The sequence below is a fragment of the Tiliqua scincoides genome, chromosome 5, assembly GCF_035046505.1.
Source record: "Tiliqua scincoides isolate rTilSci1 chromosome 5, rTilSci1.hap2, whole genome shotgun sequence".
In the NCBI taxonomy this organism is placed as follows: Eukaryota; Metazoa; Chordata; class Lepidosauria; order Squamata; family Scincidae; genus Tiliqua; species Tiliqua scincoides.
The window spans coordinates 98,216,738-98,277,685 of record NC_089825.1 but is presented as its reverse complement, the minus strand read 5'-3'; the positions used below and the strand labels follow the sequence as shown (position 1 = coordinate 98,277,685).

The following is a 60,948-nucleotide window of genomic DNA, read 5'->3' as shown; positions in this document are numbered from 1 at the left end:
TGATCCCAAGCATAGAATTGGCCTTCTTCACTGCCGCCGCACATTGGGTCGACACTTTCATCGACCTGTCCACCACCACGCCAAGATCTCTCTCCTGATCTGTCACAGACAGCTCAGAACCCATCAGCCTATATCTAAAGTTTTGATTTTTTGCCCCAATGTGCATGACTTTACACTTACTGACATTGAAGCACATCTGCCATTTTGCTGCCCATTCTGCCAGTCTGGAGAGATCTTTCTGGAGCTCCTCACAATCACTTCCGGTCTTTACCACTCGGAAAAGTTTGGAGTCGTCTGCAAACTTAGCCACTTCACTGCTCAACCCTGTCTCCAGGTCATTTATGAAGAGGTTGAAAAGCACTGGTCCCAGGACAGATCCTTGGGGCACACCGCTTTTCACCTCTCTCCATTGTGAAAATTGCCCATTGACACCCACTCTCTGCTTCCTGGCCTCCAACCAGTTCTCAATCCATGAGAGCACCTGTCCTCTAATTCCCTGACTGTGGAGTTTTTTCAATAGCCTTTGGTGAGGGACCGTGTCGAACGCCTTCTGAAAGTCCAGATATATAATGTCCACGGGTTCTCCCACATCCACAAGCCTGTTGACCTTTACAAAGAATTCTATAAGGTTTATAAGAACCAGTCAGAGGACTAAGAGGGAACACCAATAAGATAGAGTACAAAGTAAGCAATAAGAAGTAGGTCAAAATGGTTGAACAATAAGTAGAATTTTTTTAAATCATATTAAATCAAAATAGATGTAAATGAAAATTTGAAATATAAACATTGTGGAAATTAAGTGGTATTCAGATAAATATTTTATTAATTATATTAAATTAAAGTGGATGAAAAGGGAATTTGGACTATAAGTATTGTGAAAATTAAAGTGGTAAACATATGAAATAAATTAGATGGAACTGCAAATTTGGAATATAAGTATTGTGTAAACCAAAGTGGTATTAAGATAAATAAAAGGGTTATTTTTTAAAAGAGAAGGTAAATAGAATAAATTATAGATGTCAATTTATTTTGGAGAAAATATTAAACCTGTATTTTGGGTTAATAAATATATGGTGGATAAGTGAAGTATAATACCATTGTAATTGGAGATATTTGTTTTTAGATGTGATATTAGAAATTAAAAATCAGATAAAAGATTTTATTTTAGAGGTTAGTTTAGTGGTAAGAAGAGTCTATAAGTAAAAATTTGAAGGCTTTTTTGATTGGATAGTTATGGAAAATGATATATAATATGTTATAAGAGATATTGAAGGGGGTAATACCATTGTAATCGGAGACTTCTTTTTTAGATGTGATATTAGAAATTAAGAATTAGATAAGAAAGATTTTATTTTAGAGACTAGTTTAGTGGTAAGAAGAGTGTATAAGTAAAAATTTGAAGTTTTTTTAATGATGGGATAGATAAGGTTAGAGGAAAAATATGGAATGTTAAAGTATTAACCAGTTGGGTTAATGAATATGATAACTTTTGTATTGATAATTAATTTCGTTTGGATTAATGTTTGTTGTAATCGATGGCCACCACCCTTGTGTGTAACCTATGTAGTCCTAGCCCTAAGTCTATCCAATTTTCCTTACCTGTATCTGTAATAAATAAATAAAGCATTAAAAAAAATTCCAATATATTTATTATAATTCTCAAATTGATTTTCAATTGTCTTTTTGTAAAAAAAACCAGTTTGATCTTCTTTAATTATTTGTTTTAATACTTTTTTCAATCTTGTAGCTAAAATTTTATAGTCTGTATTTAAAAGCGAAATGGGTCTATAGTTTTTAATTTCTTTTTCATCCACGTCTGATTTATGTATCAAAGTAATTGTTCCTTCCTTCCATGAATTTGGCCTTTCTCCGGTCTCCCATATGTCATCAATCACTTTTTTAAATGGTAACAACAATACTTCTTCAATTTTCTTATAATATTCAGCTGGTAATCCATCAGGACCTGGCATTTTTTGGAGTTTTTGTCTTTTAATCTCTGCTGTAATTTCACTTATATTAATTGTATTTTCCAATAAATTCTTTTGATCATCTAAAATTTTCATGCTGTTGTTTTTCTTCAGATATACTGTTTGTTTCTGATGTTCTATATTTTTTCTCCCGTATAATACCTGATAAAATTGTTCAATAATTGTTTTTTTAATTTCTAATTCTGTTTCCTCTTTTCCAGTCAAATCTTTCAATGTCTTAATATGATTTTTTTGTCTTTCTTTTTTAAGCTTGTAAGCTAACCATCTTCCTGGTTTGTTTGCATTTTCCAAAAAACTCTGTTTTGCCAATTTCAATTTCTTCTCCATTTCCTGGGTTTGGAATACTTTGATTTCATGTTGTATCTTCTTAATCTTTAGTTGGATTCTTTGATTTGTAGGTTCTTTCTGTGATTCCTTTTCATCGTTCTCTAATCTTTGTACAAGATCTTTCATTTTCTTCTCTTGTCCAATTCTTTGTTTCGCTGCATCTCTTATTGCTAATCCTCAAAAAAAATGCTTTACTTGTATCCCACACCATTTGTGTTTTAATTTCTGGATGTAAATTGGTCTTTAAAAAAATTCCATTTCTGTTTTTGCTTGATTCAAAAATTTCTGATTACTCAACTGAGCTGTATTTAGCTTCCAAGTATTTCTCCTTATTTTTTTACTTATTATTAATGAAATTAGATTATGATCTGCATATATATTAGGTAAAATTTCAGTCTGAAACATTCCACCTAAACCGGATACTGAAGCCCAGCACATATCAATTCTGGACCAGGAATTATGTGAATTTGAATAATACGTAAAGTGTTTTTTCTCTGGGTATTGTGTTCTCCATGTACATGTATACATAAGACCTTTATTGGCATAGATAATGGAAATACGAAACAACAACCAAACATTAAACATTCAGAACACACACACAATAAAATAAAGCACTCGTAATCATCCAATACCCCCTCCCCCCATTCACCATAATATAGCGGAAGACCCAGAATTCCGTCCTGCCAGAATCCAAGAAACAAAGTTGGCAACCTTGTCAAGAGAGTCAGTTTCCTCTATGGAAAGAAGAGTTTGTAATTTAAACGAATCCTACCAGCCCTGCATTTTGTTCAGCAGTGGTTCTCCATGTATCAATCATCTGTCATTCTTCTGCCATTTCCAAAAAAGGTCTGGGTAGGGTTCCTCCTCTTTTTAAATATCTTTTATTTAATTTTCCATCCCATTTAGCTTGAAAAACCACACTGAAATCTCCAAATAAAAAAAGATCCCTGTCTTCTCCAGTGATTAGTTTCTCATATAATCTTCAATAAAACTTATCTTGATGGGTGTTTGGTGCACAAATATTGACAATTAATGCTTTCCTTGTTTCAACTTGGATCTCTACAATTAAATTTCTCCCATCTTCCGATTGCCATTATATATTTTATACTCTTATAATGTCTCGAGTACAGGTCACTGACTCGGAATTACACCTGCACCTGTTGAAATTCCACCCTTGTTTAAGGGTTAAACAAGCTGCTAATGGGGGGGGGATAGCACTCCTACCCAGTCACCATTATAACCACATTCCTTGGCATTTATAAATCAGGCTGCAGCCTCTAGGGCCTCTAAAAAGTTTGCAAACCACTGAAATATTGTATAGGGGTGAGATCAGGAGTAGAAAGCAAAGTCCTAAGGAACTGCGGCCACATCCTCAAACTTTTGCTCCATTTGCCACATCCTCCAACTGCTGTTTGAAATAAAAAAAGAAGGCAAAGCAGCCATCCCATGCTATGAATTTAATGTTATATATTATTTACTCTGGCACTGACTCGGGTCTGGGGCCACTAACTGGGAAACGAGTCCCCACGCATGCAGGCTCAAGTCTGTCTCTGTCTGGCTGTGCTTGCTTCCTTTTTTTGAGGTGTGAAAGACATTGAGGGGCCATCATTCAGAGCGGGCAAGCAGCAGGGCATTTCCAGCCTGGAGGCAGGGAAGACTTAATGTTTTGGTTTTGCATTGAGAAGGAGGTGGGGGAGGGGGAGGCAGGTGGGCTCTCTTGTCCATCTCTAAAGGAACCAGTGAATTAGAAGAAGGTTTTTTCCCTGGACAAGTGAGGGTAGAAGGCGGCGGGGGTGGTGGTGGTGATAGAGGGCAATACAGAATGAAGGGTAATATGCCATTAGGGCAAATGCTTAAAAGCTTAAGAGGTTAAAAGCCACCCCATCTTCTTTAGCAGGGGTGTCCAAAGTTTTTGGCAGGAGGGCCACATCATCTCTCTGACACTGTGTCAGGGGCCGGGGGGAAAAAGAATTAATTTACATTTAAAATTTGAATACATTTACATAAATGAATATATTGGCGATTGAACTTATATGAATGAATGAAGGTCTTGCAATAGCTCAAGAGGCCTTGCACAAAGCATCACAGAGGTGAAACAGCAAGCAGAGGAGGAAGCCCTCAGTCCACAGCTCACGCAAGTGGTCAAACAGTCGCCCTCACGCTGAGAGCAGTTGTGTCGGACCAGTGCGGGCTCCAACAAATCTCTGGAGGGCCAGGGGCTCATTGGAGACGGGGGGCTCCCTGAGGGCCGCATTGAGAGGCCTCGAGGGCCGCATGCGGCCCCAGGGCCAGGGTTTGGGCACCCCTGTTCTTTAGGGAAAAGGCTTAGAAATTGCAAACTGGCTGTTCTGCTGAACTGGGAAGCTCTGCTAACATTGGCAGCTCTGCTAAACGTCAAGGTTGCTACTTGGCAAGAAATGAATTTTAGACAAAGACAAAGCCTATTCCCTTTGAAAGTGTGGAGGAGGCAAGTAGATAAGAGGAAGAAACAGAATACTAGGGAGGCTTCTGCCTTTTCGGCTCCCTGTTTGAATGGCAAAACAGATAACAATGAGCAGAAGAATGCCCATCTTAGCAAAACAAGTTGCAGTTTTAAAATTATTATTCTTTCATGCTTTTTAGAGCAAAGGATAGTGTCACATGCCTTACATTAAAACACTGGAAGAATGATTTCAGAACACAGAAGTGCCAAAGAAATCACCATGTTTGCCTGTTAGTTATCCTTCCAAGCCTTTGAATTAGTCTCTGCCCTTAAAGTATAACCAACACATATCTAGAAATACGTTAGCTCTCAGAGTAAATTTTAATCGCCTGGTTTCATTAAAGGTTTGATTAAAACATAGAAACACATAGGAGAGTAAAGCCATTTCAAGCTAAAATCATAGTTAGCCTCACAGAGAAGCAGCTTAGTAAGCGGTTTTGCTGGGTTCACAGACATGGGAATTTGGGCAAAGAAAGTTTCATCTCAAAGATAGAGTTCTTTCTTGGCAGCAATATGCGGGCAAGCCAAGATGTCACAATGCTGGGAAAACACACATATTTGCAACATTGTCGTAGAGAAAGGTTTTGGTATTATCAGTTGGCAGGCTGAAACAGGTTTTTTTAACTAGAAACATGCAGAAACGGTTCAGAAAAGAATACAATTATACTAGATAAGCAAAACCTTCATGAGGAAGACTCTATTGAGCTGCAATTGATATGAAGAACATGTAATGTGTTTAAAAGTAAATGAGAAATGGATTTCTCATTTAAAAGAAATCCTTTACACCAGGGGTGCCCAAACTCTGGCCCGGGGGCCACTTGCGGCCCTCAGAGGCTCCCAATCAGGCCCTCAGGGGAGCCCCCAGTCTCCAATGAGCCTCTGGCCCTCCAGAGACTTGATGGAGCCCGTGCTGGTCCGACACAACTGTTCTCAGCAAGAGGATGACTGTTTGACTTGTAACCTGAGCGGTGAGACGAGGGCTCCCTCTACTACTTGCTGTTTCACATCTGTGATTCAGCAGTGGCAGTGAAGGAAAGGCTGGCCTTGCTTTGTGCAAGGCTTTTTATAGGCCTTGAGCTACTGCAAGACCATCTTTCATTCATATAACTTCCATCTCTAATATATTCATTTATGTAAATTTATTCAAATTTTAAATGGTAAATTAATTCTTTTTTTTTCTGGCCCCCGACACAGTGTCAGAGAGATGATGTGGCCCTCCTGCCAAAACATTTGGACACCCCTGCTTTACACAATGAGAGTTTGGCTTGTTTATGTTAAAATATATGAAAGGTAGATAGATCCCTTAAATGTACTCAATGTAACAGGTCACAAGTAGAATTAAGGCATAGAGTAAAAGCAAGTTCAAAGGACCTTGCTTAACAAAGGTTGGCAGAGAGCCCCACAGAGTTTTGCAGAGAACAGGAGAAGGAATGTGGGAAGAGATAAAGCAGGTGGCTCAAAACAAGGTTATCTTAATCAGGAAAGAGATGTATGCCAAGAAATAAGGTCTGAAGACTTGCCAAAAGGCCAGTTCTGAATAAAAATAAGGTTAGAGTGCACTCTACTGGTTCTTGAAAACTCTGTATTTCATATGTTTAAATGTATAATTTTGCCTTATTTGGAACCTGTAACTTGAAGCTCACCAATCAAATGTCTCTAGGGCTATCTACAGCCTATGAAGAGTTAGCCCCATCTATGATGTCAAACTTCAGCCAATGGGAAGTTCAAATCTTCAAACAAAGGACCCAAAATGTTATAAAGGGGTCTGGCTAAGATTGACACAGGCTCTCAATGCTTTGGACAGGAGTCCCTTGAGACGCCCCTTGCTGGCAACATAATAAAAACTTGCAGACAATCACCCTGACTACTGAGTCTTGCTTTTGAACCTTGCAACACCTTGCAACAGTGGTGGTAATTCACAGCCATCCAGGAGTAATGGCATGGTTTCAGCAGGCTCAGTGAATGACTGGTCACAATGAAACTACATATGAGTAGAGCTGCAAAGGAGTGGGTCATACTGGTAAGCCTGCCCACTACTGCATGTGACCCTCCTCCCTCATGCCACTTCTGTCTGTGCACTCACAGTTTGTTCCACCTCCTCCCACTTTCTTTACAGATATGATGGGGACATCAGGGAGTATTAAATGAGAACTCCAACATACACATAAACACACACCCTGGCAGCAGCTCCAGTTTTGTGCACAGAGCTGCAGTTGCCTTCCTTACCTAAAAACTCAGCACTTGAGTCTTTTAGAGTCCCCACAATGCTCTGGGCAACTCGGAAAGTCCACTTGTTAGGGCTTGTTTTCAAAATCAAGTTAAAGGGGGCAGAGACTCATGACTTGACTCAAGTCAATCTGTGTTGGATTTGCCCATCTCTGCATATGAACACCTTAATGGTTGCCTGCTGTGTCACACTAACACCTTATTGGCTCCTGGAACTATCAGTCTCATTGGTCAGTTCTGAGTTTAGAAAATCCACTTTTTGTTACATAAAGCTGTTGTGTTTTCTTTTTTCAGGTTAATTGGCCTTAACGTATGATAGAATGCAGATAATTCAACATGGTTTGTTTCATTATGTTCTGCATGAAATTACTATTCCAATGATATACAACATTATGCTATTATTCATAAATACAGATTTTCCCACCCAAAGCTTTCCAAAGTCTCAGCCACAAGTGCCATCCTTGAAAAAAAATAGAAAATATAGCATGGAAATTTCCAATAGAGTACAGAAACCTTTACTGGCATATTAGAATAAAATAAAATACATCCATATACAATGTACAATTCAGAAACAGATCATGCAATTAATCATGAGGGGTTACACTCCCCATTACTACAAGTAAAACTACAGCATCTCATTAAAAACTTTAAGAAGACCCCCATGACCTCTGTTATAGTGGGGTCCATAGATAATAACAAATTTCTCAGTTGGATGACATCAGGGTATACGGCCCCTTTGTTCCAAAAGAAGGAGAGATATTGGTTACACAAGGTCTGATATAATGGACAATGTAGGACCACATGCGTAAGAGACTCAACTGCGCCCCACCCACAATTACAGAGATGTTCACTATAGTGGATGCTGTTGTATCTTCCATACGGCACAGCTGATGGAAATGAATTGCATCTAACCAATGTGAACGCTCTATGCTCATAAGGACACAGTAACAAAGTTAAATATTATGGCATAACACCTGCTTTCGTTAAAATCTTAAAATTCTGAGGGGAACAAACTTGACTCACTGCGCTGTAAAGAAGTTGGGTGTGGATGTCCAAAAATCTCCTTTTAATTAAGTGATTTGCCAACTTAAAGGGCAGTACATCCAGCACCTCTACATCAATGTCAATTGTCCTGATCTTATGAAGAACCCCCGTAGATCCCACCAGGGTAAGCAAATCCTGTAAGATCTCAGATAAAAGGCTATTCCGACTAGACATGTAATAAACTCTTAGCCAAAACTTAAAAGTCCTCAACCAAGCCCAATTATTGTCCCGTCTGTAAACAAAGGTAACACATTTGGGTAGATCCAAGACTTTCCTCAGAAAAACAGATTGAGTTTGTTCTAAGGAACAATTCATCTCCTTAATCCAGATTGGAGCACCATACAGGATCTGGGGGGTAATTTTGGCATTGAGTACCTTTAGAGATGCAGAGACATAAGCACCCCGTCTAGAAACGTGGAAACGTAAAACATTCCACACCATCGCACCAGCAAGATTCACCCTGATTTTACAGTGTCTGGTCCAAGTAAGATTGTACGAAAAGTGAATGCCAAGATACTTATAGCATTTTACCTGCTCAATCTGCCTTCCTCTGAAAGGCCAGGAATATTTCCTCCAAGTATCACTAAAGATCATAATTTCAGTTTTATCAAAACTAAAGGAAAGTTTGTTTGATGTAAGGTAACCTACACATTTAAGAACCAAAAGTTTTAAACCAAGACATGATTGAGATAGCAGGACCGCATCGTCAGCATACAACAGTAAAGGGACTTGATGCGAGCCCAGCAGAGGCAGATGTCCCTCAATTTCACCCAGACAAGAGGCCATTTGAAAGGAGATTGTAAAGAATAGTTATGTCAAGGGTTCATCCCCGGGACTGCTAGGTAATTTACTGGCTGAATAGTAGCAGGCCTGAAGCCTTGGCCAGACTGAGCCAGCACAGCACCCTGGGAACTAAGCTGATGCAATATCGGGTGATGTACACCAGGTGACATTCCCTGTGTGTGTGTGTGTGTGTGTGTGTGTGTGTGTGTGTGTGTGTGTGGCAGCACATGCCAAGTCAGCATGACTATGCAGTATTTCCCTCATGCTGATTGGCTGTCACCAGTATAAGTTCCTGCAGGGGCTAGCAAAGGTGTGGGAGATGCAGAGTGGATTTTGTGCCGAAGGCTACGCCAGTGAGATCAGTGATTCGTGTACCATTTGTACTATTTGGACTGTTGCTCTTGTAAATATCTTGTACATAGTAAAGAGGCGTTTGGTGGAGGACTTCTGCCTTGTGTCGTCTTTGTCACCGGGAGTGTGTGTGCTCCGACCTTGGGAGATAGGCAAGCCGAGCTACCAGCCGGGCAGCCAGCTGCGTGAACGTCGTCCGCTCTCCAGCAGCTCGCAACAGGTTATGGGCCCAGCGCCCAGCTGCTATCTAACCGCCCTTGCCTGAGCGTGTCTGTGAGCACCCCAGTGAGTCTGCAGAGCAAAGTTTATCTGTGAGAGACCTGTGTACAGTCCTGAAAGATGGCTGCAGTGCCAGCATATCCACTGACAAGGCTCAATGAGAGCAATTATATGGGCTGGGCTGTTAAGATGAAGATGCATCTTATCAAACAGTCGCTGTGGGAAGTTGTTCGAACTGTGCAGCTTGATGAAAGCCCTGAAATGGACATTGCAAACGAGCAAGCCTTGGCCACTATTATTTTGGGCTTGGAAGATAGCCAATTAGTCCACGTACGCGGCATAGAGTCAGCGCACCAGTGCTGGAATGCACTGTGCCAAGTTTATGTTTCTGACTCTGCCGTGTCAAAAATCAGCCTAACGAGATGGCTGTATCGTAAAAGATTAGAACCTGGCACCAGTGTTACAGAGCATCTCCGTGCCATGCGGCAGTTGTTTACGGAACTAGACGAGAGAGCGATCTTGTCTCCGGAGCTGCACAAAGTTTTTGTCGTCTTATCGTCGCTGGATGAGTCCTATGATAGGCTTGTGACGACGCTGGAAGCTCTCCCGGAGAGCCAGCTAACCCTTGCTTATCTCACCGGCCGGCTGGTGGAGGAGGAGCAGAAACGGGCAGACAACCGACAAGAGCGTGGGCAGGCAGCCAAGGAATCCCGAGCGAGGGAGGCTGCTTTCCAAGGGAATGTTGATGTTCCTGGAGTGCTGATTGTAAAATGCTGCTTTGCCTGCAGTTCCACATCGCACCTGAGACGTGCATGTCCCTCCCTGAAGGATCGAGGTACAGGGAGGAAGGATACGAGGCGTCAGAGGGGCTACAAGAGCTCCAACGTCTTGGTGGTCCAAGTGGTGGAGCAGGAAAGTGAGCACCAGTGGCTGATCGACAGCAGGGCCAGCCAGCATGTCGCCCGAGACAAGAAACTATTTACATTTCTGCAGCCAGCTGCTCGAGCTGCAGTGAATCTGGCAAATGGACTCAGCTCCCCGGTTGAAGGGGAGGGCACAGTGTCAGTGCCAGGGTTTGGTGAGTCCGTGACTGATGTATTGTATGTCCCCCAACTGAAGCACAATTTGTTGAGTGTCGCTGCTTTGGACAAAAAGGGATATTGTGTGCAATTTCAAAATGGGCACTGCAAGGTCTTAAAGGGTAATAAGGTCTGTGCACAAGGCACTGAAAGAGGTGGTCTCTATGTCTTGGAAGGTACACCTTCTGTAAATGCCACAAACTTGTGTAGCAATGAGGCAGACCATAATCGCTGTTGCCATCTCTGGCATAGAAGGTTTGGTCACCCTTCTTACACAGTTCTAGAGAAAACAGTGCAAAATGCCTGTGGCGTAAAATTAGATGAATGCCCTAATTATCTTGACTGTCAGACCTGCAAGAGGGTTAAGTCAAAGGCGTACCCTGTAAATTTAAAGAGTAATAGACAAACATCCCGTCCATTTGAACTGACTTATGCTGACCTCATCGGCCCCCTGGAAGAATCCTTCGGGGGTGCAAAATATGTCTTGGTTCTAATTGACCATTTTAGCAGATTCAGTTTCTGTTATCACAGATTCAGTTTCTGTTATCACAAACCTGTCAGCGTATCTGTGAGTGGGTGAGGTTTGTAGAGCGCAAGTATGCGCACAAGGTTGGGGAACTTCAAACCGACCGTGGGACAGAATTTACGTGCTCTGAGTTGCAAAACTGGTTAAGAGCACAAGGCATACGCCAAAGGTTGGTTAATAGGGGCGTGCCTGCTGAAAATGGAATGGTTGAGAGACGGAATGGTTTATTGCAAACGAAAATGCATGCGCTGTTAGCTGACTCAAACCTGGGAAGGAGGTATTGGGCAGAAGCCATGCTAACTGCAAATTATTTGTTAAATCGTCTATGGACATCCGCCATAAATAAGACTCCGTACGAGGTGTTGTACGGGAGACCCCCATCTCTGAAGCACATGCGCACATTTGGGGTGTCAGCCTGTGTTAATGTCCCCCGCAAATTTAGACGAAAAAAAGCGGACAAGGCGTTAAAACTGACGTTTTTGGGCTATGAATCTGGGGCTAAAGCGTACAGATTCTGTGATAGAAATCACAAGCTGACAATCTCTCGGTCAGCAACCTTTAATGAATCGGAAGGTTGGGACAGGCAACAAAACAGGGAGGAAAGCACGGTGTTGCTGCCAGATCTGCCAGCTGGAAACCTATCGCGGCAAGCTGATAAGGAAGCTGCAAGCAGGCAGGAGGGGCCGGACGGCCAAAGGAAAGAAAGTGCTGAATTAACCCCAAAACTGCCAAAAATTGAGCCAGAGGCAGGAGTACAGTCAGAATTCCAGGCAGAAATACCCAGATGCTCTCAAAGAGCAAACATAGGAATTCCTCCACAAAGGTACGGGTATAATGTCAAAATGAAGTGTGACACAGTCTGTAACGTGACAATACCTAATGCCTGTGTGAAAATGCTGTGTGAAATGCCTAAAGGAGAAAGTCAAATGAAACAAAGGGACATAAAAAAGGAATGTCCTGCCCTTAAGGAGAGGAGTGAGGTCTGTGGACCACAAGTGCCTGCAGGGCAGCAGAGCACACACCCAAAACAAAGGGGCAACGGCTCTATCTATGCAGCCAGGAGGGGCTGGTAGAGCAGGCCAGGTGGAAACCATGGCCTGAGTGCAAGATAGAGTTATGCAAAAGAGTTAGAGCACCAGAGTCACCAGGAGGAGCGTGACCAGTGAAACAATACAAGGTGTACAAATTGAGAAACGCAATGAATGAAAACTGTACAGGAATGTATGAAATGACTGTAACGTGAAATGAACAAATGGAATGTATACTGACGTATGAAATAAGCAAGCTATAAAATGTATGTAACAGAAAAATTGAAAATGTACCCACGAAAAGAAAATGTAACTGTGCTGTGAACAAATGTACTGATGTCTGAAAGGGAACTATCCAGCCAGAAATTAGGAGGGGTGTCAAGGGTTTATCCCTGGGACTGCTAGGTAATTTACTGGCTGAATAGTAGCAGGACTGAAGCCTTGGCCAGACTAAGCCAGCACAGCACCCTGGGAACTAAGCTGATGCAATATCGGGTGATGTACACAAGGTGACATTCCCTGTGTGTGTGTGTGTGTGTGTGTGGCAGCACATGCCAAGTCAGCATGACTATGCAGTATTTCCCTCATGCTGATTGGCTGTCACCAGTATAAGTTCCTGCAGGGGCTAGCAAAGGTGTGGGAGATGCAGAGTGGATTTTGTGCCGAAGGCTACGCCAGTGAGATCAGTGATTCGTGTACCATTTGTACTATTTGGACTGTTGCTCTTGTAAATATCTTGTACATAGTAAAGAGGCGTTTGGTGGAGGACTTCTGCCTTGTGTCGTCTTTGTCGCCGGGAGTGAGTGTGCTCCGACCTTGGGAGGTAGGCAAGCTGAGCTACCAGCCGGGCAGCCAGCTGAGTGAACGTCGTCCACTCTCCAGCAGCTCGCAACAGTTAAGTAGGCTACAAAGATTCCTTTCCTCTTCTTAGAAAAAGCGTTCTTCCTGTGAAGGAAGGACTTCTTGGAAGAAGATTCTTCCATCCTTGGAAGAGGATGGAAACCTTTGGGTTCTTTCGGTGACCCTGTGCTGCATCAGCATCATGCTTCTAATATGAAATATGTATTTCCTTCTTTCAACATTTTGACTTCTGTGTTGTGTCTTTATCCTGCAATATTAACATTATCCTTGGATAGCCACCAAGGAGATGCAACTATTGCTGCTGAAATGATTTTTCACCCCACCTTGTGGATTCAAAAGAATTGGGTCAGTTAAAAATGAGATATGCTGTGATCCAATATTCATACTGTATGGAAAAATGTAGAGAGAAAAACATGCAAAACAACTATCATCTTAGAATTTGATTTAATTACTTCTTTTCTCTGTTAGCAGCTGCTTGGAGTTGAGAGCTGGTTTTAGAACAATTACATAGCATTTAGGAAGAAAAATGCAAGTCAGGAGGCCAGTGTTGGAGGCCAAGATGGCAAAGACCTCCATGGTGACAATGTCTTTCCCCTTGCTGCTCAGGTAAGCAGAAATGAAGGAGATCCACACACTGCAGAAGACCAGCATGCTGAAGGTAATGAATTTGGCTTCATTGAAAGTATCTGGCAGTTTTCGGGCAAGGAAAGCGACTGTGAAGCTGATGAGGGCCAGAAAACCAACATAGCCCAGGACAGAATAGAGCATGATGATCGACCCTTCATTACACTCCACTATGATGTGCTCAGTCTGGGAGTGCATGTCAACATCTGGAAAAGGAGGAGAGGTGGACAGCCATACAGTGCAAATCCCCACTTGAATGAGGGAACAGGAAAGGACAATGGAGTGGGCCACTTTTTTCCCCAGCCATTTCCTCATCCTGTTCCCTGGCTGGGTGGCCATGAAGGCCAGGACCACAGTGGCGGTTTTTGCCAAAACACAAGAAACAGCCACAGAGAAAATGATGCCAAAAGTCGATTGTCGGAGAAGGCAGGAGACCTTGCCAGGTTCACCAATGAAGAGCAGGGAGGAAAGATAGCAAAGCAGGATGGAGGTGAGAAGAGTGCAGGTGAGGTTTTGATTGTTGGCTTTGACAATGGGAGTGTTCCAATTCTTTAAAAAGATCAGTATCACCAAAACTGTCATTGTTGTAAAGGACAAAGCGATGGAAACCAAACTGATTCCTAAGGGCTCATTGTAGTTTAGGAAGGCTGTCTGTTTGGGGATACATTGATCTTGGTTCTTGTTTGGATACTCATCTTGTGGACATTTGATGCAATGAACTGCATCTGAAAAGGACAAACAGGGTGTCAGTAACTCTATTAAGTCATAAGAATGATGGGAGGTTGGAAGTAAATGTCGGACAAGAATTCCCCATTTTCTTTGTTAGCACTTCAATGCTTACGGTCGGGGGAAGGAATGACCAAATGCAGCAAGGGATAGGCACCAGTGGGATTAAGTGCCCTTAACTGTGTAATGGACTGCCTCTGATGTCTTTCAAGGTGACTCCCTTGTTGCAACCAGTGTGCATTTTAAGAATCAGTGCCTCATGATTTAAGTCTTTGGAGAACAGCAGACCAATGCAAAGGCGTATGTTAGGGTAGACTAATGTTTGCAAATATTTCCTGGAAAATCTGTGCACTGCCGCTTACCTGTTTGGTTAGACATCATGTCGTCTGGACACGGAGTACAATCATAGCAACAGATTGCTTCCCCCTCTCGAACCGTCTTGCTGTGTCCAATGTGGCAGCTCTCAACACAAGTTGAACGAGGCACATTCTAGGAATAAAGAATGGGGAGAAGTGCTGAAGCAAACATTTGATGCTCAACACCACAATCATCCTTCCCTTTCCGTGGACTTCAGCTTATCACGAGCAGGAGCTCACCTCAATCCTGACCAGCAAGAGAGAACTCCCCTGCTGCCAGTGACCCGTTGAAGACTCCTGCTGTCTTTTATTTCAGGGAGAGTTGCATACTCACATTTCTGTAAGGTTTATTCTTCCTACTGGGATTCAAAACAGTTCAGAGCAGAGCCCAAATGAAAGAGGAAATGCATCACTATTTGGCTTTAGTTCAAAAGTGCCCTTCCACTAGCAGAAAACTTAGCATGCTTTTATTTCATCAGGGAAAAGGCCCAACAGCACTGGCATTCCTAGCCCCTGTGCTGCTCGGGGCCAGGATTTCAGAATGCTCCTCCCACCTGTTGCGACCCCTAACCATCCTGTCCAGGCTGCGTGTGACCTCCTCTGGCCCTCTGGAGGCCTTATAAAAGCTTTTAAACATCATTTTGAGTTTTCATCATTCATATAAAAGCCTTCCAGGTGCCTCAAAGGCCTCCGGTGGACCAGCGGAGACCATGTGCAGCTTCCATGACCCCCTGAAGGCCTCTGAAGGGCAACTTAAAGCGGCGGTTGGGGGGGTGTGGGTGGTGGCGGGAGTATGGATGGTGGTGGGGGGCCTTGGAGGGGTGGCACCTCAGGGCATTTGTCCCCCTTTATCCTCCCAGGTATGCCAGTGCCCAATAGCAATTAGATTCTGAATGGGGTAGCATCTAAGAGTCAAAAACTGGGACAGAGTTGGAAGCTGTCTTTTAATGCCCAACACCACAGCCATCCTTTTTTCAGGGTGCTTCAACTCGTTAAAAGGTGGGTCCCACCTCAAACCCCGGCTATCTATTTGTTATCTATCTCAACATAGATATATTTATTTAGCATCTTTATCTCAATAGATGTATTTGATTAATCAACATGACAGACTACGTGCCTTGTAAATATGTTTAAAATAGCTTTATTCTGCATCCATAGAGGACAGGAATGACCCAGTATGGGTTTAGGTTAAAGTTCATTTGGATGTAAACTTTAGGTATATGTACTAATGGTATGTTTGCAGCATTCCTACAAGACTTTTATAGTGGCAACTGTGACTGTCAGGCTGCAATCCTATGAACACTTTCCTGGGAGCAAGCACAACTCAACACAGTGAGACTTATTTCCGAGTAGACAGGCATAGGATTGCGCTGCAGGAGTAAAATACTATGGTCACCCTGCACTGCTAGGACTCACATTCCAACATTGCAGAACGGTTTCTGGCAGCACGAACGCCAAGCCACTGTTGCATGCTGTCTGGCCACTGCCACAAATGGAGACTCTACCAAACCAAATAAGTTTTCAGCAGGGGTAGTCCATGGGCAGAAGGAAGAGTAAGAGGGCACAATAGGGGAGAAACCGAGGTGTGTTAGGGAGGGAAGGGGTTGATCTGGTGGGAGTCATGCATGTCGGATCCTATCCCCTAGTTTTCAAGCTTCCCCACCGTCAGGCTCTCCTCAGGCTTATACCAGTTATAGAGCCTGCATAGGTACAAGGAGACCCCTAGGCTGTCAGGGGGCCTATACAGAGGTCAGGGGAAAGTATGCTCCTTTACATCTTAAAGGCCTCTCAATCCTGCCCCCACCATAGCTTGCAGTGCATGCCTCCAGGAATGCTCTCATGTTCAGGAATGTTCCCAAGCAAATGAAGAGGTGACCTTGCTGAAGGATTTAACCCTACCTGCTGAAATCTGCTATTCCACACAATGGCCTCATCATGGATGGTAAACCCTTGACTTGGAGAAATCTTTCCAGCTTGGATCTTAAGGAAGGATTGATTGGGGAAAGTGACCCAGTTGATGACATCAAGTCCAGAAGACAGTTCCTGATTGGCAAACCAGACTTCATGGCCAGCACCATTGTTAAAGTGGACATTCTTCAAAAAAGAGTGCATCTAGATTGGACAAAAACAGAAAACAGCTGATAGCTTCAATGTATATTGCGCACTGTATGACCAAACCCCTGATCAGAAAAGGCACCTGTAAACCTGGGATGTGCCAGTTAAAAGAACATTTTTCATTTATTAAAAACTATTAGAATACACCTGGCAGATCTTCCTCATCTTCCTCTCCTCTCAGCTCACCATCATATCCAACATTTCCACATCTATGGGCCCAATCTAAACTTTGCAGCACTGATGCATCTGTGCCAATGGGGCCTGCTCTGTATCCTGCTATACCCTGTGGGGGATAGTCACAGAGGCCTTGTCAAGATCAGGGAACAATTGTTCCTTTACTTGGGGCTACGATGCAGCTCATTGGTGCTGGAAATTGGGTAGGATTGGGCCCTATTGAAGTATTCAATTTGTTTCTCTACTCAAAGGTTTCCAGGAAGCTTTGTGGATGCTTTCACAATGAAAATTAATATTTCAGGGATGTGCGATTCGGGGCAGCAGGTGTGGCAGAACTGCCCTCTCGTTGTCCTTGGAAAAGCACTGCAGTTGCCATGCCTTCTTACACCTGAGGAGGCTATCCTCGCCCCTGCTCTCTCGGGGGTAAAGGGAGCCTCCTCTGGTGTAAGCAGGTGGGACACCTGTGGCACTTTCCCATGGGCTACAAAGGGGCAGTTCTGTCTCACTCGCGACCTGAGTCACACGTTCCTGTTATATTCCGCTTTTTTTTACATTTTGGAACTTAAGACTTCAACCCTATGCCGTTTCCTTGGAGTCAACCCCATTGAACGCAATGGATTTACATCTGAGTAGACATGCATAGGCTTGGGCTATAAAGCAATGTGCCTGGGATATCCAAGAGGTCAGTCATCAAAGTCGTGCAAGGTTCAGATCTGCTTAGCTTTAGCAATATGCCTCCCCCCAAGTGCCTGGGAACATGATTTCACCCACACCACCCATTCAATCCACAGCAAGTTTACATAGAAGTGATTTCCACTGTGCTCCAATTATCTTCCTAGTAAGTGTGCTTGGGATTGCATCATACATAACCGTTTCAATACAGTGAGGAATATACCTGCCAGGGTTCAATGTTCAAAGGTTTGCATGTGTCTCTGTTCAGCATTGTTTTTGGCCTGGACGTATATATGGCATTTAAAGCATGTGCTACAGCATAGAGACCATTGTAAATACGGTAGCTCACATCACTCATCTCCATCTCAAATGCAGTCTGATGCAGGCTCTCCAGTTTCTCCTCTCCAGTACAGTTTTTACAAGTTTTAATTTTCCCATCACCGCAACACCCGAATGCAGATTTGTAGAAAAAGCAGAGAAAACGTGCAAGTGACTTTTTAGGCTTTAGAGTCTGAAGGAAGTCCTGGAATCCTGGCACGGCCTTCATCGTAGTTGTGAAAGACAAAGTCCCATGGAATGTTTTTGAACAGAAGCCTGCAGTGGCAGCAGCGCTGACAAAATCCCACTGAGGTGACATGATCCAAACCTTCCCTATAAGATGTCTATCTAAAAATTCAGCTACATATAAACAACTGCCAACGGTTGCAGAGTCTGAGCGGCTCCGTCAACAATAACAACGTTGGCTGTAGTGGATGAAAGTGTGGAGCGTATCCTCAATATATTTTGTAGGAATGTATTTTGAGTGCTATTGGAATTAAGAACCTTGAGAACGCCTGTCCTTTCTAAGAATGCAACACAAATGCTGTTCCTGGCCAGCAGTGGTGTAAGCCTCTGCAGAAAGCCTTCTCCACTCTCATCGTCTGAAACAATGAGACCAATCCATGTCCACTGGAAATGCAGCAGTAGCTGGACTATGCCGGTGTGCAGAGTACCTTCCCTTATTGCCATCCAGTATAGAGAAGGAAAATTATTTTTTGTGACTGGTTTCTCATACGTACCATAAGTAATCTAATGGGGGAAAACATGGCTAAGAACAGCTTAGAAAATTAACCACCGTTTTCCAAACCAAAGTATGTATTACAATCCAGACTTTTGCTTATCAATGATATGCTAAGTATACTGAACAATGTATCTTTGTATACATTCCCATCAATAAATTATAGTAAGTCTGCAATTGTATGCACACTTTCCTGGGAGGAAGCCTCATAGACAGTGGCTTAGCTAAGGGGGTACAGGGGTTGCAGTTGCACCGGGTATCAAGCTTTAGCGGGACAACAAGCTGAGCGTGACACTAGTGACCACAATTGTGAAAATATTGGTATGTATGAATAATACCATCATGTTATATATCACTGGAAAGGTAATTTAATGCAGAATGCAATGAAACAAAATTGCACTGGAGTATCTGTATTCTATCAAAAGTTGTGGCCAATTAACCAGAAAATAAAAACAAATTTGATCCCAGGTATCAAACAGATGCCTTAGCTATGCCACTGAGGCAGCAGAGCAAGTGGGTGGTGAGCTGCTGGAGGAGGAGGTGTGTTCTTCCCCATTTTCACTTTTTTAAAAGCCCAGGTGTGACGCCACTTCCGGTTGTGACATCACTTCCGGGGCAACATTTTGAGCTTAGTACTGGGCTACACAATCATTAGCTACACCACTGCCCATAGAACACAATGAGACTTACTTCTGAGTAGTCATGCATAGGGTTGTGCTCCAAATGAGTTACAACACATTTCCTTTCACCATGTTCACAAGCCATCACTTAATGTCCTGAAATGGGCAACATATTTGATTCAGACCAAGGTATGGTTTTGCCGAGCTTCAAGCTTCCATTTTTCTAAAGAATAAAATCACCTCTATGGTTTGTATCCCAGAATATGAGACATGACTAAGCAGTATTGAAATCAGTGCGATAGGATTGGCTTGCTTAAGCTTAAGAACAGTGTATATAACTGGTTGCATTTATGACACATTTTCTTGGGATACAAAGCTGGGTGCTATACACTGATAAGCATATTTAGGGCAGGAGGTGTGGCTCAGTGGTAGAGCTGCTGCCTTGTATGCCTGAAGATCTGGGAACACCAGTTCGGAACAACCAGAAGTATCTGGGAGCTCTCGACATGTTGAAAACGAGTTGACCATCAGTGGCAGGGAGGAGTTGCTGTCAAGTAGCATTGGAGGCGAAGCAGCCAGAGGGAGGCCAGACTGGGAAGGATTTCAGCTGTAATGAGGCTTTCTATGAAAGATCAGAACTATTCTATTATAAAAGTCCCCATGGGGTTTGGAAAACCTTGCTATGCAAACCACCTTGAATTAAAGTCTGAGGAGAAATCTGATGTCCAAGAAAGGCGGTATATAAATACCAACATTAGTATTGTCAGGCTTCGTGTGGGGGCGAGGCGGATGTCGTCCATGGAGCTTGGTTCCCTGCCTCCCAGGCCTTCCCAGCAAGGCAGTGGAGGCCTAACGAAGGGTGGAGGGGAGTGCCTCAGGAGCCTCAGCTGGGTGACCAGAGGGAGGGGTCACAGCACCCTTCTCCTCCTCGCTGTCTCTTGAGGGTGGTGTTCACCAGTGGGGCAGCAGGAACTGCTCCACACCTTGCCCTCCTCACCCTCATCGCAGGCCTCCGTTATGAAGCCCTCTCTGCTCCCCCCTTCCTCCCTCACCCTCCTCCCACTTCCTTACAGGGGCCTGGGGCTCTGGTCCCTGCCTCCCTTCTTTCCCTTGAGTTTGGTGGAACAGGCAGCTGGGCAGGCATTCCTAGGGTCCAGGCAGCTTCTTCTTCTCCTCCCGAGGCTTTTGCTGCCAGTGGGGTCTCCCTCCCCCAGCCTCTCCAGGTAAGTCGGGGTGGGAGGAAGGCAGCGACCCCGATAAATATTATTATTATTATTATTATTATTATTATTATTATTATTATTATTATTATTATTTAGAACTGGAGGTCTCTCTGCCCACATCTGGGTTGCTGATCAGTCATGTTATGTCCTCCTATACAACTGAGATCTCAAGAACCTCCTCAAATGGTTATTTCTTCTGTATAAACAATTTACTTGTTGCATTGCATTGCCCCTTCGCAATTCTTTTCAAGCTAAAAAAAGGCATTCACTGATAAAATCTCAAATAATATAATAAGTGTAGAGCAGTTTTATGCCACCCATTCATGCATCTGAATGTACATACCTGTGGAAACTTGTAGTGGCTAAGAATGTTGGCCATTTGGATGACATACTCTACCGTGAATCCCCCAATGACAGACAAGACATCACCTTTCTTAAAACACTTGTAATTGGGTACATTCCTTTGTTGTTTGAAGAGTAGATACAGGATGGACTTATATGTGGCTATTCCGTCAAAAAAGTAGTGAGTCTGAGGCCCCTGACTAGGAAACGAGTCCCCATGCAGGCAGAATCAAGTCTGCCTCTGTCTGGGTGTGCTTGCTTATTTTTTTTGAGTTGTGAAAGACATTGTGGGGCCATCATTCACACCGGGCAAGCAGGAGGGCATTTCCAGCCGGGTGGCAGGGAAGACTTAATGTTTTGGTTTTGCATTGAGAAGGAGGTGGGGGGGAGGAAGGTGGGCTCCCTTGTCCATCTCTAAAGGAACCAGTGATAATTGGAAGAAGGTTTTTTCCCTGGACGAGTTGAGGGAAGAAGGTGGCGGGGGTGGTGGTGGTGGTAATTCATAGCCATCCAGGAGTAATGGCATGGTTTCAGCAGGCTCATTGAATGACTGATCACAATGAAACTACTTATGAGTAGAGCTGCAAAGGAGTGGGTCATACTGGTAAGCCTGCCCACTACTGCATGTGACCCTCCTCCCTCATGCCACTTCTGTCTGTGCACTCACAGTTTGTTCCACCCCCTCCCACCTTGTTTACAGATATGATGGGGACATCAGGGGAGTATTAAATGAGAACTACAACATACACAAAAACACACACCCTGCCAGCAGCTCCGTTTTTGTCCACAGAGATGCAGTTGCCTTTTCTACCTAAAAACTCCGGACTTGAGTCTTTTAGAGTCCCCAGAATGCTCTAGGCTACTCGGAAAGCCCGCTTGTTCAGGCTCCTTTTCGAGTCAAGTTAAAGGGGGTGGAGACTCATAACTTGACTCAAGTCAAGCTGCACTGGTTTTGCCCATCTCTGCATTTGTGCACCTTATTGGTTGCCTGCTGTGTCACAATAACACATCATTGGTTCTTGGAAAAGTCAGTGTTATTGATGAGTTTTGAGTTCAGCAAATTCACTTTTTGTTACATAAGGCAGTTGTGTTTTCTTTTGGGGGGTTAAATGGCCCAATGTGTGATAGAATACAGATAATTCAACATTTATTTATTTATTTATTTATTTATTGGATTTGTATTCTGCCTTTCTCCCGGCGGCTAACAATCAAGTTAAAATATACAGATAAACATTAAAAATACAAACACTTAAAAACAATTAAAACAAGATAAAATACGTAGCAGCAGACTGAAAGCATGCAGTAAAAGACATAAGCTTTAAATTTATAAAAACAGCCCTTATAGTGCCTCAAAGGAACAGCAACTGTCTCCCTAGTAAACATGCTTGGGATGGCACTGTACATCATCTTTTTTTTTTCATACAGTAGAGATATACCTGCCAAGGTTCAATGTTCAAAGATTTGAATGTTTCTCTGTTGAGCATTGTTTTTGGTCTGGACATATATATGGCATTTAAAGCACATGCTACAGCATAGAGGGCATTGTAGATAGGATAGCTCTGTCCAGTCATCTCCATTTCAAACCAAGACTGAGGCAGATTCTCCAGCTTCTCCTCTCCTGTACAGTGTGGACAATTTGTTAGTTTCTTCTCATAGCACCACCCGAATGCACTTTTGTAGAAAACACAGAGAAAATGTGTGAGTGACTTAACAGGCTTGAACATATGAAGTCCTGGAATCCTGGCACGGCATTGGTTGAGGGTGAGATGGACAAAGTCCCATGGAATGTTTTTGCACAGAAGCCATTAGTATCAATAGCACTGGTGAAATCCCATTGAGGAGGTGTTATCCAAACCTTCCCTATATGGAGCTTGTCTTTAAATTCAGCAACATATAAGACTATTGCTAAAGCACCCAACGAGTGAGAATCCCCATTGACGATAACCACATTGGCTTCAGACAGTTGAATTGTGGATTTCATATGGTATACATTCTGAATGAAAGGTTGCAAATTAAGATTCATGACTATCACTGTCCTTTCCAAGAAGGCCACACAAATGTCATTTGGAGCCAGCAGTGGTGTCAGCATCTGCAGAAAGCTTTCTCCATCATCATCATCATCTGAAACAATGAGGCCGATCCATGTCCATTTGAAAAGTCGCAGTAGCCAGACTATTCCTTTGTTCAAGATACTTTCTCTTGGTGCCATCCAATATACAGAAAAAATTATTTCTTGTGACTGGTGCCTCGTATGCACCATAGGTGATCTAATGGGGAAATCATGGCTCATTATGGCTTTAAGAAATAATTGCAAGATTCCAAACCAACTACAGGCTGTGCCTTGTTAACCACTGATTTGGCATCCACTGATTTGACTCACTACTGATACTGGGGTCCACCTTTAAATGCCTTGTAACAAGGGAAAAAGCGATAAATTCCATTTTCCGACTTTTGTGCTGTTAAACCATACCGGTTACATGTTTCTTGGAGATAATGATAGCTTTAAAGACCCACCTCCGCATTTCTTGTTCCTCCATTGTCACCCCAGAATGCATCAGTATAGACACTATACCACATTCAGCCATAATTTCATTCCATTAGATTCCATTATTCACCCCATCTAATGGCTGAATGCAATATTGTGTCTATACCGATGCATTCTGGGGTGACAATGGAGGAGCAAGAAACCTGGAAGATCTTCTTAAGCTATTTTTCCACTGATTTAGTATCCACTGATTTTTTAATCCACCAAGTCTTCTGGAATGGATAATGAGGCACAACTTGGAGTTTCTTTCCATTTACTGAGATTCGTAAGTTTCCTTTTTAAGTTATTTAAAATATATTGAAATAACAGCAGCTTTATTAATTACAAACATTTTGCTAATATGAGGGCTACAAATTATGAAAATGGGTCGCCTAGTACAGTGGTACTCAAATGGGTGGGTTGCGACCCACCGGCTCATGTAACATTGCCTCTGGACCCTTCATGAGCGGAGGAAGGGGAGAAGCAGCAACTCAATCCCCAGGATTGCATTGCTAATGGGGGCAAAAGGGGGGGCTGTTTGTACTTACTGAGGGCTGACACAAGGTCCAGGAGTTGCGGGAAGCCCTGCAGAGCGCCTTGCAGGGCTCCCCGAGTCTCAGAATGTTTTGCAATCACAGTCAGGAAGTGGTTTCCAATCAGTTTTTTTTTTCAACATTCTAAAACTTGGGGAGCCCTGCAGAGGGCTGTGCAGGGCTCCCCGCAGCTCCTGGATGTTGTAGCAGCCCTCTGTAAGTAAAAGCACCCACCTTCACCCCGTTAGTCATGTGATCCTGGGGATCCTGTTGCTGCAAAGGTGTTGGGAGTGTTACTCCCGAGATGTTTGAGAACCCCTATATTAGAGATTGGTCTAGAACAGGGGTGTCCAAACATTTTGGCAAGAGGACCATGTCATCTCTCTGTGTTGACGGTCAGGGAAAAAAGAATTAATTTACATTTAAAATTTGAATAAATTTACATAAATGAATATATTAGAGATGAAACGTATATGAATGAATGAAGGTCTTGCAGTAGCTCAAGGCCTATAAAAGGCCTTGCACAATGCAAGGTCATCCTTTCCTTCACTGCCACTGCTGCATCACAGACATGAAACAGCAAGTAGTGGAGGGAGCCCCCATCCCACAGCTCAGGTGAGAGGTCAAACAGTCGTCCTCATGCTGAGAGCAGTTGCATCAGGCCAGCACAGGCTCCAGCAAGTCTCCAGAGGCTCACTGGAGACTGGGGGCTCCCCGAGGGCATGATTGGGAGCCCCTGAGGGCCGCAAGTGGCCCCCGGGTCGGGGTTTGGGCACCCCTGGTCTAGAACCTGCATTGACCAGTTTGATGAGCTGCAGGAGGAGACATAAAGGGAACCTCTGACAGGGCATTTCATACTCTACAAAGCCACAAAGTGCCACACCTGGCTGGGAGACTTGTATGTGGGCCAGTAGGTTGCTTGTAACACAGGACCCACAGTGCAGCAGCCTGCCCATTTCGCCACATTCACACATCCTTGTTTGTTGGAACTGTGGAGGTCTGGCTCCCTCATGGTGGTCCACCCAGGGAGCTCCAGAGTCCAGGTGGGGGGTGTTATGTCAGCATCTCAGTCCACCTCCATCACAGCAGACAAGCTCACTTCCTTGGGCTGGTGGGCTCTCCCCCCTGAGGGCAATATGGCCTTCCCTTTGTTGTTTTAAGCTCTCATTGGTTGCCGCCTATCTGCCAATTTTGATTGACTGTTAGTTGTTTTTAACTCTTGTTTTTAAATTAGTCATTTAATGTGGATGTCCCTTATTTTTTAAAATGATATTATAAGACATATTTTGAATTTTAATATGTATTTTAATTTTTAACTTTTCTTTGGGTCATCCATCAAGAACAAGAGAAACAGGACTGATTGATTTTCACGTTTCTATACTGCCTGCCCTCCAAGGAGCTCAGGGTACATAATTCCTCTCCTCCTATTATCCTCACAAAAACCCTCTGAGGTAGGTGAGACTGAGAGAGTGTGACTGGCCCAAGGTCGCAAGATTTGATTTGAACCTGGATCTTCCAGGTAAATACTTCAAAAAAATAAGCCTGACCTCAGCTCCATCTCTCTCTCTCAATCTGGCCAGCCTGCTCCTTCCTCATAAGCTTGGGGGCTTTCACATGCTGGGAGGTCTCTGTCTCCCTCAAGTACATTAAAAGGAGGGAAAAGAAGCAGGATACAGTGAAAAAGGAGGAAGCCGGAGGCAGCAAAGGATCTAAGCGTTGAGCATTGTCTTGAGCTTGGAAAGTGCACGGCTTCTTCTTCACTCTCAGGAGAGTGGGCTTCTTAACTAGACCACTTAGACTTGGAAATCTAAATTAAAGACCACCCAACCTGTCATTTCACCTACTTTGCTTTGCATTCAAACATGGCAATGTTTAATTTGGTTTTAAAAACTGGACTTCTGTGTTTTCATGATTGCAAATGAATGCTATCAGCCATTTCAGGCTGGCACGAACCCTGTGGAATTCCCTTGTTCACAGCTGATGAACTGCTCCCTCCTTAGAGGCTTTCCAGTATGGCCTAAAGACGTTTTTTTGTTCAGATTAGCCTTCTGAGTCCGGAGCTTTTTGATATTGGATATTTGGGCTACTGTTCTGATTGGATCTTATGGCTATACCCTTTCTTTAAATCTTGAGTGCTGCTGGTTCTTTGTTGGATGGCTTTTAATGTGATATCTTTAAAGGTTGTCTTATTCTTTTATTTTTTTAGGGAGATTTTAATTTTTATATTGTTTTTAATGTGATTTATTCTTGTAAGCTTCTTTGAGTGCCCTTTGGGGAGAAAAAGTGAGGTATAAATTCAGCAAGTAATTCAGTAAGTAAATTTCACTCCAGCACACTTCTCTGTTGAAGCAGAAGTCAAATTCTGGGCTCTCTGAAAGTGTGTTTGGAAGCATTCTCTCTCTTGGTCTGGGCACCGTCCAATGAACGCTTGAGACAACACACATGGGAGAAAGGGCCACTTTATTAGCATTTCAATACAGAAAGGAGGCTGAGACCTGCAGTTGCAGGGGCAGCGAAACCCCTGTGTGGTGCAGAGGCAGGACCACTGGGCAGCTCCAGAACCAAATCTGTCCCCCAGGCTGGATGTGCACCCGACTCCAAGCTGCGCCCCGTTCTTGGGCGACGCACCTCATCCAGGTCTGTCCCATAAGGGGAAGGCAGCCGGACTGCGGACTGTGCTGCCTCGAGCCGCTGAGCCTCTGAGGAGGACCCCCGTGGTCCCAGTCAGGGCCCCAGTCAATGTCCTCGTGCCGCTGAGCCACTGAGGACTGCTATTGGGTTCTGCCTTGCCTGTGCTGTCTGAAAGTGCACTCCAAAGTCCCAAGCACACCTTTACCGCACCACCTGCCAACATAAAGTGACCAATTATGTTTATAGGGGTGCAGCCCCGTACCCACGGCAGTCTGGGGTAGGCGAAAAAACTTCCTGTCGTCGTCCAATCTTGACAAGCTGCAAAAAAATTCCTACCCAGCCCCAAACGGCGACCAGTAAAACTCAGACTGCTTAACAGGTGGGTGGATGGGTGTCCGCTCGGTGCCCACAAGCAAAGAAGAAAGGGGGGCTGTGGCTGTGTCCTTAAAATACCTCTGATCCCCCCAGCCACGGCCCTCCACCAATCCTCTTGCAAGGGAAGGGGCTTGCGTGTTCCGGCCAGGCCATACAAACTCCAGTCTCCCTGCTTGTAATTGGGCGATTGGGATTATCATAATGGCAGATAGGAGGTCAAGATCACTCTGATCCTTTAACTGTACTTTTATTGTATTGAAAGAATGTGAAGCAGAATTTTCAACTTAAGATGAAAGGTTTGGTTATATTCACAACACTGTGAGCCTTGAGGACCCTGCATTGAATGGAACAAAAATGAACCAACTCCGCTTCTAACACAACTCATGACTTCTTTCTCAAAGTTTTTGCCATTGCAAATTAATAATACAAGACAATAAAGTTCCTCAAAGGCAGTAGGAAATCATCACAGAAGTTCTTTGATTAGATCATGTAAGACAAGTTCTGCAAGGTTGGGGAGATGAGAAAAAAGGCCAAGCATTATTGGGGGGGGGGGAACACTTGGTAAACTGAAATATGAGTTGGCCAAAAATAACCACAAATTCTGAAATGAAAGCAGAGGTTTTAATGCACACCAATTTATTCTACTCGGGAGGCACGACACTGGGCTCCCTGAAGTCTTTTGAAATAAAGAACACTTTGAACAGATTTCTTCAGCACTTCTTTCACCTCATTGTTTCTCAGGATGTAGATCAAGGGATTGACATGCAGTATATAGGACAGGAAAAAATTTGTTTAAAGCATGTGGCAACGTGTGGTTTGGCAACATGTACACTATGATTAGGGTCCCATAGAACATGGTAACAACAACAAGGTGGGAAGAGCAGGTTGAGAATGTTTTCTTCCTCCCAGCAGTGGATGGAATACGCAGGATGGTGGAGATCACAAAGACATAGGAGGCCAGTGTAAACAAGAATGGTGGGAAAGTGAACATTGAGGCGAATATTACAGACACCCATTCTACTATATATGTATCACTGCAGGCAATTCCCAGGAGAGGTGAAAGATCACAGAAGTGGTCAATTTCATTGGGGCCACAAAAGGTTAATGTTGACACAAGGTACAACATGACGTACATGGATGAGAACCCGCTAACCCATGATCCAGCTGCCAGGCTAAGGCATACCTTGTCTTTCATGATCATCGCATAGTGTAGCGGTTTGCAAATGGCTAGATACCGATCTAAGGACATCACTGCTAGGAGACAACATTCTGTAACGGCCAGGGAGCAAAAAACATAAAACTGAAGCAAACATCCCCAAACAGAAATGGTTTTGTCTTCACTTGCAAAGCTAGCAAGGACCTTGGGCAGGATGTTGGAGGTGCAGCAGATCTCCAACAATGACAAGTTTCCCAATAAGAAGTACATGGGGGTGTGAAGATGACTATTAGTCACAACGAGGGCTATGATGAGGATGTTCCCTGCCATAGTTAAAATGTAGATCAGGAAAAACAGCAGAAACATCAGACTCTTGAGAACATTTACCTGAGAGGAAGGGTGCAATCCTTTGTACACTTTTCTGAGAGTAAGTCCTATTGACTAGAATGAGTCTTGCTTCTGAATAATGCATAGGATTGGGCTGAAAGCCTCATAGACTTGCAAAAGATGGTGCTGATATTGAAACTCCTCTGTCTCAGACAACTCTCTATCTTTGTCTCAAACAACCCTCCAGCTCTGCAGAAAATATGAGTGGGACAAGTTCCTGTTCTACCCCGAAGTTAGTCTCAATGAATTCAGTGGGACTTACTTTCAGGTATGTGTGTATAAGTTATAGCAGTGGCTCTCAAACTTCCCAGGAGTTTTACTCCCGGGGTAAGTCTTTGCAAGGAGGGAGTGAGGGCAGTGACCCCAGGACCGCATCACTAACAGGGGTGGAAGGGAGGTGCTTTTACTGCCTGCAGGACATTGCAGGAGGTGTGGGGAGCCCCGTGCAGGCCTCCACAGGGCTCTCCGCTGCTTAGAATGTAGAAAAAAGTCACCTTTAAGTAAAAACACCCCCTTCCACCCCTGTTAGCAATGTGCTCCTGGGGTCACGTCGCTGCCCTTGCCCCCTCGCTCACCCCTTAAAGGGATGGGACACCCTTTACACAAACTGGTGGGTTGCTTCCCTCAAGTTTGAGAACCACTGGCCTATATAGGGCTGTAGGCTTAGATATGCTGAAAGCAAGGGACTGCAGCTCAGGGCTAGATCATACCCAGGTTCAATCCCTGGCATTCCTAAGGCTAGGCAGAAAAAAACAAAAAAAAACTAGATGGCTCAATAATCTGAATCAGCTTCTTGTATTTCTAATGCAGTCTCCAGAAAAGTATCATGAACATGTGTGGACAGATACATCATTGCCATACTCATCATCCACTTAACGATTGCACAACTAGAGGGAGAGCATGTTTATGTTCTTCAACATAATGCAGCACATTCAAATCTAGAACATGTGAATTATGAATTTAAGAATCAAAAATAGAACAGTTAGTTGCAAACAAAATTCCACGGAATCCAGTACTCTGATTTTGATTGGCTGAGGCAGATACCTCTGGGGAGCTCACAAGCATCCTATGAGGACAACTCACCTCCCCTATCATTTGTTCCAAGCACCTGATATTCAAAGACATTGTGCCTCTGTACACTGAGGCTGCCTTTACCCAGAAGTGGTAATGTATGTGCCACATAGACACTGCCACAGACATGACACAGACATGGGAGGATGCCAGTGCTTTGGCTGTAGTGCTTGCCGTCCTCCCCCCCCCCCCATTAGTTCAGTTGTTTTCAGCTTGGACTATTTCATTACTCTAGCCCAGGGGTCTCCAAACCTTGGCCCGGGGCCCAGATGTGGCCCACGACATCCCCTATCTGGCCCACGGAAACTCTGGTCCCCTGCAAGAAGTGACTTTTTGGGCTGTCTGAAGGCCTTAGGCTTTCTGAAGCTTTCTAATGTATTTTTTTACATTTTATATTTAAAATTTATTTATTTTTCCGGCCTTCAACACTATGCCAGATTGTAGGGAAATGCACAGGCGCTGGGCTTAGCCTTGGTAACATGGCAACCGGTAGGCAGGCAGGCAAACCTGCTGCCCCCCCACTCAGGCACGCCAGAGTGGGCCAGTTGCTGAGTCTTTGCCCAGAGCCTGTAAACAAAGGATGTTATGAAGAAGCGCATATCTAGGAATGTGTATTGCGGTCAAGCCAGAGCCAGCAGGTTTCTTAGCAGTGCAGATTTCAGCAACCTTCAGTAATTTTCCCTAGTGTTATCATGTGTTCTGAGAATGAATAAAAGTCTGAGGAAGCTAGCCGGGAGGACGGACTTCTCTCTCGATCTCATACCGTCCTACTTCCGGCTTAGCTCTCCCTGCATCAACCCTCTGAATGTCTGCTGTGTCTCTCATTGCTTTGACTTTCTGTTGCTCCAGTTCTAACTTTCAAACCCTCAGAGTGCTTCTGCTTTTAGCACTTTTCCTCAGGCACCAAGGTTCTAAACCCTGGGTGCTGCCCAAGTAGCGTTGCGTTGCAACACCAGATATTTGATGTGGCCCTCTGGTCGAAAAGTTTAGAGACCCCTGAGAGCCCATGGACATCACATTAATGTTTCACATTATTTAAAAAAATCACACAATTAAAAGGCAGAAATGTGCTGAATAGTTACTAGGAAAAGGAGCATAAAGCATAATACGCTGAAGACACTACAGAGCAACTGCTAAAATGATCTATTTCAAATTCTCACTGTCATGTTTTGCAATGGATACCGTATCTTATTGCTAGCTAATGCCGATATTCACACGTACATCATTAATGTGTGTTTTAGGCTTTCTCCCTTGTATTAGAAGTGTCATTTCATGATTGGCAATGACCTGACATTGAAAATTAGTGGCAGTTTCAACTTTACCTTGATAGGAAAGGCCCATGTTCTCTTCTCATTATCAGAAGTTTGACACTTTGTGGCAGAAGTGCCATTACAAAGGTATGGATTTTGCAAAACTCAATCAAAATTGTGTGAAAACCTTTGCTGAGCAGAAGCAATGAAACAACTGAGGGTTCCTCCCCCCCCACTCTATTACCGTTTTTACTGACTGACAGCAATTTCAACCTGAGCGTCCCTAGATCTGGCAGAAATCTCTTGCTCGCTCTAATGCACCATCTTCTGCCATACCTCTTCAGCCTGTCGTATGAGGGATGCAGATTCTGCATTGTGCTTTCTCAGATCCATTAGTTTCAGGTTTCCCATTCATATAATTGTTACAAATATCTAACGGGATACCTGTTACCTATTGTAGTTATTGTTGTGTATGCATGTTATATATATATTAAGCTAGTTTCTTTCCCCAGGAGATACATGTCCCTCATGTTCAATTATATGTTTCTTCTTAATGAATGAGCTTTTCCTTAGGGCTGCGGCATATGGGATTATATTATTGACAATACATACTTAGATTGTGGTCCAAACAATATCGGTGATCTCATTATTTTAAGAATGGTATGACTCTATGGGAATTAGGTGGACAGATTATTCAATTATTAATAAATAATAATAATATTTATTATGTATTACATATTATTTATCATAAATAAAACAATTAATTATTAATTATTTAATAAATTAAGTATAATTTATTAAATATACAGGTGGCCCCCGGTGTCTGCAGATCTAGAATCTGCAGTTACAATTAACTGCAGATCCAGGCTCCCCACTTCCTGCTAAACATCGATCTCGTCTTTTCAAATATTCAGGATGCAGCGGCTGATCTGTTGCAAGGTGTTGCAAGGTTCAAAAGCAAGACTCAGTAGTCAAGGGTGATCGTCTGCAAGCTTTTATTTCATTTCAGGGAATTAGAGGAGAGGTCCTCTCATGGATTGAGAACTGGTTGAAGGCCAGGAAACAGAGAGTGGGTGTCAATGGGCAATTTTCCCAATGGAGAGAAGTGAAAAGCGGTGTGCCCCAAGGATCTGTCCTGGGACCGGTGCTCTTCAACCTCTTCATAAATGACCTGGAGACAGGGTTGAGCAGTGAGGTTGCAAAGTTTGCAGACGACACCAAACTTTTCCGAGTGGTGAAGACCAGAAGTGATTGTGAGGAGCTCCAGAAGGATCTCTCCAGACTGGCAGAATGGGCAGCAAAATGGCAGATGCGCTTCAATGTCAGTAAGTGTAAAGTCATGCACATTGGGGCAAAAAATCAAAACTTCACATATAGGCTGATGGGTTCTGAGCTGTCTGTGACAGATCAGGAGAGAGATCTTGGGGTGGTGGTGGACAGGTCGATGAAAGTGTCGACCCAATGTGCGGCAGCAGTGAAGAATACTAACAAAATGGTTAGTATTATAATGCCATTGTACAAATCGATGGTAAGGCCACACCTGGAGTATTGTGTCCAGTTCTAGTCGCCGCATCTCAAAAAAGACATAGTGGAAATGGAAAAGGTGCAAAAGAGAGCGACTAAGATGATTACTGGGCTGGGGCACCTTCCTTATGAGGAAAGGCTATGGCGTTTGGGCCTCTTCAGCCTAGAAAATAGGCGCCTCAGGGGGGACATGATTGAGGCATACAAAATTATGCAGGGCAAAGTGGATAGGGAGATGCTCTTTACACTCTCACATAACACCAGAACCAGGGGACATGCACTAAAATTGAGTGTTGGGAGAGTTAGAACAGACAAAAGAAAGTATTTCTTTACTCAGCTTGTGGTTGGTCTGTGGAACTCTTTGCCACAGGATGTGGTGATGGTGACTGGCCTGGATGCCTCTAAAAGGGGATTGGACAAGTTTCTGGAGGAAAAATCCATTACGGGGTACAAGCCATGAGGTGGATGCGCAACCTCCTGATTTTAGAAATGGGTTATGTGAGAATGCCAGATGCAAGGGAGTGCACCAGGATGCAGGTCTTTTGTTATCTGGTGTGCTCCCTGGGGCATTTGGTGGGCCACTGTGAGATACAGGAAGCTGGACTAGATGGGACTATGGTCTGATCCAGTGGGGCTGTTCTTATGTTCTTATGTTTTTATACTTCCAGCAACAGGCATCTCAAGGGACTCCTGTCCAAAACATTGAGAGCGAGTATCAATCTTAACCAGACCCTTTATAACATTTTGGGTCCTTTGTTTGAAGATTTGAACTTCCCATTGGCTGAAGTTTAACATCATAGATGGGGCTAACTCTTAATAGGCTGTAGATAACCTTAGAGACACTTGATAGGTGGGCTTCAAGTTACAGATTTCCAAATATGGTAAAATTATACAATTAAACATATTGAATACAAAATTTTCAAGAACCAGTAGGGTGTGCTATAACCTTATTTTATTCAGAACTGGCCTTTTGGCAAGACTTCAGACCTATTTCTTGGCATACATCTCCTTTCCTGATCAGGATGGCCTTGCTTGAGCCGCCTGTTTTATCTCTCTTACATTCCTTCTTCTGTTTTCAGCAAAACACTGTGGGGCTCTCTGCCAACCTCTGTTAAGCAAGGTCCTTTTAACTATCCTTTAACAGTTTTATTCTATGTCTTAACTCTATTTGTGACCAGTTACTTTGAGTACGTTTAAGGGCTCTGTAGTGGTATATATTAAAACAAAAAAACTTTCACTGTATATAGGATTTCTCTTAAGAAATCCTTTTCTTATTTACCTTTAAACACATTGCATGTTCTCCATTTCAGTTGTAACTCAAACAGAGGCTTTCTCAACAATGTTTTTGCTTATCTAATTAAATGTATTCTTTTTCTAAACTCGTCTCTGCAGGTGTCTGTGTCCCACTAACTAAAACCCTATTTCAGCCTGCCAACTGATAAGCTTTCCCTGTAATACTAAGGCTTCATACTACAATGTTGCATATATGTATGTTTTCCCCACTTGTAACATCTTGGCTGGCCATATATTTCTGCCAAGAAGGAGTTTTTCTAATTTGAGATACAACTCCCCTTTCCAAATTCCACAGACTGTGAACCTAACAAAACAGCCTTCTGAACAGTTTCTCTGTGAGACTAACTATGATTTTTAGCTTGAAGTGGCTTTCACTATTCTATGTGTTTCTATGCTTTAATCAAACATTTAATAAAATCAGGCAGTTAAAACTTACTTCTAATAGCTACTATATGTTGGTTACACTTTAAGGACAAAGACTATATCCTTGGCACTTCTGTGAGACTTCTGTGAAAATAGCAAACAGGTTCCAAAATAATTCTTACAGTGTTTTAATGTAAGCCTTCTAGCTACACTGTCCTTTGCTCTAAAAAGCATGAAAGAATAACAGTTTTAAAAATGTAAACTGTCTTTGCTAAGATGGGTATTCTCCTGCCAAATAATGCCCATCTGCTCGTTGTCATCTGTCTTAGTTTGCTATTCAAACAGAGAGCCTTCAAAGACAGAAGTTTCCCTAGTATTTTCTCTTATCTTCTCACCTCCCTCTTACTTTCAAAGGGAATAGCCTTGTCTAAAATATGTGTTGTTCTTCTAAAATTTTATCTCTTGCTAGTGTCTAGCTAGACACCTTGTTATTTTGCCAAGAAGCAACCTTGACATTTAGCCAATTCAGCAGAGCAGCCAGTCTTCAATTTTTAAGCTTTCCCCTAAATGAAAATGGGGTGCTTTTAAGCTTTTAAATTTTAAGCATTTGCCCTAAGGGCATATTACCCTGGTCATCCTGTCACCTTCTATCAGACCCACTTTCCCTGCTTGATCTACCTTCATGGGTCAGTGATATTACCCTGTGTGTTCCCTTACCCTGAGGAAGCCTCCTGAGGCTGAAGCTCCCTCCCATTTACCTCATGCACCCCCAAAATAAAATACACATGGCAATTTAGTTGGTAGAATGGGACACTTTATTCATTAACATACACCAAGGGAAAAACTGCAGCAGGGTGCCCAAAACCCCACCCCCAGTACTGGAGAAACAGTGCTGTCTTCCTCCCCCATGAGTATATGGGTGTAACATCTGACTCAAGGCTGCACTCAGTGAAGCCCAAGTGAGCCTATCACAGCCACCCCTGAAGGGTTGAAGCGTCTGGAAGTGCAGACCAACAGGGAATGCCCTGTGGAGGCCTGGCCACTTCCAAGTCAGGGGGCTTGCCAGCCAGCCAGCCTCCCTGACCCAGACAAGCAATCCTGAGCAGTCCTGGCTCATCCTGTGACTTTCCTTACCTCAGAATGGGAAACCGGAGGATGATACCTACCCAACCTGCATGACCCTTCCAAATGGGTGGGGAGGGGGTTAGCCTAGCACTTAACCTCCACTGCCCGAACAGGGAACAAAACATTATGCAAACCCTGCTGCAGATCACTCTGGAAAGTATGAGCCCCAGCTTGTGACAGATGGACCTCATTGCTTCTGAACAAGGCTGGCTGGTCAAATCCAATGTCAGGATAAGGATGATTGCCCTGCCTTGAGCTGAAATGATCCTCCCCGGGCAGGCACTGATCTTCTTCCTGGATATCTCTAACTTCTGCAAGTGTTCTGAACCATCCTCCGTCTTCATCATAAGGGAAAATAAGCGGAAGACATCATTCTGATCTTTTAACTGTATGATTATTGTTTCGAAAAAAATACGAAGCAGAATTTTAAGCTTCAGCTGAAACTTTGGGTTATATTCTCAGCATCGTGAGCCTTGGGGTGGTTGCAATAATGTCAATGTCCTTTCTCATGGTCAATTGAGCTTCAAACACAACTCTTTCATTCCTTAATCAAATATCTTCACATCTTTAACTGTGCAAAATAATAATACAACTGGGCAGCCTAATCCTATCCAGGGGTGGTGCAGCAGGGCCACATGGTCAATGCTATATCCAGCACTGGAATTGAACAGGCTGGAAGATTCCTCAGGGTAACATTTGTTCCCTTTCCCTGTGTGAAGCACCAGCCTGCTCAATGGGGCTACTCAAATCTGCATGAGTGAATTCACTGGCTCAAGTCTGACAAGCCCCATGTAGACTTTTCAGGCCTGGGATGAAGGAAATGGTAGAGGCTATTTTTATCCATATCCTGTTCAGAAAAGCCAGCTTTCTGTTTACCCAATGGATCTTTTCCTTTTCCTCCTCTAAGAATTCTTGGCCTTTTTTCTCTTCTTCCAATCCTGCTGATCCTGTCTGAATTAACCTAAGAAAAGAACTTATGTGATGATTTCCTATAGCACTGAAGGACTTATCCCACAATCCTATGATTTGCTAGTACTGGCCATCATAAAAGTGCCATAAAGCACTTTTCAACAAATTGTGTGAAAGGAACCCTGGCAGAAAAGTCTTCGCCATCCCACCAAGAGCAGCGGGGTGTGTGTGGAGAGGGAGTGTACCAGGGTAGGAGGACAGCAGCAAGGAGGGTGGATGAGATCCAGTAGGGACCTGCATTACAGCAGGAGGATTTGCAGTGGTACAGGTTACCCAGCTGACATATCAGAGGCTGCTGTCCTAACCACACTTTCCTGAGAGTAAGCCCCACTGAACAAAATAGGACTTACTTCTGAGTAGACCTGGTTAGGATTGTAGCCTAAGGCTCTAATTCCAGTCACACTTAATCCCACTGAACAGCATGTGGTTTATTTAGCCACTAATTCTGAAATGAAAGCAGAGAATTTAATGCACACCAATTTATTCTACTCGGGAGGCACGACACTGGGCTCGCTGAAGTCTTATGAAATAAAGAACACTTTGAACAGATTTCTTCAGAGCTTCTTTAATCTCCTTGTTTCGCAGGCTGTAGATCAAGGGATTGGCAAAAGGAGTACATGCAGTATATAGGACGGAGAGGATTTTGTGTAAAGCATGTGGCATCTTGTGTTTTGGCAACATATACACTATGATTAGGGTCCCATAGAACATGGTAACAACAATGAGGTGGGAAGAGCAGGTTGAGAATGCTTTCTTCCTCCCAGCAGTGGATGGAATACGCAGGATGGTGGAGATCACAAAAACATAGGAGGCCAGTGTAAACAAGAATGGTGGGAAAGTGGACAATGAGGAGAATACTAAAATTGTCCACTCTATTATGTACGTCTCACTGCAGGTAATTTCCAGAAGAGGTGAAAGATCACAGAAGAAGTGGTCAATTTCATTGGGGCCACAAAAGGTTAATGTTGACACAAGGTACAACATGACGTACATGGATGAGAACCCGCTAACCCATGATCCAGCTGCCAGGCTAAGGCATACCTTGTCTTTCATGATCATCGCATAGTGTAGCAGTTTGCAAATGGCTAGATACCGATCTAAGGACATCACTGCTAGGAGACAACATTCTGTAACGGCCAGGGAGCAAAAAACATAAAACTGAATCAAACAACCCCAAACAGAAATGGTTTTGTCTCCTCTTGCAAAGCTAGCAAGGACTTTGGGCAGGATGTTGGAGGTGTAGCAGATCTCCAACACTGACAAGTTTCCCAATAAGAAGTACATGGGGGTGTGAAGATGACCATCAGTCACAATGAGGGCTATGATGAGGATGTTCCCTGCCATGGTTAATATGTAGATCAGGAAAAACAGCAGAAACAGCAGGCTCTTGAGTTCTTGAAGATCTCCAAACCCCAGGAGAATGAATTCTGTGAGGAGTGTATGATTTCCCTGATGGTTCTTCTCTTCCTCCTAAAGACAATTTAGTGTGGTTTATGATATAGCATCATAGGAACTTATGACATTTTAGCAGTAGCAGACCTTCCCAGCCCTGCACCCCAGAGCAAAGATCTGCGATGGCACCCCCCCACGGGATGCCACTGCCCTCTGTGTAAAAATCTGCCCACCCAGTTACCTGGAGCTCATGGCATCTTGCACAACTCCAGGACACATCGAGAAAGCTTCCTGAAGATTCCCCCGTGCTTGAAACTGGCAAACTGGAAGCACAGTTTCCAAATGCGTTTGGCGCATAAGTGAGGCTTCCGTGGGATCCTGAAGGTGCACGAGTTTCCGCACCCGTGGCATTTACCCCATCAAGTGAATAGCATGTCCACCACTGCATTTTAGGTCTTTATTAAGAGGGCATGTTCTTGTGAAACAGCAGCTTCTTATAGGGGAGGAAATAGCTTTTTTGAAAGCAAAAAGGAGGTTGGACTTCTTGTCTTGCTGGCTTTCTTGCTGCAGAATATAGGTATATTACCCCTTATCTGGAAGTCTGAGAATCAGAATGCTTTGAAATCTGGATCTTTATGAGCACAGACACGTGACCTCACGTAATGGGCTCTGGGTGCCGACCAGCATAGTGCTGGGGAAGCTTCCCAGCCAAGGAAGCTGGCCTCGCTGTGTGGCTCCAAACCAGAAGGCAATGTGAATGGCACAGAAGGCCCTACAGAGCTGAGTGGGTGGACTTTCAGTGAAGGATAGGAGGGGGCAAGCTGAGGGCCTCACCCAAGTGAGGAGTGGGCAGCAGGTGTGCAGACTGCACAAGCCAATGGCTTATTTTCCTGCGTGAGGAATTGCGTTCATTTCCACATATCTCTAGCCAAAAGGTCCTTTGGTGTATGTAGGATGATGCCTTACATGGGACTTGTGCGCATTGAGATTTGGGTCCCTTCCCATTCCCAAGAAATCTCATTATTTTTCTTCAAATATTCCAAAATGCAGAAAAATCCACAATCTGGAACACTTCTGCTCCCAAGCATTCCAAATAAGGGATACTCAACCTGCATTTTGAGGGGATCATGATGTGCCCTGGCCTTGCTCCTCGTCAGCGATGCAGGAGATCCTGTGAATCTGGTTGGCAACACTAGTTTAATGCTACATCAGAACCAGCCTGAACCCCTTGGTGCAGTTTGCATCTCCTCTATACAAAACTCCCTACATGTAGAAAACTGTGTATTTTCCTGAGTTCTGCTATCTTTATTTTTTAAACACAGGGGAGCATTCAACTGCACGTTTCTCCATGCCTTTAGACCAGGGGTGTCCAAAGTTTTTGGCAGGAGGGCCACATCATCTCTCTGACACCCTGTTGGGGGCCAAATTAATTTGCATTTCAAATTTGAATAAATTTACATAAATGAATATATTAAAGATGAACTTATATGAATGAATGAAGGTCTTGCAGTAGTTCAAGGCCTATAAAAGGCCTTGCACAAAGCAAGGCTGCCCTTTCCTTTCCTGCTGCTACTGCATCACAGACGTGAAACAACAAGCAGTGGAGGGAGCCGTCATCCCACAGCTCACTCGAGAGGCCAAACAGTTGCCCTCACACTGAGAGCAGTTGCATCGGGCCAGTGTGGGCTCCAACAAATCTCTGGAGGGCCAGAGGCTCATTGGAGGCTAGGGGCTCCCTAAGGGCCACATAGAGAGGCCTTGAGGGCCGCAAGTGGCCCCCGGGCCAGGGTTTGGGCACCCCTGCTTTAGACTGAGGTGGTACAGTCCTGCATGGTTTATACCATGTGATTATGTCATTCCGTTCTTAATCTATCTGCTTCTTACAAATTAATGCCCTCTTTAGCTCTATTACTGTTTTTACCAACTGACATCAGTTTTGATCATCTTTGAGTTTCCCTTGATCAGGTAGAAATCTACTGTTTGCTCTAATGCACCAGGTTCTGCCTTACCTCATCAGCCTGTTTTACGGGAGATGTTGATTCCACGTTGTTCTTTATCAAATCCATTTGTTTCAATGTTTTCATTCATTTAATTACTAGGAATATCTAATGGGGTGCCTGTTACCTGTTCTTCTTCTTCTTGTGTTGTAGTCATGTTATATATTAAGTGAGTTTCTTTCCCCAGGGGATACATGTCCCTTATGTTCAATTGTATGCTTCTTCTTGATTTATGAACTCTTCCTTAGGGCTGTGGCATATGGGATTAATTGACAATACATGCTTAGATTTTAGTGCCATCAATATTAGGGATGTCATTATTTTAAGAATGTCATGACCCCCATGGAAATTAGGTAGTGAGAGTAACAAATATAATGCTGATGGGAGCCTACCACACAAACAAATCAAATAAAGAAAAAAGTGAATAACATACAATCAAAGAAGCAATTGGAAAGATTATAACATCAAACTGAGGATGACTAAGGCTGCAATCCTAACCAAACTTTCCTGAGAGTAAGCCCCAATGAACAAAATAGGACTTACTTCTGAGTAGACCTGGTTAGGGTTGTGCCCTAAATTCCTCTTGGAATGTTGGCACACTGAAGGTTGAACTACATGTTGCACAGGAGACCATCTTTTGTGCTCCTTTCAAGTGGATTCCTGCCCAATCACCATCCTTTGCAATCACTTCCCACCCTTCCCAATTTCCCATAAACCTCTTAATCCCTTCCTTCTCTTTTGTCACCTGACTCACCTACACTATTTTTCAGTCTCCCAGCCTTACTCATGCTTTTGATGGCAGAGGGAGCAAAGAATGTATCTCCTTGTCCCCTGTGTTATTCCAGTGGTATATCAGAGCAATGTTGTACCAGAACCAAGCTATAGGGGAAATAAGAGACCTCCCTTCCACCCTCCAGCCACCTCTAAGCAAGCAGCAACAAAGTAGGCATGTTAGTGGAAAGGATGGTACTGCCATGGTGGGCTGTTATGGTGTTCCGGCACCTTTTTTCCCCCCACTAGCTCCATCCTTTTTTTTTTTTTTTTTTTTGAACTGCTGGCTAGGGCGAGATTTGAACCTCCAACCCCCTGCTCCACAGCCCAGCACACACCTGTTGTCAAAAATACTTTTTGCACTGCTGGCTAAGGCAGGATTCAAACCTCTGACCTTGTGCTCCATAGCCCCACACCCTCTCCATTGGGTTATAGGAACTCCTGTAGTCAAACAGCTCAGAACTAATATATAAGGTCTTGAACCCAGCTGGTGGCCATCAGCACCTCAAGTATTAGTTCCAAACACTTTGAGTCTAAGAGCTCCTATGGCTCAATTGCTAAAGTGCTGGTCTGTGGAGCCAGAGGCTAGGGGTTCAAATCCCTATGAGGAATATTTTTTTTTAGGTGGGGAGGTATTCAATGGCTGCAAATATAAAGGTTGGTTGCCAGTTGCCAAAAGGGGGGACAGTTGAGGCTGCAAAACTCCTCAAAGTTCAGTCCCAGGCAGGCTTTTTTTTTTTTTTTTGCCTTTTTTTTTTTAAGTCTCAGGACTTAACCCACAGCCTCCAGCAGGGGGCTCACTTCAGGAGCTACGGCAGCAGTTACCAGCCAGGACAGGTGTTCTGAACCCTCCTCCCTGAAGTGTCCTGTAGGAGATACATGCACGCACATAATCATCAAAGACTATGGGGGGATCCTGTATTTGGAGCCCTCCCTATCTCAGCACAAGAGACTGAGAGCCTGAAAGGTTCAAGGCAGACACTCCCAATGGGTGATGGGGTAGACCTGATCCCTGCCAGGTCTTTCCCACCCCTCTATGTTTCACTCCAGCTGTGGCAGGAGTGCTTTTGCTATCAGGGAGCTCACATGGGATGGACGTGTGTGTGTGTGTGTAGTTAGTGACTACGTCTAGTTGTATCTTATTACTTATTTCTCCAATAAAAATGGTTTAAAAATAAATAAATAAAAGATTAACAAGTTGTGAGTTCCTGCACATTTTTTTTAAAAATTATTTTACAAAAAAAGCACTGGTTATAGTGCCTACCAAACTTTTCCAAACTAAGGAATGCAAACTTTTGGCCGAAACCAAAGGGACAGTTATACCAGCAGAAAGTGCTTTCCAACAGCATAATGCTCTTTGAAGGTGTCACAAACACAATACTGCCAGAGAGCATGGCCTGGCTGCTGCAGGAAGTGGCGAGCGGCCAAGTCTACATGGACATCTGCTACCTGAGGTAAGGCTGTGCAGAGGCCAGGCTGAAGTTGGGAAGGGAGCAGAATGGATGCAGGTGGGCAGAAAGGTGTGGCAATGGGGGCAGGGATGAGGGCCGCTTGGGCCCAGGAAGGGGTGGGTTCAGTGGCAGTGACACCTGCAGAATCCTGACCCCCTTCCTGGGCCTCATCTGCCTTGGGGTCAACAATGACTTGTGCCAGCAATATTGCTGGCACAGGTCTGAGTTGACACACTGGGCCCACAGGGGCTTATCCTGGGGCAAAGGAACAAATGTTCCCTTACTCTGAGGAGACCCCCTGAGGCTGGAACTCCCCTGCAAGATTCAGTGGATGCTGCATTGGCACCCTTGCCTTACCAAATGAGGTGTTGTAGTGGTTTGGGCAGCCCGGTGGACATATCTAAGCCTCTAATCCCAGTCACATGGACAGCCCACTCTGAAGTCCTGGTGGTGCCCAAGTCACAGTGGCACCAGAATGGCTGTGGCTGTATCCTATGGGACTGGGGCAGCCATCAGAGTCTCTCAGGGTAAGGGAATGTTTGCTTCCTTATCCCGGGTAGAATGTAGCTGGCAACAATGGGTCTTCTCGGAGCTCCACCAGCTATTGAACTGATGCAGAACCGAGGAGACCTTGGTTGGGAATTTCAGCCAGGGAGGGGGCATAGGATTTGGTGGCAGAGTCTGCTGCCGTCCCTGACCCCATCCATGGCCTGATTCTTCCTCTGACCCTCCACCCCAACCCAGTTCAGCTCCCTCCATGCTTCCCCCTCCCTCCCCCAGCCCTGAAAAGCTTCCACATCAGCCGTCTGGAGGAATTACTGCTGGGATCGCTCCAGCATTGTCTTTTTGGCACTGAGGTCCAGCACCAACTGGCGCTGGACTCAGTGATGGCCCAGTGGGCTTATTCGTGGTGCAGCAGTACCTTACAGCATTTTGCAAGAATGGTTGCAAGATAGGATTGGGCCTTTAGTCCCATTCAACTCCATGTGGCTTATTTCTAAGTCAATAGGAACAGATTTGTGCTGAAATGCTCAATCCTGTTTTTCTGGAGTGACTTTAAACAACCATTTTCCCCATGCACCACCCAATATAAAACATATAAGGCTGATAGAATGGGGCACTTAATTAATTAATGTGCACTAAAGGAAAAAGTGCAACAGCGTGCCTTAAACTCCACCCCCAATTGTGAAGGTACTGAATGAGGGAAACGGTTGTGTCTTCCTCCCCCATGAGTATATGGGTGTATCATCTGATTCAAGGTTGCACTCAGTGAAGCCCAAGAGAACCTATCACAGCCAACTTGTAGGGGTTGAGGCAGCTGGAAGTGCAGACCAACAGGGAATGCTTTGCATTGGCTTTACCGCTTCCAAGCCAGGGGGCTTGCCAGCCAGCCTCATCAAGCCGGAAAAGCAAACTTGAGCGATCCTGGCCCAGCCCTTGACTTTGATTACCCCAGAATGGATGCTGGATGATGGCACCTACTTAGCCAATATTTTACCTTGCAAATTAGTAATACAAGAAAGTCAAGTTCCTCAAATGCAGCAGGAAATTATCACAGAACTTCTTTTCTTAGGTCACGCTAGACAAAATGTGCAAAGTTAGGAAGATGAGAAATAAGGTGAAGCATTCTGGGGGGGGACGACATTTGGTAAACTGAAATATGAGTTGGCCAAAAACAGCCACGAATTCAGAACAGAAAGTAGAGGTTTTAATGCACACCAATTTATTCTACTCGGGAGGCACGACACTGGGCTCGCTGAAGTCTTATGAAATAAAGAACACTTTGAACAGATTTCTTCAGAGCTTCTTTGACCTCCTTGTTTCTCAGGCTGTAGATCAAGGGATTGGCAAGAGGAGTACATGCAGTATATAGGACGGAGAGGATTTTGTGTAAAACACGTGGCATCTTGTGTTTTGGCAACACATACACTATGATTATGGTCCCATAGAACATGGTAACAACAATGAGGTGGGAAGAGCAGGTCGAGAATGCTTTCTTCCTCCCAGCAATGGATGGAATACGCAGGATGGTGGATATCACAAAAACATAAGAGGTCAGTGTTAACAAGAATGGTGGGAAAGTGGACAATGAGGAGAATACTAAAGTTGTCCATTCTATTATGTACGTCTCACTGCAGGTAATTTCCAGGAGAGGTGAAAGATCACAGAAGAAGTGGTCAATTTCATTGGGGCCACAAAAGGTTAATGTTGACACAAGGTACAACATGACATACATGGATGAGAACCCGCTAACCCATAATCCAGCTGCCAGGCTAAGGCATACCTTGTCTTTCATGATCATCACATAGTGTAGCGGTCTGCAGATGGCTAGATACCGATCTAAGGACATCACTGCTAGGAGACAACATTCTGTAACCACCAGGGAAGCAAAGACATAAAACTGAACCAAACATCCCCAAACAGAAATGGTTTTGTCTCCACTTGCAAAGCTAGCAAGGACTTTGGGCAGGATGTTGGAGGTGTAGCAGATCTCCAACAAAGACAAGTTTCCCAAGAAGAAGTACATGGGGGTGTGAAGATGACCATCAGTCACAATGAGGGCTATGATGAGGATGTTCCCTGCCATGGTTAATATGTAGATCAGGAAAAACAGCAGAAACAGCAAACTCTTGAGTTCTTGAAGATCTCCGAACCCCAGGAGAATGAATTCTGTGAGGAGTGTTTGATTTCCCTGATGGTTCTTCTCTTCCTCCTAGAGGTAAGTTTAAGATATGACATCATAGGAACTTATGACATGTCTGCCACTGCATTTTAGGTCTTATAATCTATTAAGAGGGCATGTTCTTGTGAATCAGCAGCTGCTTATAGGGGAGGAAATAGCTTTTCTGAAAGCAAAAAAGGAGGTTCTACCTTAATCTCAGACAACACTCCCTCCATCTCAGCAGGAAAAAAAATGGGTGTGAAGGTCTTTGCTGAGCAGAAACAATGAGACAACTGTGTTTTTTTTTATTCCCCCATCACCCCCCCAGCTCTATTATCGTTTTTACTGACTATTGGCAATTTTGATCTACTTTGAGCTTCCCTTGATCAGTTCAGTTTTTTTCAGCTTGGACTATTTCATTACTCTAGCCCAGGGGTCTCCAAACCTCGGCCCAGGGCCCAGATGTGGCCCACAACATCCCCTATCCAGCCCACGGCAACTCTGGTCCCCTGCAAGAAGTGACTTTTTGGGCTGTCTGAAGGCCTTAGGCTTTCTGAAGCTTTCTAATGTATTTTTTTACATTTTATATTTAAAATTTATTTATTTTTCCGGCCTTCAACACTATGCCATATATTTGATGTGGCCCTCTGGTCGAAAAGTTTGGAGAACTAGGAAAAGGAGCATAAAGCATAATACGCTGAAGACACTACAGAGCAACTGCTAAAACGATCTATTTCAAATTCTCACTGTCATGTTTTGCAGGAGAATGCATTCTGTGAGGAATGTTTGATTTCCCTGATGGTTCTTCTCTTCCTCCTAGTGGCAAGTTTAACATATGACATCCTAGGAACTTATGACATGTCCACCACTGCATTTTAGATCTTATAATCTATTAAGAGGGCATGTTCTTGTGAATCAGCAGCTGCTTATAGGGGAGGAAATAGCTTTTCTGAAAGTAAAAAAGGAGGTTCTACCTTAATCTCAGACAACACTCCCTCGATCTCAGCAGGAAAAAAAAATGGGTGTGAAGGTCTTTGCTGAGCAGAAACGATGAGACAATTTTTTTTTGTTTTTTTTCTCCCATCCCCACCAGCTCTATTATCGTTTTTACTGACTATCGGCAATTTTGATCTACTTTGAGCTTCCCTTGATCTGGTAGTAATCTGTTGTTTGCTATTTCACCAATCTATTGCACCATGTTCTTCCTTACCTCATCAGCCTGTCGCACGAGAGATGTAGATTCCAGATTGTTCTTTATCAAGTCCATTTATTTCAAGTTTTTCATTCATTTAACTATTACAAATATCTAACGGGGTACCTGTTACCTGTTGTTGTTCTAGTTGAGTATTCATGTTATATATTAAATGAGTTCCCTTCCCTAGGAGATACAAATCTCTTATGATCAATTATATGTATTTTCTTAACTTATGAACTCCTCCTTAGGGCTGTAGCAGATGGGATTTAATTATTGACAATACAGGTTTAGATTTTAGTGCAAACAATATCAGTGATCTCATTATTTTAAGAATGGTATGTCCCCCGTGGGAATTAGGTGGATGGAATAGCAAATATATTGCTGATGGGAACCCACTACACAAACAAAATAAAGTGAACAACATACAAGAAAAGAAGCAACTGGAAATCTTCTACAACCAAACAGAGGATGATTTGCAGGAGGCATCAAACTTCTTTTATAAAATTCCTCTTGGAATGTTGGCACACGGGCATCCCAATCCCAATGAAATTTAGGAGGTGCCTGGAGGTCTCCACAGGCTAAGGGGATACATATCCCCTTAGCCCAAGTAAAGACCCAGCCTACCCTTTTGTGCTTCTTGGGTCCGTACCAGCTATTTAGCTACCACAAATCCGCAAGCCCCATGTAATGCTGGGCAGGTCGGGAGAGGGATTAGGTTATGGCAGAGGTCTTCTCTGCCAATACTGCCCCCTCCCAGGCCTGATCTGCCCCATTCCAACCTCCCTACAAAACTGCCTCCTCCCCACCTCCAAAAAGCCCTCCTGCCACCTTGGCCTGGCTGCCACTGTAACTGGTCAGTGGCCAGGTCCACATGGCAATGGACACTGGAAGCTGCTGCCTGAGTTAAGGCTGTGCAGAGACCAGGATGGAGGTGGAAAGGTGGCAGTATGGGGTGAGGATGGACAGAATAGGGTGGCAATGAGGGCAGGTAGAAAGGCAGCTCGGAGCCAGGAAGGGGATGGGTTTAGTGACTGTGCTGACCTGACCCCTCTCCCGGGCTTGATCTGCTTTCGTGGGTCAAAGAGGACTTGTGCCAGCAATATCACTGGTGCAAGTCCAGCTTGACCCACTGGGTTCACAGGGGCTTTCACAGGGCAAGGGAACAGATATTCCCTTATGCTGAGGAATCCTCCAGAGGCCACAACTCCCTGCAGGATTCTGTGGACACTGTGTTGGCACCCCTGCATTACCACATGGGGAGCTGCAGTGGCAACTTCAATTTACTTTTATTTTGCCGACTGCAGTCTTGACAGATGATTCTGTCAGCCTGTCCCATACAACCTCTGTTTCTGAGTGAGCGGGAGTTCCACTTTATGATGGATCCCCCAGTTAAATACATCTGATTTACAGACATCCCAACTAATGGACAGCAATGTCTGCACTTTCACACAGGCACAGTTCATCTGGTCTTGTGCTTTTGCCCAGGCGTGACAGTGCTTTTCCAATTTATGTTTGTTCTGGCTTCTGGACAAATCTCTGGTAAAGAACCAGGACATAAGTAGGTGATTTATCCTATTGTTCTAGGAGAGTTAGCCCATTCCTCTTGGACTAGTTAAGACAAGGTAACAGAGTTCCACTTCATGCCGCCAGTGGCCATTTTGGGCCCTGTGGCACAGCCAGCGACCTGCTCCAGAGTAGGTAAGCCAGCACAGGGGGGTGGATTGTTGGTGGGGAGGGGAGGGGAGGGAGGAGCTATCTTTGAAGGCAATGGCTCATGCCAGATCTTATCCTCTCCTTTAAAAATCTCCCCTTCTGACAAGGTGAACTATACATCAGTACAAAGGAACAGTACTTCTTCTTGCTAGATTTACAATGAAGCCACAAGTATAAAAGTTCAGGGATATCACAGAAATAAACTGAAGATTTCAGAATGATAATGTAAGCTGATAAAGCATGCTCATGTAAATATGAGTTATTTTTATCCTTATCACCAAGAAATTTTTGAGAACCAATTGTGCTTGCTAAGACATTTCCGAAGGGCTTCTTTCACTTCTCTGTTTCTCAGACTGTATATGAGGGGATTGGCCAACGGTGTCAGGACAGTGTAAAAGAGAGAAAAGACTTTGTTTAATTCTTTCATCGTCTCACTCCATGGCATGACATAAACAGTTATCAAACTCCCATAAAATATTGTGACCACAATAAGATGAGATGAGCAGGTGGAGAAGGCCTTTTGCCTCTGTGTGGCCGATGGAATTCTTAGGATAGTGGAAATGATAAAAATATACGATGTCACAGTTAATAAAAAGGGGATCAGCGTGAACATGGAGGAAAAAATTGTCCCCAGAAGTTCTAGAGTGTGATTTTCACTACAGGCAAGCTCAATGACTGGAGTAAAATCACAGAAGAAGTGGTCAATTTCATTGGCACCACAAAATGTTAATCTTGACATTAAATGCAACAGAACTGCCATTGCCACAAATCCATTAACCCAAGATCCACCCGCTAAAGAGATACAAACTCTACTGTTCATAAGGGTTGAATAGTGTAGTGGTTTGCATATTGCTAAGTACCGATCATAAGACATCATGGCTAAGAGACCACATTCTGTGACTATGAGGGAAGCAAAGAAATAAAATTGAACTATGCAACCTGAAATCGAAATGGATCTGTTTTCAGTCAAGATGCTGGACAATATCTTGGCAGGATGGTGGTAGTGTAGCAGGTCTCTAAACAGGACAGATTCCCAAGGAAAAAGTACATAGGTGTATGAAGGTGATGATCTGAAACAACCAATCCTAAAATGATTAGGTTTCCTACCATGGTGAATGTATAGATCAATAAAAATAAGGGGAAGAGAAAAATGTTCAAGCCCTGGAGATCTCTAAAGCCTAGAAGGATGAATTCTGCCATCTCTGTTTGATTTTTCCATTCTGTGATGTCCATCACTTGCATCTAGACAAAGAAAATAAATGTGTGAAGTGATACATTGTGTGATAAACCATCTTTTTTAATGTTAAGACTTCACTTACGGCCCAATCCACCGTGGCCAAAGTGCTGGAGTCCTGCACACTGGCCCGGCAATGGCAATCATGAAAGGACCAGAAAGCAATTTGTAATGGCTGAGCGGAGGCAAGCACCAGCATGGAGGCCTGCACAGATGGGTGCTGGCCCCTCGTGCAGGCGGGAGAAGTACCGAGTGCTGGGGCTGGGAAGTGCAGTGCAGAGCAGTGCAGAGGCTCCATTCCAGGATGGGGGAAGGGCAGGAAGAGGTGCAATAGATGGGTAAGCAGACCATGCTTGGGGGGAAGGAATGGCAGCAGAGGCACTGCCAAATTCTATCCCCCCCTCCTGGGCCTGATCTGCCAACATGGGCTGCTTGGACCTGTGCCAGCAATTTTGCTGTTGCAGGTCCAAGCAGCCCCATAAGGGATGCTGGGGCTTTTCTTGGGGCATGGTTCTCTTATCAGACCTCCAGCAGCCTTGTTGCCTGCACAGGGTATATATTGGCAACCTTCAGTCTCGAAAGACTATGGTATCGCGCTCTGAAAGGTGGTTCTGGCACAGCGTCTAGTGTGGCTGAAAAGGCCAATCCGGGAGTGACAATCCCTTCCACACCGAGAGCAAGTGCAGTCTGTCCCTGGTCTGTCTCCCTGGCTATGGGCCTTCCTTCTTTGCCTCTTAGCCTCAGACTGTTGGCAAAGTGTCTCTTCAAACTGGGAAAGGCCATGCTGCACAGCCTGCCTCCAAGCGGGCTGCTCAGAGGCCACGGTTTCCCACTTGTTGAGGTCCATCCCTAAGGCCTTCAGATCCCTCTTGCAGATGTCCTTGTATCGCAGCTGTGGTCTACCTGTAGGGCGCTTTCCTTGCACGAGTTCTCCATAGAGGAGATCCTTTGGGATCCGGCCATCATCCATTCTCACGACATGACCGAGCCAACGCAGGCGTCTCTGTTTCAGCAGTGCATACATGCTAGGGATTCCAGCACGTTCCAGGACTGTGTTGTTTGGAACTTTGTCCTGCCAGGTGATGCCGAGGATGCGTCGGAGGCAGCGCATGTGGAAAGCGCTCGGTTTCCTCTCCTGTTGTGAGCGAAGAGTCCATGACTCGCTGCAGTACAGAAGTGTACTCAGGACGCAAGCTCTGTAGACCTGGATCTTGGTATGTTCCGTCAGCTTCTTGTTGGACCAGACTCTCTTTGTGAGTCTGGAAAACGTGGTAGCTGCTTTACCGATGCGCTTGTTTAGCTCGGTATCGAGAGAATGAGTGTCGGAGATCGTTGAGCCAAGGTACACAAAGTCATGGACAACCTCCAGTTGTTACAGGGTATAGCAGTGGCTTTTTCTGTGTCGCTGAATTGTGGTGCAGGAAGTTTGACTGAGATTGGACTGATAACCTAAGGAAAAGCAAATTAAATATTTTCTCATCATGAACAAACAACATGGTAGACCTCTTGTTTAAGAAACTACTCTTGGTGTTGACACTAAGAAAATGCCAACAGAAGGTTAGCAGCCACTAGTTTCTTCAGGTGCCCTCAAATTTCACATGAAAGACAGTTCAAAGTTTTCTTCTTGGTTAAAACTGCTAAAAAATTTTGAAAGGAGCCTAAGGAATTTAGGGAACTGAATGGCATTTCTCAGTCAAGAATACAAGAAAAGGTCTCTTATATCAATCCAGAGATTCATCTGGTCCAGCATCAAAGGCCAATCAGTTGCCTCTGAGAGACCTACAAGCAGGAGATGGAGACTTATGTCTCTCCTGTTGTTATTCACCTGCATTCAGAAGATACTGCCTCTGGAAATAGTATATGTAGGTCATAGAAAAGAAAGCTTCACCCACAGTTCTATCAATGTTCTTCTATGGATTCATAAATCACATAGCCCAATGACATAAGACAAACCAGTTCATTTACTAGCATCATATAGTCTCCAACATCTTTCTTCTTCTGCAATAATATTCATGTAACTAAGGTTATGCCTTATTTTATATTGCATCCATATTCACATGAATTAACAAACACGATTAGGATGGATAATTAACTAAAGAGCAATGATATCAATTTTCACCTTCTTTGCATGTCTACAGATGGGCCAAAAGCACCATATTTTGCCAGGATCTTGACTCCTTCATGTCTTCGGTATATGCATATAGTGCTCATTGTGTGCTCTTATTTATGTTCTTCTGAACTGACTACCTTATTTGTTTCCTTGGTCTATATTCCATCAGCAAAGGAATAGAGGTCTCACATGACTCATTAAATGGAAAAATATCCTCTATGGTTCCATTTATGGAATTTGAAATTAGCAAGGAGAAATATATCCATACAAACATTGAAATAATCCTTTCACTCAGTTCCCCAAACAATGAACATTACAATATCTTGAACTAGGGATGGGAACTCAAGTCAGGTGACTCGAATCCAAGTCACAAAAACACATGATTTTTGCTGACTTGCGTCAGGTGTGTCAGTGACTCCAGCACTGACTCATGTCTGAGGCCACTGACTCAGAAATGAGTCCCCACATGTGCAGACTTGACTCTGTGTCTGGGTGCGCTTGCTTACTTTTTCTGCAGTGTGAAAGACCTTGTGGGGCCATCATTCAGACCGGGCAAGCAGCAGGGAAGTTCCAGCAAGGAGGCAGGGATGGGTTAATGCTTTTGCATCAAGTAGGAGGTTGGGGAGGAGGGAGTGAGTTTCCTTGTCCATCTCTGAAGGAACCAATAATCATTGGATCATTGGATGAAGGTTTTTTCCCCTGGATGACTGAGAATACAGGGGGTGGGGGCATTTCCTAGCCATAAACTCATGGCAGGACTCTAGCAGGCTCATTGAATGACTGACCATAATGGGACTAGTTCTGAGTAGAGCTGCAAAGGATTGGGTCATACTTTTAAGCCTCCCAGCTGCTGTGCGTGACACTCCTCCCTCTTGCCGCTTCTGTCCCCAATCTCACATAGTCCGTCCCACCTGCTTCTGCCTTGTTTACAGATTGGATGGGGACATCAGGGTAGTGTTTAAAGGGAACTCCAACACACACCCCAGAAGCAGCTTCATTTTGTCCTGCAGAGCTGAAGCTGAGGGTTTTTTTTATGGAAAAGACTCAGGACTCGAGTCTTTTAGAGTTCCCAAAATGCTCTGGGTGACTTAGAAAGTCCACCTGTTAGGATTTGGTTTTGAGTCAAGTTAAAGGGGGCAGAGACTCATGACTCAACTCAAGTCAAGCTGCACTGGATTTACTGATCTCTGTCTTGAACTTCCTAACAAGGCGGATGTCCTCATCCCCATTCAACTGTGTGTTCTCTCTGCTGGTGTGTACTTCACTTGAGTACAGGTTTAAACATCTTCCTCCTTTGGAGGAAAGGGAGTTCAAAAAGGGAGCAGAACTTTCATTGCAATAAACCTAGTCCTATAAATAAATATAAGAATAAATATAAGTTATAAATAAGAAGCCTAAAAATGCTAGACATCAACTCTTACTACCAGCAGCAGCAAACACAACAACAACAACAACAGCAACAACAACGACTTGAGAATTGAACATGGGTATCTCTAGGAGAAGAAGGTCAATATTGAGCTAATTGTCATTGGAGCTTTTGAAACAGTGCCTAAAAGTCTGAAGAAACACCTCAACATTCTTGGCCTGGAGCAAATCACACCAGCTCAACTCCAGAAAACTTCATTGCTTGGAAATGCAAGAATCCTACAACAATATGAGATCTCTGTGATTCCCAGAATTTTGGCTAGATCCTGAATTGCAGACTATAATCAGTCTAGCAGAGGCTGTGATGAATAAATTCTTCCAACCCACAATCTTCTATATAGGAGAGGCACAGGCATGTATTTACATATTTAAAATACTTTTTTATTTTTCCATTTCAACAAAGAAATTCATCATGTGGTTTACATAGCAAAATAAATTGTGGGACGAAATAGGTTCCTGTCCCAAAGGGGCTCACACTGAAAAACATATACAGATGCAAAAAAAAAAACAAAACACACACACACACACATTCTGGTAAAACACCGGTGATGCTACACTGGGATAAACAGCATAAATAAGTTTAAGTAGGTTTAGGACTCAGCTCACACTACCTTATTCTTGAAACAATAACTCGGTTTTCCTTTGGTCTTATAACCTGAATCACTTTGCCAATGGATGTTCTAATGGCCTCTTTCACTTCTCGGTTCCTCAGACTGTAAACCAGGGGGTTGACCAGGGGTGTCAGGATAGTGTAAAAGACAGAGAACACTTTGTTCAGCTTTCTCATTTTTTCTGGATTTGGGAGAACATAGACAATGATTAGGGTACTGTAATAGATGGTAACAACAATGAGATGCGATGAACATGTGGAGAAGGCCTTCTGCCTTCCAGTGGCAGATGGGATTCGTAGGATGGTGGTGATGATAAACATGTATGATGTCAGAGTCAATAAAAAGGGAGGCAGGGTGAAAATAGTCGAGAACACAAATCCCATCAATTCAAATCTGTGGTCTTCACTGCAAGCGATTTGTGCTACAGGAGCCAGATCACAGAAGAAATGGTCGATTTCATTGGGACCACAGAATGTCAATCTGGTCATCAGATACATCATTACTGACATGGCCAGGAACCCATTCATCCAAGACCCAACAGCCATGATAAGGCAGAGTCTGTCACTCATAACAGAGGCATAATGTAGGGGCCTACATATTGCTATATACCTGTCATAAGACATTATAGCTAGGAGGCCCAATTCGGTGAGCACCAAAGCAGTAAAGAAATAAAACTGGGCAATGCAGCCAGGAATGGAAATAGCTTTCTCCCCAGTCAAACCAGCAAGGATCTTGGGCAGGATGGTTGAAGAGTAGAAGGTCTCCAGGCAAGAGAGGTTTGCAAGGAAAAAGTACATGGGAGTGTGAAGGTTATTTTTTGCCACAACTAATACAACAATGAGGATGTTCCCAGCCATGGTGAGGATGTAAATCACTAGAAATAAGAGGAAGAGGACAACATTGAGATCCTGAAAATCTCCAAAACCCAGAAGAATTAATTCTGTGTTGATGGTTTGATTTCCCTCTTCTCTGATTGCCATCATCTGCATCTAGGGGGAGAAAAACAATACCGCAGTTCAGTGCAGTTTTAACCAAGAGCACCTATTACCTTCACTAAAATTTCTATTGAGAATGATTCTGAGCAGGCATCCATGACTGCCTCTCCCATTGCAGGATATGGTGCACATCCCACTGTCACAACTGTATCAGCAATGGAAAGTTGGATAGGATTGTGCCCTTAATTAAACTGAGTATATATGAACATTTTTGACAGTTAAACCTTGCACCAGTTCCCACCCACTGCATTTCTACCATCTTACATTTTTTCAGTGAATGTCTGTTGGACGTATATTCATTCAGAAATAACATCTCTCTCTCTCGCTTTCTCTTTGTGGAGACTAAACAGTGCATTCATTTCAATCTCATGTTAATGGATTTTTCAAAATTGTTAAACAATGTTTGCATCCCTTTCTCTCCTTTTCATTCACACTGATTCAAAGAGATCTTGTAACTAACACCAAAGCAAGAGAAACTAGTTATCTGAATGGTGTGATGACAATTTCAAATACTGGAAATCCACTCCAATGGTACCATTAAAAGCTGCGCCAGAGGGGAAGCAGGTCAAGCGATAAAGCCAAATAAACAGCATGAAACAGTCAGTTTAGAAATTATAGCAACTCTGAACTGTAATTATTATCTCTTGAGTGCTATCAGTATGATAATGCATAGAGAAGGTAAACTTATTTGCCACGTACTAGTTAAAACTTTGTTTACCTGTACTGCTGGAGTAAGGCTCTGCTCTTATTTAGTTTGCAGTGAAAAACTAGCAAAAAACCTATGATAGAACATAAATAGCTAATTCTTTAACACATTTGAACAAAAATAAAATTAAAATAAACATCAGAATGCCAGCAAACATTGTATATGATTGGGTAAAATTGGACAAAAGTGGAAAAGCATGTGGACCAATTTTGAAATGTGGTTATAATCAAAAATGCTGAAAGAACAATGAGCTGAAGGTCAAGTGGATGAAAGTCAGGGCACTGCTGTAAAAATCTCTCTGGGGTAATCGGTTAACCCCCAGTCTTGGAAGATGTTCTTCCCTTCACTTCCAGAGAAAGGTTATATGACCAAATGAAAAGACAACCAATATGACCGCAGATACATTAGGCTGCAATCTTATACACACTTCCCTGGAAGTAAGCCCTATTGAACACAATAGGGCTTATATCTGAGTAGACATGCAAACAATTGTGTTATAAGTTTTATGTAGCAACTATCAGCCCCATGGGAAAAATATATATATGCAATCAGTTTACAGTTCTATTCTCCTTCCATTCCTCCCTTCCATCTTTCTACTGGCTTTACAAGAACATTACATAGTTGCCCAGAGATTCTCAAACTAGTGCATCGCAATGCCGCAGTCAGAGAAGCTCTGTCTGTGTCCCTTTAAAGGGTGGGGAGGGGGAATGCGGCAACACAATCGGGGCAATCACACCGCAGTCAGGGCTTTTAGGGGCATTTTTACACTTAACTGAGCTCATGCTGGCCTCTGGGGTGGGTGTGGGGAACCCTGTGAACAGCCCTGCAGAGCTCCCCAAGCCTCGTAAAATCTAAAAATAGAGCTTGTGACCCTCTTCTGGTTTTGTGATCAAAAACTGGAAGTGGGTCGCAATTTTACTTTTAGATTTTATGAGACTTGGAGTGCCCTGTGGGGGTTTCCATGGGGCTCCCCAAACCCACCCCAGAGGCCAGTGCGAGCTCAGGTAAGTGTAAAAATGCCCCTGAAAGCTCTGGCAGTGGCGTAATCATCCCAATCACGCTTCTGCATCTCTCCTTCCCCCACAAAGACTGACAGATGCTTCCAAACTCCTGGAGAGTATCCTGGAGAGTTTGGGAATCAATGCAGTAACCTACAGAAACATCCAGAGGGTACCTTGGGTCCATCTTATAGTAAGGCAAGAGTGTCATTACTTTCCAGAGAGCAGCATGTTCTAATTCCTTGGTGGCCGTATGGTACTTTCTTCAGAAAACCAACATGAGCTTGATGAGAAAGAAGAAGGCCATCAATTCACAACTTTTTGCTGATAGAACCTCTTTAGAGTTCATGACTGGGAATGGAAGCCACAGGCATGGCCTATGCATCAAATCTTCCTGTAATGACTAACTTTTGTTCTGTGAAGCTTTTATTTACGGTAATTCCCCCTCCCTTTTTCTATCTTGGGAGTTGGTTGTCTGTTGATTCATTCAAATGTGTTGAATTTTAAACTCTCCCTTAGGACTTTTGCTAATATGAACTTACAGTTATTGAAATAATATTTATATCTATGCCCCTGCTAATCTTGTTAACTTTAACAGCAAACATTAATTAAGCCTTAAAGAGGCAGTGTACTATTCTCACATTCTTTGAAAACAGTGACATCTTCAGGTTGTATCAAGTATTGCAGCTTTAAAAGACTTTCTTTTGGATTAATGGTTAACTTTGTGGTTCCTTTTCTTTTCCATCCCAATCAATCCCTGAATGAGTTTTACATTGTTTCTTCTCTTTTTGTGTGACCTCTTTCAAATATTTGTGTCAATTTTTGGTGGGTGTGCACCTGGTTTTTGATGGTTTCCATTGGTTTCTTGTTCCAGGAAAAACACATTTTAGTACATGCATGAAGTGCACCAAACGTGTCCTAAGGCATCCCTTGTAACCTTTGCCTAAAGAGTTTTCCTTGATAAATTATAAAGTAAGAATGCATATCTATGCAGACTATCCCTCCTGCTTAGCAAAGGACCTAACCCTAACCCTGTGTGTGTATGGGGGGACATGTGTCTAGTAACACCCACCAAGACAGGCTCTCCCCAGCCTTCAGAAATTGCAAGCTGGGCTCCCCCACCTCAGTGACTCAACAGGGCTGCCCAATACACCTGCAGCACATTGGCACATAAAATGCCTTCATATATGTTCCATGTAGGTACAGACCACATCTCAGCAATCTGATTATGCAGGGGTTTCCCATAATGTAATGGCCCTCTTGTGACATCACACACTGATATCATAGTCCCTTAGGTCAACTGTCAGTTGATCAGAGCATTGCCCTCACCAGACCAGAAAGACCAGACCAGATCAGGCTAGTAAGTCCTTCTTGGTTACCCTCATTTCACATTTTTCATCTTTAATATGACAAAGAGATTAAATTGGTGAGAGGAAGAGGGAGGGATGAAGAGATTATTAGTGATCTTGTTGGTTATTGTAGCATATTAGTAATGATGTTGGATCTAATGATCAGGAGAGAGATCAGGGGTGCATTTTTGGCAGGAATTTCATTCTTTTCCTGTCTATACTGATTGAAAAACAAAAGATCTAAGAAGGATTTCTCAGTGGCTTTTGCATTCTGAATGTCCCTGATTCTTCAAGCAATCTTAGGAAGTTGTCTCTTGCCAGCCAGGGGAGAGTTATCTGAAAAGTGATGCTTAAAGATTAAAATGCTTCAAGGCATCTGACCTTCTCCTTTGTGGGCATCTTCAGAATCGCACCAGGTTAGGCATGGGGGTGGTGAAAGGTTTTTCTTCTGCACTCTGATGGGCTCCACACTTCCTTAAGCAGCAAGAAGATTTGATGGCAAATCTGCTCTCACTCATTTTGCTTAGGAGGAGAGGGCACAGGAGATTTTGTGGCATTACAGTTCTATGTGCTTTATCCACATATCCTGTATGTATCTGAAAAGAAGATGAGGGTTTCCCCCCCTAGTTTACCATCAGAATATGAGGGGTGTGTGCAGTCTCAAATTTGCAAGTGCTACAAGTTTTGCAGCCGTCTCCAGGAAGAGAGGCCCTAATGATAGGATGGTAGCTGCTGGGCCTGCTGCTGTCCGTAATGCCGGAACCCAAAGGAGGGAAATCAAAATTTTCCAAGCCCACAGTGCCTCCTCCTCACACACACACACAAAGCAATGTGTGGTTCAGGAGTGGTATTTGAAACTTTGCCAAATATGGACATGGGTGTGACAAGGGGAAGTAGCAAACCTGACTATCCTGTATTTGCATAGCAACAGGGAAAGTAGCAAACCTGACTATCCTGTAGCTGCACAGTAACAGCGCAAGTAGTCTGCATAGTAACAGGGGCGTGACCACGTTTATGCAACCCCGCCCAGAGTGTATATAAGCCAGCTAATGCCATTGTTCAGGGCCACACCCAGAGTTGCTTTGCAAGGTGTTGGTCCTCAGCGCTGCAGTAAATGGTTTTAACCTCCTCCGGCCATCCGTCTCATTCTTTAACTTACGCTGTCAGGTAGCACCAGGACTACAGGAATAATTTCATTTATTTATTAAAACTTAATTGGCATATATACAATCATGCTACAGTTTCAAATATAGATCATAATTATAATAATAAGTCACCCCCCTAAAAACTCAAAACTAAAAGTTTTGAGTGGGCCTTCAAATGAAATGGGCAAAGCAAGATCGTGTGGGTCAGCGTTTCAACTTCTCCCAGGTCACATGCACAACACCTATCGTTATAAGGAGATGTACATGTCCGTCTTCCATCCATCACAGCTGAGGGCATGACATTACGTCTTGCCAAAGACAAGGCCCTTTGTTTCTGCAGAGATTCTAGCAGGTATAGATACCTTGTGGGCTGACTGACCATGTAAGGTAGGTGTTACTGAATCTTTGTATCACATGTTATTCCAGTATGACTGGTATCAAGATCTTCATTTACACTACCTTGATCTGATCCTCTCTAATTCTTTGGGCTGAACGGAGAAGGCTAAAATCTGTTATTTGCTGAGGGGACTGAATAAGAAGTTAACCAAAAAAGTTGCTAAATGTATTAATTTAATGATTCAGAGATGATGTGGATTGAGCATATTTAACTCAGATGCTCCCAGCTTGTAGTGCCTGGTAAGGATTTGATTCTTGATGCTCCTTTTATTTGTCTTATGTTTTTCATTATTTATGCCAATAAAGGTTTTGAATTTCAATTTTGAATTTATAAAAAAATAGAATAAAAGAAACAAAATAAACTTCTGGGATTTGCTGCTACAAAAAGTTTGATGGCTTTAAAAGGAGAGGAGACAATTTCATGGAGAAGAGGCCTATCAATGGCTAGTAATCATGATTATCAAGTGGGACCTCTCAGTTCAGAGGCCACTGGATACCACTTGTTTTGCTTTGACACCCTGCTTCTGGGTTTCCCAGATGCCTTTGACTGGTCACTACAAAAGGGGCTGCTAGACTAATCATCTAATTAATTCTGATTTTGCAGGGGTTTCCTGGTAGTGCAATGGCCCTCCTGTGACATCACACTCTGACATCCTAGTCCCATAGTCCCTATGTCAGCCCCTAACTGACATAGACCAACTGTCAGTTGATCAGAACATTGCCCTCACCAGACCACAAAGACCAGAGCTGGTGATTTACTGTTCAGATTTGCTGTGAGTGAATGTTATGATAGTTGTTAACAGGGAATTCAGAGAGGTTATTGCAAGTGATCCTTCAAGGTTATTCAGGATAATGACATTGTTAGAGCTGACTCAATCAATCAGTCCCACACAAAGCAAGGCTGAGTTGGTGAGGATTTTAATACAACAAGAAAGCTTCAGACTTTGTTACACAGAAGCTTCCTCAAGGTAAAGTGCCTTCCTTTAAGGTGCCAAGATAAAAGCTTCCAAGACTTACCAAAAACTATTGTCTTTGACTTATCAAAGTCATGAAAGCTTTTCCCTTGGTGCTTTAAAGGTAATGCTATATAGCAGGGAAATGAATTTAAATCTTTTAAATATTTTATGGTGGCTTTTTCATACAAGATCCTTGGTCTTCCACATTGTGTCTCTTATGCAATTCTTTGCCCAATTCCAGCAAAGGCTGGAAGTGTTGGCTTGGATAAGATTTTTAAAGTTTTGGCTCAGAGCATGTTTTCAATCAGATCAGGACGTTCTGCTTAAAGAAATGTTCTCTGACACCTTACATTTCACAGGGTTATCACTTTTTTCTTAGAAAAATTTAGACATTGGGGCTTTCAGTGGATTTGCTGGGCTCCTTATCCTTGGCACAGGCATTTCAAAATGTTGAAAACCCAAGTTCTGGACACAGAGAGATAAGTTTTGTATGAAGCTGCCCAAAAGGTTTGCTCCCCTCTTTTTTCCAGCTCCCACTTTCTTTTGGTAGGAAGCCAGGCTATTTATGCTTTCTTGAGTGTCCTCAAGATTGCCAGGCCTTTGTGCTGGCTAGATGTAACACACTCCCCTCGAATGCTTTTCTGGGTAGGTTCAGTGGATCAGCTGGTATGTAACAGGTGCCACTGAATTTTTGCATCACATGTTATTCCAGTGTGATTGGAATTGGGATCTTCATTTACACCATTTAGACCAGGGGTGCTCAGTAAGTCAATCGCGAGCTACCGGTTGATCTCGAAGCAAAATGAGTCGATTGCAGGCTTCTCTCCCGTCCACGCATCCCTAGGAGTGAGCCCCTGGCAGGCTTGTGAGCCCAGGGATTGAGCCCAGGGAGCCAGCCCATGGAGTGAGCCCAGGGAGTGAGCACCTGGCAGTGAGCACCTGGCAGTCTCCTCCCTGGGAGAGGAGCCACTGGCAGGCTTCTCTCCCGTCCACGCATCCCTAGGAGTGAGCCCCTGGCAGGCTTGTGAGCCCAGGGATTGAGCCCAGGGAGCCAGCCCATGGAGTGAGCCCAGGGAGTGAGCACCTGGCAGTGAGCACCTGGCAGTCTCCTCCCTGGGAGAGGAGCCACTGGCAGGCTTCTCTCCCATCCACGCATCCCTAGGAGTGAGCCCCTGGCAGGCTGTGAGCCTAGGGAGTGAGCCCAGGGAGCCAGCCCAGGGAGTGAGCACCTGGCAGGCTCCTCCCTGGGAGAGGAGCCGCTGGCAGGCTTCTCTCCCATCCACGCATCTACTGGGGCTGACTTACCTTTCCCCTGCTTTTGCACTGGTATGTATGGAGATCTGCCCCCCCCCAACTTCCATCTGTTGGTTCTGTGTGCAAGGGGTTTTGGACTGGTCTTGCTGTGATGTCTATACAGAGATCTTCCCTCCCCCACACCTTTCCCCTGCTTTTGCACTGGTATGTATGGAGATCTGCCCCCCCCCCACTTGTATTGGAATCAAGGAAGATCTGGTGAGGAGGTAGATGTGATGTCAGCAGTGGCCCCTTTAAGGGTAAGGCCTGGGCATCCAGCAGAGTGTGCTGCACAGCTGCAGCCACTTGAAGGCAATAGGGCCCTCAGGGATATAAGAGCACCTGAGGCAGGAAGGGCTCCACTTATTTATGTGAGTCAGCCTTTTCCTACATGAAGATCATTAAGTCCAAGTACTGTTCCACCATGACTGATGAACATTTGGAAGTGTGCTTGAGGCTGGCTGTCAGCAGCTACTGTCCGACTATGCATCCTTGGCTGATTCACTTCAGTGCAAGTCATCAAAG

At 43.9% G+C, this 60,948-nt stretch overlaps 5 protein-coding genes across 5 annotated transcripts; all 5 read right to left on the bottom strand.

The window, feature by feature from the left end:
- Positions 1–13,409: 13,409 nt before the first annotated feature.
- On the bottom strand, positions 13,410–28,087 carry LOC136652518 (vomeronasal type-2 receptor 26-like; the record flags this gene model as incomplete). Its single annotated transcript, XM_066629460.1, has 3 exons — positions 28,070–28,087; positions 14,627–14,753; positions 13,410–14,263 (listed from the first exon to the last, which is right to left on the bottom strand). Coding segments are annotated over exons 1-3 (999 nt in total), but the record flags the coding sequence as incomplete, so codon positions are not given.
- Positions 28,088–36,504: 8,417 nt separating this feature from the next.
- LOC136652517 (olfactory receptor 11A1-like) lies at positions 36,505–43,032 on the bottom strand. The gene is made up of 2 exons (XM_066629459.1): positions 42,997–43,032; positions 36,505–37,494 (listed from the first exon to the last, which is right to left on the bottom strand). The coding sequence occupies exons 1-2, from the start codon at positions 43,030–43,032 to the stop codon at positions 36,505–36,507; spliced, it is 1,026 nt and encodes a 341-aa protein (XP_066485556.1).
- Positions 43,033–43,358: 326 nt separating this feature from the next.
- LOC136652516 (olfactory receptor 11A1-like) lies at positions 43,359–45,564 on the bottom strand. Its single transcript, XM_066629458.1, has 2 exons — positions 45,508–45,564; positions 43,359–44,348 (listed from the first exon to the last, which is right to left on the bottom strand). The coding sequence occupies exons 1-2, from the start codon at positions 45,562–45,564 to the stop codon at positions 43,359–43,361; spliced, it is 1,047 nt and encodes a 348-aa protein (XP_066485555.1).
- Positions 45,565–47,479: 1,915 nt separating this feature from the next.
- LOC136652515 (olfactory receptor 6N1-like) lies at positions 47,480–48,438 on the bottom strand. Its single transcript, XM_066629457.1, is given in 2 exon segments — positions 47,480–48,192; positions 48,195–48,438. Coding segments are annotated over 2 exon segments (957 nt in total).
- A 4,143-nt stretch (positions 48,439–52,581) lies between these two features.
- On the bottom strand, positions 52,582–53,574 carry LOC136652514 (olfactory receptor 6F1-like). The gene has a single exon (XM_066629456.1). The coding sequence runs from the start codon at positions 53,572–53,574 to the stop codon at positions 52,582–52,584; it is 993 nt and encodes a 330-aa protein (XP_066485553.1).
- Between the last annotated feature and the right edge of the window lie 7,374 nt (positions 53,575–60,948).

Coding starts and splice junctions, on each gene's coding strand:
- LOC136652517 (XM_066629459.1), bottom strand. CDS start 43,032: ATGAGGCTGGCTGGCAAGCCCCCTGGCTTGGAAGCG. Junction 37,495..42,996: donor AGCCCCCTGGCTTGGAAGCG/GTAAAGCCAATG, acceptor AATTGTCTTTAG/GAGGAAGAGAAGAACCATCA.
- LOC136652516 (XM_066629458.1), bottom strand. CDS start 45,564: ATGGACTTGATAAAGAACAATCTGGAATCTACATCTCTCGTGCGACAG. Junction 44,349..45,507: donor TCGTGCGACAGGCTGATGAG/GTAAGGAAGAAC, acceptor ACTTACCTCTAG/GAGGAAGAGAAGAACCATCA.
- LOC136652514 (XM_066629456.1), bottom strand. CDS start 53,574: ATGCAGATGATGGCAATCAGAGAAGAGGGAAATCAAACCATCAACACA.